Here is a 60,948-nt window from a genome sequence, read left to right on the forward strand (position 1 = left end):
ATAAATCAGATGTGAGAGCAGGCGTTTTAACATGGCTGTCAATGGGGATTTCTCAATTTTTGGAGCCAGCCTCTAGAGGACACCCAAGGAACTGCAACTTTCTTGCACTTTGCATTGGTTTTACTTTAAAACACATGAAGTTTCTGCTAGCTACTCCATCAAATACATTTCTTGCTGTAAAGCAGCGCTGTTCAATCAGTGGCCCGTAGACCACATGTGGCCCAAAAGCCATCCTTGAGTGGCCCGAAAGCAGCTGCCAGGTGATTGGGATTCAGGAAAAGAAAACATCAAGAAAACATCTCTTGCTAACACTGACAAGTTCTTACAAAAATTCCAACATTATTTCAAATATTGACCGCAACACCTATCGCAACCTAGTAGCTAACCCACAATGCATTGTGTCATTGAGCAGGTATGTTGTATGAAAAGTTAGCATTAGCAGAACTACACAGGTGGAAATATCATGTCTCTTTCCAACCTGAAACTAAAAATCAGCAACAAAAATTTGTCACATTAATCCTTCATAGAATGAAAAGTATTTATTTATGTGTTTTACCACCAAATCCAAAATCTAAACCAGTGTGTTTGCTCTGCAATGAGTGCGTCACAGTACTGAAGGATGATAATGTCCAAAGACAAGATAATTGGAAGACATTTGGGACCATGCTGCTGCCAGAGCTCATCTCTCAGTTGCAAATCTGCTAGCACAGACTCCCTGATGAAGGCTCAGTGCAGAAACATGTAGAAGTGTGTTTTCAGGGTCAACATGACTAAATCATTAAAATGGCGTGTAAACTGTTCTCAAAGAGTTGCTTGTATTAGATTAGATTTCTCAGACCTAAACTTAAACTCTTTTTGGTTCCAGGAACTATATATTTATATTATATATAAATATATATATATATATATATTTTTCCAAAACTTCTTATTTTTGTATTTCACAAACAGTTTTTTATATTTAATGTTTTTTAATTCTTTTTTAAGTCAGCTATGATAATGTTGTTGACTCAAAGTGCATGCTGAATATTTTGCTTAGAAATTTTTTGTTTGTGACCCATGTTGTCATGCTTTTTTTTTTTTTTTTGTGGTAGACCAGACAGTTTTTGATATCTTTACCAAAAAGTAATATATTTTTAATTTGATGACTTTAGAAGCTTTGTGCCATTGCACATCCTCAAGCATCCCTATAAACCTCCCTGACGACGATATTTCACAGTGTTTTGATCAACTTTATAGACATACATATTTATATATATATATATATATATATATATATATATATATATATATATATATATATATATATGATTTTTTTTAGTATTTTTGATTTCATATATATATATATATATATATGTTTTAATATACAATTTTTATTTTTTTATTTGTTAAAATATATAAAGAATAAAGAAATAATAATTGTATATAAAAACAGTAATATAAATATAAATATGAAATCAAAAATACAAAAAAAAATACAAAAAATATATATATATGTATAATTTTTTATTCATTTGGTTTTGTTTAGGACTCGGAATGTTAAAGAATGAGTAAGAAACAAACTCTTAGGATTCAGGCTACTTTTTTTTTTACTTTAAGTCTTTTAAGATTTGATTTAAATAATCAGAATATATGTGAGTTGTTCCTTCAGCATCAGGGAAGCACCCCCAGTTCCTCATGTTGACAATCTTTCTGACACACTGAATGCAGACACCCTCACACCCTCCCCCCTCTCCTTACATATTGTCTCCATCTGTTTTCACTCTCGTCCTCTAATCAGCTCAATTAAGAAGTGTCTTCATACTCAATTTCCACGGCAGTTAACGCTGCCCGCGAGCATCCGTCAGAAAGCTGATTAGCTGCGTTCAGGAAACTCAAAATAAAGGCTGTTGAAGACAGGGAGGAGGAGCAGGGGAAGGGAGGAAACCACGAGAAGTAATCACAGGAGCAGAAAATTTTAATTTCAACATCACAGAGCATCTGTCAACTCAGAGCGCAAAGCAGTGTTTTACAAGATGATTAAAATCCAAGTACGGACAAATCAGCTCCGAGAATGAGAAGCAAGATGGGTTTATTAGTGCGGCACATTTTATACTCCAAGACTATTTAAAGTATACGATCCTCACAGTGAGAAGCCTACGCTGAAAGCATGACAGCTGGTTAACAGCTGTAAGTCATCCACTGAGCACAAAGCATCACTTCTCTTGACATGTACTGACACTTTGAGAAAATTACAACAAAGCGTAGATTACATATAAAAATAAAAACCAATGAAGACAGACGTTAGTGCGCAAGTTAGACCAAAGGAAGTTTAATAACAACTGTCACATGCGTATCTTCTCTGTTGTCTGACATCGAAGATTGAAACTCTTGAAGTGGTTTTTAAATAGTCTCACGTTTTGCTTTTTACGTATGCCCCTGTTCATAATCTGCAGGGTTAAAATGAGATCATCAGCACCAAAATAAGTTATTTTTACGTAGACCAGGTCTGTTCAAACTTGAGAGTCTATCAATAAAATGAAGAGTGAGGTTACGTTAGCTCTAATTGGTAGATGACTGGCAGGACATAACCAGGATTCACTAACGTTATATGTTACAGACACAACTCAGAGCAAAGGGTCTGTGAGGAGAGCTAAATATAGCCGGCTACTAAACTATGGTACAAACTGACAAAGTTTGCTTGTTGTCACGCTAACACCCCACCACATTCTTAGCAGTCTGAGCTCCTGTAGCTCTTCTGTTGGATCTGCGAGCTGGCTTTCACTCCCCACACCCATCAATGAGCCCTGGCCACACATCCCCCTTTTGTTAGTCACTTGTTTTGTGCTCAAACTTTGGATAGGTACTGATCTGATCTGATTGCAGAATTTAGTAGCTTGTGCTTCATTTTCTTCTTGAAATCCACCTTGAAATCCTGCCCCCTGTTGGAATCAGGATAATCCTGTCTTTTTGGGATCAAAGTGATCCAAATCCACCTGAAAAGTTCCGAACAACACAAAATGAAGGTTTGATCCGGATTAAAACTAGGATTGGATTACCTGATCTAATTCGATTTTGGGATCCTTCTTTCACCTTTTAAACAACATATTTTCTGGTCTTAAAGGTCTCATATTCTGCTCCTTTTCTGCAGTTTAATATGGATCATTGATGTCTTCATGAAATGTTAGTAACATGTTTTGGTCCAAAAAGCCAATAAATCAAGCACAGCAACATTGTTTCCAGGCTCTCATAGCCCCTCTGTTCAGAATGCTCTGATTTAGTGGGCGTGGCCTTCATATGTAAATGAGCCACCGCTGATACCGCCCCGCTCTTCCACGTCACTGAGAGCGGCGCCACGAGCTCCGAGTGCACAATGTTTAGAAAACAGCGAAGCTCGTTTACCGTAACATGACGGGCTAAAACAACAGGCTAACCGTAGTTACAGTTAGCATCCTGAAGCTAACACAGAGACAGGGGGACACTGAGGAAAAGCTCTTCCATCTGCTCCACAGCACACAGCATTTAAAATACTCACATTTCCAGGGTCCCAGGTTTGTTGGAGGATGGTTGGTAATGCGCCTGGATTCAGGACCAGTCTATTGGCTAGCCCTCTGTTGGACTGTCCAAAGTTGGAAAAGCAGTCGGCCGTGAAGTGACTAGCACACACATGCACAGTTTTACTGAGTGTAGCTGGCACATTTCCTTGATAAATAAACTCTAGCTACTTAGTCTTGTCTTCTTCTGAGATGGGAAGCTTGTGCATGGAACTATGTGACTGTTTACAGCCAAAAACAAAGCAATGAGGAGTGGGCGGAGACGGGGTTTGGGGTCTTTGCTCCGGTGGACCAATCAGGTCAGACTTGCTCCTGATTGGTCAAAAAAGTGAATCGCTTACGTCGGCAAATCCCCAAAATCCAAACAGCTCGTTTTAGGTCAGCATTTTACATTCACAAGCACTACTAAGTACAGGTTTTGTCATTAAATATCACATTTTGTGGGCTGGGAGAAAATCCAGAGACCCACAAATTTCACCAAAAGACTTGATAAAGTGATTTTTGCATAATATGGGACCTTTAATTCAATCTGATAACTAAAATCCGATTGGATTACCTTTGAACAACTGGCCCCTTATGTTGAAAAGTGAAGCAAACACAGACATGCAAATAAAAAAAAAAAATAAACTGCAATTCCTCAGGTGTCCACTTGGAGCTGACCCCAAAAGTGAAGGTATCCCTATGAACACCCATGGTGAAATGAACATGTTACCGGCAGAATAAAACAGGTTGATAGAATGGTTCAGAGACGGTTTCAGCTTATGTGGCTCATGTCTTATGTTGAGCAAGCTATCAGGGGACAGACTGATTAATAACGGGTCTATTTTGACTCCTAGAGTTGGCACAAATTTGCACAAAAAGGGGCGAGGATAAGTAGACCGACGTGATTGGGTTGCCTGATTTTAGGCTGATTAAGGGTCAGAATCCCAATTTCCAACCCTTCTCTAGAAACCAGTGGGTGACGTCCATGTTTCATACCATTAATGCACTGTAATTGCCCCATCCCATACCTTCTTTCTTTAATTTATCTTCTAATCTTTTCCCATATTACCAATCTGAACACCATAAAGAGAGATTTCTAAAGAAGAACCTCAGCTCAGTAAGAGAAGTCAGATTCTTTTCTTCATTTCCTCAATCCAAGCGATGTAGACAATCTGTTGACTCTCCAGAGTAAAGGTAAGACCAGAGAGCAATCAGCCGCTGTGTTCTTTTTACCTGAGCAGAAAAAGAAATAAAAAGAAGGACCTGGTATTGAATTAGAATCCTCATTTGTAAATTAGCATGAATTTTCTCTGATTTAGTTGTCACTTTGCCGCTGCTTAGACTGGCTGAAAAACAGCTTCATTACTCTGATATAATTACACCGAGCCGTGTGGGGTCGGAGTTCACTCCCACAATAGATGAAATCAAATATTTGCGTGACCCAGGGATGATCACGAACGTGTTTTAGCTTTTGTCAAGTGCATGAAGTCACCTTTGGACTGTTTTTCTCTGGTAAATTGGTAGGTAATTACAGTTCTTGTCGGTGTGAAATTAAGTCTGCCGGCAGCTCTCCAAGCAGATCTGAGTATTACGGGTCATTACTGTGTCAGAGCAATTTCCCTGAGCATTCTTGTTTGACTGGAAACTGAATAAAGCCACCCGATGTGTGCATTTTACCAGCAGCGCGTGAAGCAGTAAGTGAGGAAACGCTCTGCAGGTGAGAAAAGGTGCGTTTGATTTCCCTGCAGCTGTGGCCTGGTGGAGGAAGGTGTGAAGGGAGAGCGTTTAATGAATCTCACAAAGATAGAAACAGATTTATTTTTCCTCTCCGTGGCGGGTCAAAGCAGAGCCGCGAACTCTTCCCTTTTACATGCAGCATTCAGGAGATCTGCAGTAAATCGGTGCCGTTTTGAATAAGAAAAAAAAATATAGAAAATATTTTTTCCTCTGAGTTTGCTGCACGTTTGCTGACCCTGTGTTGTGGTGTCATCTGTGTTTCAGAGGCTGTCAGAATGCAAACGTTGAACATCTGAAACCTCTGACGCCCAACTCACAGAGAAGACAACTGTTGAACGTCCTTTCTCATAACATCTGTTTTATTTATGTTTTTTTTTTTAAATAGCTGTTTCAGTCATTCAGAGGTTTGTGTGGATTTCTCTGATTCAGTTAGATTTTTCTTTAATAAGATGTTTGTAGAACTCTAAAATGTTCCAGATATTTATTTTTTCCTCTCATTTATAGAAATTACCAACAAATCCTAAATACGGTCAGCAAAAGTTCCACGATAGTCCACAAAACTGTGGATCAATTAAATCAATTAAAAAATGTAATCTGATTAATTACAGTAGAGGCTGCAGTTAATCAGGAATAATTATGGATACAAATACTTATAATTACCGTAAAACCTAGAATGTAGGCCCACCAGCAAAAAATTGAGACACTTCAAAGGGAAAAAAAAGATTTGGGCTGTTTTCCTTAATAAAGAGTACATTGTGTTCAGCAATGTGACATTTCCGTGCAGCCGTGTAGCTCCAACTTGAACCATCAGAGTGTCATTGCCACTCTAGTTGTGTTGGACAGACTATTTTTGCAATTAAACCAGAAAACAAAAAAGGTTCATTTAGTTTGTAGTCAACTTTGTTTAGGATTTTAAGTTGCCATTCAGATTTAAAGTGAAGCCTGGGATCTAGAAATGAAATTCGGTCTGGTAAAATGACTCCCACTCCTGTTCCGCTCCCATTTTTTCCCTTCTTTAAGTTTTTAGGCAACACATTGAATTTGCTGTAATTTCCTCCCCATTCTCTTCTAGGTTACTTTATCTTTTGCAGCTCAATTTAAAAATCTATGGCAACAGGTAGAGTTTATCTGTGGTAAAATTTGTGGCCATTCATTGCTTCAAGCCAAACAAAAATGCCTTCCTTAAGGTCTTTACACACTGAGTCAGTTTTTTTCGTAACTTGCACATGTTAAAAAATAAATTCAATCCCATGTTATGTCAACACTTGCTCCAAAACTTTCATCTGTCGTTATTTTTTTCGGGACAGGTTCGATTTCTTACCAGCTAGTTCACTGGGTAGTTTGACTATTCAGAGACGCCGTAGGCTACTTGCAACATCACATTTTCACATTTTCTGACACACTTTCTCTATACATTTCGAGCAATGTTTAGCTGATGGATGAAGACTTGTGTATATATTTGTGTGTGCACATCCCACAAACTTACGGACAGCCACTGCCTATGATCATTTCCTTAAACACTGCTTGATGATTCAATTTTTCGCGTACAGCAAATTTTCACAATTAATACAAAATAAACGCTTTGGATTCAGTGTGCAAGGTGTCTGTGGATGATGTTTTTTATAGATTGCAAATCTAAAAGAAACATCCCAAAAAAACAGACTCAGTATGCAAAGACCTTTAGTATAATAAACCCAAAAATATGAAGTTGAATTTTACTTATTCATAAAGCAACTGTTACTATTAAGCGTGGAAAATACTTTTATGTTTAAACTGTTTAAAAAAAAAACTGCAACATGCAAGAGAGCTGTCACCAGCAAACAAAAAGTGCATGAGAATACCTTCACAATTCACAGCACCTCAGCTTTTGGAAAAGAAAAAAAGTGCATGTGATGCAAATATTGAATAAAAATAAAACTGCCACATCAGGCTACTTTACCGTTCCCATTCATGCTGCATAGCAGTTTTTAGCACACCGGGTTCTACGCCAGTGTTTACTTCCTCCATTCTTTTTCTGTTCTTTTGTAAATTCCGGTGGAGGTCAGTGACCAAGAGAACTGTTGGCTTCTGGGAAGTGTAGTTCTTTTCACTTGTGTTAAAGTGTGGGCTTGTTACCTCCACCAAGGAGGTTAGGTTTTTGGGAGAGTTTGTTTGTTTGTTTGTGAACAACATAACTCAAAAAGTAATAAACAGATCTTGATGGAATTTTCAGAAAATGTTCGAAATGGGATAAGGAAGAAGTGATTAAATTCTGGAGGTGATCTGGATCACCGTCTGGATCCAGGACTTTTTTCAATGATTCTTTATCATTGTGAGATAGGGCCGTTTTCACTGTATGTGTATATAACTCCACCATAAATGGTTGGATTGCTTTGCAAAACAATACAGGACAAGGTCACCATAATTTCTGACGGATGTGAAAGTACAATCCAGATCCTGGCAATATTCTGGATACTAAGATCTGGATATGAAATATGAACTGGGTCATCATAATTTTCAACACTGTCAGGAAACAAATTATCATATAAACCTGCAGCTAACACCAAATTGTAGCAGACAGTCTGCTGAAAGGGAGTATAACATTAAAGTAGGACTTAAGTGTTGGTGACAATCACAAACTGCTTGATGGAGGTCTGGAGGCCCCTTTAAAAATGATGCATTCAAGCAAAAAGATATACATCTGAGCACATCGGTTTACAATCTGCTTGATGTTTCTTGCAGCAATGGTACACTGGCTCCATGAAGGCAGTGTGTGTTTGGCTGACGGACAGACTGGACCTGCAGCTCCACATGTACCAACTGAAAACACTCATCAAGATTGTTAAGGTGAGCATACATTAAAAATTATATATATATCAGACAAAAGTCATGTTCTGTTTAACATTTCTAAGCAAAAAAGGCATATTTTCTTGTTTTTGCCGACCAGATTCCAGAAGTCTTTTTTGCTGCACTTTGAAAAGAGCTGCAGTGAAAAAATCTGATGCTAAGATTTTTTTCTGTTTTTAAGATCTTTTTTAAAAAAGGCATCCTAAAATGAAGCTCTTTCATGCTAAAACAGTCACTCTGACTAGAAGGATAGGAAGGAAAAACTAAAGACGAGTCAAACCGCTCTCAAGTGTCCTTGAAAGCAGCGTCAGCGATGTGAGGAGGCGTTGAGACACGAAAGAGAAAACTGCTCAACTGTGCGCTGCTTCTGCTCGCCGCTTTTGTCTTTTCACAGTTTGCTAATGTACAGAGACGTGCGAGTTTAACTTGAAAGCAGCAAGACAATGAATGATAATGGCTAAAAACCCCTCAGATGCTTCAGTCTGCCTTCCCGGTCCGACACATAAAAGACTCGTCCTTGAGCCTCAGTCTTTACGCTTTTGTCCGATCGGCAGCCTCCACCTCCTCCCTCTCGCAGCATTCCTAAGACGCTCTCTGTTTTTCCCTCCCTTCTCCATTTACCTACCACCACCCCTCCCTCCTGTTCACCCCGTCCACCCCTCCAACAGAAGACCTACCGTGACTTCAGGCTGCAGGGCGTCCTGGATGGCACGCTGAACAACAAGAGCTACGAGACCGTCTACAACCGACTGACGGTGGAGGAAGCAACGGTGGCTGTGAAAGCGGGCGACGGCCTGCAGGGCATCAGCATGAGAGACAGTGATGAGGAGGACGATTAAAGTCACACAAACACACACTCCTTACTTTCCTTTACCTGCTGACTACCTGAGTACCATCCTTTGAAAATGATCAGGACTTTTATCACATGTAGCGTCACGTGTCCCCCTCTCAGACCACAGACCATGAAAAACGTAGGTGACATTACTGAAAATGAGGAGTTTTGAAATGAAGTTTAATCAAAGAGAAAATGGCGTTTTCCCAAACAGAAGATAAAAACTGTCTTATATTCTGTGTCCAAATCTCTGCTCTTTAAATAAGATGATGCACCTTATCTGTTCAAGGATTTTACCCTTCGTGATTGAGGCCACGTGCCGCTCACAACCTCAGCACCAGGCGGATGAAAGATGTAGAGACACAATGAGCGTCAACTTCTAATTTTCTCAGAAGTAGATGAAGTTATTCAACAAGTAAGGCAGAGTTTTGCTTGATACAAAACACCTTTTCTTGAGTTGAAATAGGGATCTGTAGAATCTATTTTTTGAAGATAGCAAGCTAAAAAAAGTGCGTCTTAAAGATGCAAACAGAAAAAAATCTAACCGAGCCATTTTGGATCCCAAAGTGAGGATTGTAAAATGACTTCCAGATTAAAAAACTATATACATTTCATATTTTATCTATTACACTAACAAGGTGAATGAAAATAATGTGAAAACTGATATCAAATCATGCAAATTGGAAACATTAGAATTGTTTTCAACATCTGAAGACCCCATCATCCCCAAGCTAGGATGACGACAAAATGAGATTTAGATAATTTTGGAACTAGGAAGTTTGGGATCGCCTTATCCAAAAAGCTCTTAAGAGACCAACAGGAGAGTGTGTGAGTGTGTTAGAGACAAACAGATCGAAGCGTACCAGAGCTATCGTCCAGCTAAAAGCCTTTGACAGCACTAAAAAGGCGACATTTGGATGTTTTTTTGGGCCAATTCTTACTTTGTCATACTTAAAAATGATCTAGATCATGAAAGGATGAACGTGGCTTAGGCTTATAAATGTTAGCTTTATGGCTAAAATTAGCTTCTTTGCTGAAAAGAAATGTATTACATTCACAAAGCACACATTTTGGGTCTTAAGTTAACTGTTAGTTATAACTGCAGAGGAAGAAAACACTAAATTCACACAGTTGAAGGATAAAGCTAGAAGTTAGTTTTCTGATACTGTCAACAATTCCACTTTAAAAGACTAAAACCATCATTGAAGTCTACGTAAAGCTTTTTTTTCCAACATAGCTGGCCTTAGATGGAGGAAGATCATGTCTTTATCTGTGAGTGAAGTCCTGATCAGGTAAAGGTGAACACTCAGGTGGTACCATGCCCATCCCTGACCCTAACCCAGCACTTGCTCATCGCCCGTGCACTGCTGTACATACACGAGTGAGAATGTACTCCCAACAGGAACTGGAGGTGAGGCGAGGCTTCTGAAGGACTCTCTGTACGGTGCTGAGACAAACCTCGTCCTCGCCCTCTCACCTGCAGGACGCGAAGGAAGCCCCGCCCACGCCCTCCTCCACGAGCAGCCATACACTAATTGATGTCACTTTGTACAGTAGAGCTCAGCGGTGGTTGTCAGTGCAGCTCTTTCTGGTTTTGTTGTAGCGATCACAACCCACACTTCAAGAATTGACGCTTCTTTTTGTCACTTGCTCTTCTGCAGAAACCAGGTGTATCAGTATTTGACCAGGAGCTTGGAGTTGTAAGGTTAAGTTTTCAGTTTAAGTGGCTTGAATGAAACCAATCTATCGTCTGATAATGAGACGTGTACCTGGATTCAATCGCCAATTTTAGCTAATTCTAGCTAATAGTTGTTAGCGCTACATTTAGCAACTTTAGCAGCAACCGTATGTTCAGATCAAAGGTGAATCAAAATTTGTTCCTTTTTGGGGAGTCTCAGCTTCACTGTAACTAGTCAGTTACAAAGACGCTTCACTCTGGCGTACTTCAGTAAGATAAACCAGGGAAAGAAACAAATTACTTGATTAGTTTCCATGAAATATCTACTAAGTTCGATGAAATATGAGGCTTGGATCTCATTTGTTATCCCTTAAAGCAGTGTTTGTCTCTGACTGTTTTTGAAGGAGCCTTAAATGACTCTTAGCCAAGACCTTTTTGAACCATTTTTATGCGCAATATTGTTAAAGAGGGGGTATTGTGCTTCCTTATATTTTAAACATCGGTATAAAACAACATTTCTGGATCTTCGTACTAAATTTGCAAAGATGTTCAAACCTCTATATGTCAAAATGTTGTAGAAATCCCTGAATCTGTCTGTCAAAATAGCACAACATCTCCACCAGACTAGCCACGGTGGCCAATCAGAGGAAAGGGGGTTTGTGGAGCTGGGAGCCTTAAAGAGACAGCAGCGAAAAACAAAGTGTTTCTGATTCAGGCTGAAATAAGAGTTTTCTAAAACAAAAACATTGCAAGTATGCTACTTCTGGGCACCAGGAAGGCGATGTAAAGCCTAAAACAGCACAATACCCCCTCTTTAATAGTCTTAAGAGGTGGCTGCAAAATAAATTCAACCGTTTCTCGGTTTGTCCAGTCTTTCTCAGCAGCATCAGTTCATCTTTAAGCTTTTTTAAGGCCAATAAGGTTGTCCTTTTAGACCCAAACAAGGAAATCTTTGAAAGTCTTTTCACATTATTATTTTTTATTTCTCTCTCTTAATGTATCTGCAGAGAAACTCTTACAACTCCAAGCTTTTAAACAAAGAAAAACCTTGCTGCTGTTCCCAAATCTGAACCATCCAAAGCTCAAAATTTCCTCAACAGCCACTTGACAACGAGATCCAAAAGGATCTAAAAAGAAAAAAAAAGAAATCTTCTCATTATGTGTTAAAGTTTAAACACTTTAAAGAGTTTCTGGGTTATTCAAAGGTTGAAAGAAGCATTTTACACAGAAAAACACGTTTTCACCTCTTTTAAAGTTTTTAAAATGCTGCGAAAGTCAGTTAGAGGAATAAATGTTGGAACTACAGGTTGAAGTAGTTGCAGATCTGCTGCCATCTCCGTTCATTGTGATATTTACTGTTGTGAAGATAATATTGAGCTGTAGAGTGATATGGTCGTACTGCCTGATGTGCATCATATCCAACATCGATCAAAGTCTTAGAAACGTGCCAACAAACTGGAACATTCCAGACCTTTTGAGCTAAAGCGGATTGGTTCTTAATCTGATCCGCTCTGAACGGAGGCTGTGCGTCATCGCCGCTGCTCATTCAGTCGCCACCGTCTGTTTGTGTTGTCGTTGAGAGTAAAACTGTAAAATCAGTGTAGGCCTCGATCGACTGTGTGCAACAACCTGCTGTTTGTTTCAAGCGTCTGATTCAGTTTGTGTCAGTGCAGTTCAAAGGCCAAAAACGCAAAGGACAAAAAGTATATTTATATCGTCTCATTGTGCACCTGTTTTTGTTCAGGTGTCTTATCTGAGTGTCACAAATAAAAGTGTTTTTAAAGCATCTGTGTCCTCACCTTGTGGTTTATGGTCCATGCTTTCACACCAAGTCTTTATTTTGTGCCGCTGACGTCTATTGACGGGGTCTAAATGAACTTGTCAATCAAAATCCAGCTCGTAAACTACTGTGGGTGAGAGCGGTGGGCTCTTTGGATGAGAGCTCAGCATGGATATGAGGAGAAGATGTGAGATGACAGAGACATAGCAAGACGCTGCAAGTCAGAAAAGTTCAGGCAGCTCACGCTCCAACTGAGGATGTGTCGCGGTAGTTCAGAGAGAAAGAGTGGCGCCATCGTGAGAAAAGACGACAGAGATCATGGAGAGGACCAAAGGATGGAGCACCAGAGATCAAAAAAAGTTTGTTTTGTCTGTTTTTTGGATCAAAAACAAGAAGAGAGATGTACAAGAAGAGAGTCCACTCTTCCTAGGTAGTTTTGGTGTTTACATCGTCAGAGGAAACAAGATTATTTAGGTCTTGACACTTGTTCAAGATGCTCTGAAAATGGCTGAGCCAATGAGTTAGAACAAAATTCTGAAAACTCCAGCCAAAGTGAAGATTTTAGAAAACTCCAGTTTCATGGTGTTGTGTAGACACCAGGAAATGGAGTTTTTCGGTTCCCATACGTCACAGCTGAATGACGGGAGCTCATTCTGATTGGCTGGCACAGGTTTCACGCCTGAAATACTGCGAGTTGCACTCATGGGCGGATTTGTCCGCTGCATGTGGACGAAAGTATATTTAAAAACAAATTAAGGGGGGTAATATTTGTTTTTGAAAATGTCTGACTATGAGTGGACAAGGCCTCATGGCTAAAATACACCGGATGTGCAACCATGCATAAATTAATTGCAGGGGAGATCAAGTGGGACCGGAAGTTTCATTTCATTTCATTTATTCATTTATTTGATGAGGACAGTGCACATCAATCAACAATTTCGATAAACACGTCATTGTAAATATGCCGGAATTAGCACAATAGCTAGTTTTCATCCGTTGTCCTAAGGCAGGTGATCAAACGGGAAGAAACAAAGTAAAATAACAACACTTATGAGGGGAAACTACCTAAAAACACCCACTGACTTTCCAAAAGAAACAGGCTGCGACAAAATCAGTTTGTATTGAGTTTGACTATGATGACAAACGGACATAATGAGCGGAGCCAGACCAGGAGGCAACAGGTTTGAGGTTTTACAGTCCAACATTAATGAAGAGAGACTTATCAATGCAGTGGGAAGTGCGGGAAGTCCGGTGGTCTGGTCTGTGACTCTAGCTGTCTGTCAGTCATGCAAATTGTTGGACTGAACACGTAACCGGTGTGAGTTGACAAATGCAGCAACAGAGTTGCACTGCAGACGTATCTTGTGTATTTCAGGTGTTAGTTTAGACCTCTTCATCCTGGTTTGGACCTTTAGGCTCAAGGGAGGAAGAGCTTAGGCACACAGATTGGAAAACAGACAACATGCTTGACTAAACAAGCATGTCAGTCACCTGCTTCATAGGCATTCAGTCGTTTGCATTAAAAGCTAGAAGTCTGAGGACTCCACACTCAGGCCTTACCTCTCCATCGACAACCAATTACATAACCAGGACGTCTTGGTCCAACCCCTGGCAGAGATGTTGGAGTCAGTTTCTAAACTGTTGATAGAAACCTATCAGGCGGCTTGCAGTGTCAACCTGTCACTCAAAGAGGCCACGCCCCCAAATATTCTAAACATTAGCATTACACTGTGTAATTTCCCAATTAACAACTCAAATAAGAAAAATGAACACCTGATCATGAATCGTCTATAACCCAACTGTGACAACAGAAAGCAAAGGTGTTAACATTGAGAAGCTTGGAATTTATGACCTATACCGCAGCCTGTCAACAGGGGGAGCTCTATAAATTTTGGCTTCACTTTCTGGGAGCTTTGTTTTGTTTTTCCAAACAATCCATGGATTGTATGGGAAGGGTAAAGGGGAGTGGCTTTGAATTGGTTGCAGTGTGCTATCCCACCACTAGATGTCACTTAACCATGATACTGCTCTTTGTGTATTTAAAATGCTAAAATAGATGCTACTTAGTTTTTAAATCATGACATTTATCCAAACACTATAGATTTAACTAACGTTGTTTTACTATTGTACTCGTATTATTGCTAATTTTGTGTATTATTATAGGTTACACACCTGCTTATTGCTTTTTCAGGTAATTTGATGTACTTTGCAGACTAATTCAACACCTCTAAAGGAACCATAATTTCATAATTAAATCCTTTTATTCATGTACTCAGGGTGAATGACTCATATTTTATAGGACGGTTTTATTTTTGTGGGATTCGATTTGTAAATAATCAACGCTCTTCTTTTACCACTGCAGTAAAAAAAAGGAAACACCTCCTGAACTCAGAGAGAAATGTGAGCTCACTGCTGATCTTTTCATGCTTGGCAGTCTGACACTAAAAAAAGCAGCAATTAAAGGTTAAATTTATGTAATTTATAATACATGCAAAAGAAATTCATACCAACTTAGCATTTAAAGAAGGACATCTTAAACCATTGACCTCCATTCAAAAAAGGCCGTAATCTGAGATTTTTTTTCCTATGTGTTTGTTTTATGTGGATTCAAAAGAACAGAGATTGAGGAAATGTTTTTTTAATAACTGGAAAAATTCACATGGTCTAATTTTATTTAACAAGCTAAACTTAATCTTTTTGGGAGGTTTTGATATTTAACATTCAGCGGTAAAATTGTAGTATTAATATTTGTTTATTGAGTAAATAAATCAATATTCTTCTTCCACAGAAGGAAAGGAGAAAAATCCACTCTGATTGGCCGATTTTGGCATCCACATTGTTTCCATCTTTTAGGTCTAAACATTAAACCCTCTTCAGAATCTATATTTAGGGCTCCACTTTGGTTTTTCAGAATAGATTTTGTGTTGTTTTCAGCTGTGAGTCCTCTCCCCCCGTGTTTCACCTGACTCCTGGAGGTTTCCAAAGGCGTCTGTTTCTGTGAGAGTGTCTGCTGGCTGCCGTCCATCAGCTGCAGCTTCTTTTCTGTCCTCATTAAAATGAGCATCGAGCCTTTTTCTGACAACAAAACGAGTCTGCTGCTGCAGCACGACCAACAAAACTGAAGACACTGTATCCAAACTTAATGGAACAAAAACAGACATGAACACCAGAGATGTCATTTCAGCTGATAAAAATAAATACACAAGATACTCAATGTCCAAATTAGGTGAAGCTTGATTTCTTAAAGCCAAATAATGAGCACCTATTGTTAAAAAAAAATCAAAACATAGATGAGATCAAATCCACAGACTGAAAACAGAAGCAGAATAAAAAGGTTTGATTGAAGCCGGTTTGGCCTGGAGACAAAAATCAGGGCAAAATGTAAACATTTTGCACATTTTACAGACACTGCATTATTTATACCATTTGTTCTCCTTTAATTCATAATACCTCATATCTTCACATGTTAAGGGGTGATTTCTTCTTAGGATAATTACACCACTTGTACCCTGACACGGTTAGATGTCGTGGACATGCTCATAATGAGACACATTCCTCCACACTCTGTATACGCTCTACTCTACAATTCCTCTATTTATTCATTTTTGCATTTATTATGATCACAGTTATTCTTTTTATCAGTAATGAATGTTATTCAATAAATGTTAGGTCTTCTGTGCAGGGATAACAAAGCAGAGAATAAAACTAAGACATTCAATTTCTGATCCTAACACTTCACTTATCCTAAAGACAGGGTGACTAAATGAAGGCATTTAAAATGGACTGTATATTTACACAAGTTAATATTGGCCCATTTCATCTCACACTGTGTTATATAATGATATATTTAATGTGATTTGCTGCATCACAAGTCAGGAGCTCGAATAGCAGGGCCCACTAAAGACTGAGTGTTGAGACATGCAGTAATACACACTAATAATTTATTCAAGGGATTAATCAAAAAAAAAATTAAAACTTTAGGAATATAAAAAAGCAGCATTTGGGCCTTTGAGCATGATTTTTCTATGGACACACACTTAAAGGATAGTAGGATACAGATGTGTTTTTCTTTTCTTTTCTTTTTTTTTTAAATAAATTTAAAATTAAATAACGTATTAGGGGAAGGATCTTTAAAAAAATATCCAAAGGAAATAATTCTTGTAATTTCTGCCAAGTTCTCAAAATGAATAAATAAATAAAAATGAAATGAAATAAATAATAAAAAAAATAAAAATAAAATATCAAGTAATAAAATATTTGGACAGCCAAAAAATGACGATACACATTTAATTGCTTAAAAAAAAATCTGTGGTGCTAGTTGGCTTTTTTTTTTTTTTCTTTTTTTTTTTTTCCAATATTTCAACAGCGAAGTAACTGAAATGCCCCACGAGCATTAAACGTTTCATTAACACGTGACGACTTAATCGCACGTTTAGCGACAAAATCTCAGCAGAAAAATAACACACATTTTTATTCATAAATATATGTATGTTTAAGTATTTTGGCGAGGTGGGTTATAGTCTAGTTTTACGACACAAAAGCTCTTTTTGCGGTAAAATTCTTCTAACTTGATTTCGTTTGAGGGCTATCCTTTATTTATCATAATCAGATGCTTATTCATTTATGTTTTTAACTCTCGAACATGAACTGGTCAGATTTTTCGTTTTGTGAAAAAAGGCCTTTTTCTGGTTTCAGTGAAATTATAAACTGGCAGATTTCCAAGAAGCGTTTTCAGAATTCAGTTACCTTTGAAATATAAAACATTTTTATTTTGTATTGTTCACTATGTCATGACTAATATGTCCAATTTAGGACATTAACAAAGACTCTGTGTTGTGGTTTCTGTGTCATAAAACCTTAGATTTCTCTCCGTGTCTCTCCATATTTTTTATTTGAACCAAATTTCCCACCAGTCTCCGTTTAAAATATGAGAGAACAAACGCGTCCCACACCGTCAGTCTCTGTGAATCATCCTCAGGACTGTGCGCTCCTATCCGCAGTTTTTACAGTCTGCCCTCTGTGCGTAAAGACTTCACAGCCGAAAAATGTGTTGAAATCAGAGCGCGAGTTCGTTCTCGTGTTTCTTCCTGAGCGGAGATCTATCAGTCTGTGTAAAGAGTCTTTTTTTTGCTGCAGATGGATTTCAGCATCTAAAAATCTGCTGCGTAAAAGAAAAGAGGAAAAAAAAAAGGCGCTGGAGTGAAAGTTTGAGAGCCAAAGCCCACCCAGGCTGAGATCGGTGACTTGAAATCCATTTCCCGTTCAATACCTCGATCCGTTTTCTGTCTCAAGTTCACCCTCGTGACAGCTCCGTCTTCTCTGAGGCGTGCGTAAAAGGGCTGGCTCTCAGGAGCGTCCAAAGCTGATGTGAAACTCTGACAGCTCCTGACCTTGCGGCCGCTGCGCGTCTACCGCTCAGCGATTAGAAAAAAATATGATGTCACGCGAAACCACAAGGAGACCTGGGATTTACCAAATACCTTCCAGTTGACCAGGAGTCCTGCCCAGTGAGGGACAACCTCCTCCTCCTCCTCTCCTCCTCCTCTTCCAGCGGCGACAAGTGCAGAGAATCGACGGAGGAGAATTGAGCAAATTATCTACTTTCCCGCTCTCCTTCCTGGACAGTAACGATCGGCAGGTCTCGGCTCTCCGCACGCCGTTATCGAGCGAGTCACGGCCGCCCTGATTGTCGTCGATAAGCGAGGGGAACGGGGCCGGAGATTCGGTGGGGGGTTCCCCGGCAGATGATGCCCTTTCCTGCGGGCCAGTGAGGAGCAGCTCCGACCCCCGGCTTCCCTCCAGCAGCTTCTCGTTGTTGTTGATGCGGAGGTGATGGACGGTCCTCTCCGCCGCCCAGCGGGGATCCTAGGCTCCCCTCCGGCTTCCGGGAGCCAGCCCGCGGGCTCCGACATGCTCACCTCGGGCGGCAGCAGCAGCAAGCCTCTCGCTTTTTCCATCGACCGGATTATGGCCAGGACTCCCGAGCCGAAGTCGATACCTCTCCCCAGCTGGTTCCAGTCCACTCCCGTGGGGAAACCCGACGCGTGTCCGTCCTCACTGCACTGTATGATCCCTCTGGTGCCGCTCGGATACGAGTCGGGACACCGGCTCAGCATTACCGGACTGGATCCGGGCCACCTGGACGCGTCTTCTCTCGGCGCGCCTGCAGACCTGTTGGGTTTCGGTCTGAACTATAAGAACCAGCAGGAGGACTCTGGGAGCCAGAGCGGCCAGTACAAACTCTTCAGACCCCGGGTGGTGAACCAGTCCTCCTTCCCCGCCACCATGGGCACCGTGTGCTACCTGAACTGCAGCGGGGACGGCGGCGCTTGCCCACCCCCGGCCGGCCTGATGAACCTGCACCCCATGGCCTCGTACCTGCTCAGCGCGCGGCACAAAGCCTTCATGGCCGAGAAGAGCAAACCGGGCCTGCAGCAGGCCGGGGAGCGGTTCCCGGTGTCCGGGATGCAGGCCTTCAAGGAGCTGTCTCAGAGTCAGATCCAGCACTACATGAAGGAGCGGGACCACATCCTCTCGGACAAGATCTTCAAGAGCTCGGCTGCAGCAGCCCGGCTCAGCGGATCCTGTCCCGGCAGCAAACCCAAAGTGTTCACCTGTGAGGTCTGCGGGAAGGTGAGGGCACCGTTTCTGACGGTTCTTAAAATCCAGACTGACCCAGATCAGAGAAAGTGAAATCATAAAGGTCAAATCAGAGGTTTATCATTCAGATTCTTCCGGGTTTATCTTTTCTTGGTGAATTAAAAAAAAACAATCTAGAAGTCTCAATTTCTAACTCCCAGTTCAGATAATCCTTTTTTAGAAATTAAAAGTGAAATAAAACGAATCAGCAGGAGATTTCGATGTTGGTGATTATCGGTAGTTGGACGTTAGAGTCCTCAAATTAAAACCATTAAACTGATCTTGATCCCCGAGTGTGTGTGTGTGTGTGTGTGTGTGTGTGAGAGAGAGAGAGGAGGAAGACAGTGAGTGTGTGTGCTGGGAAACTCGCAGTTAGACTCAATATTTTTTTGTGAATAAACAGAAATTTCAGAAAATTTGCACAATGAACTAAAAACAAATTCCACTTTTTATGAACATTTGATGCTTGTGGAAGTTTGATTTTCTTCTTCTTTTTTTTTTTTTATTAGAAATTAAAAGAATGTTTTTCAGATTTAACGTGAAATCGATTCGAAATAAATAGAATAAACTGACAGACAGAAAAAAATATATACACTACATGTTTTCTTTTTTATTTTTCTCAAAAAGAAAAAAAAGCAAAGTCTACTGACTGCAGATCTACGCTTTATTGTAGAAATGCTTGAAGTAACAGGCACCATGTGTTTGATTTATGATTCTTGATGTTAAGATTAGGCTTTATTAAGAAAACTCATTAAACACTAAATCTAAGACTAAGAGATAACATGTGCTGTTAATAATTTAAAATGTTGTACAGGAACATTTGACATTTCTCTAATTCTATGAATTACCGCCCACCCTTGTCCTTTTATTGGACCTGAATAAGCAAACCTGTCAGAGGTAATAACACATAATAATCTTCAATCTGGGACACTTGAAACTGATATTAGCGGAGGTTTAACTGCGGATTATTTACAGTTTGTGATGTTTTAGGAAGCAGAAGGCCAAAATAAATCACTGTTATTCATATTTTCACCTCCAAACGCGCCCCTTTTTTAATTGATAGAGTAAAATAAACCAGTAGAAGTGGTTTATTTTTCATATATTACGGTAGAATAACTGAGAAGCAAAATGACAAATTGCACAATCAGTAGTTTTCATGTTTTAATGCTTCATGTGTTTTTGTATCTCTTTATGTTTTTGTGTTTTTATGACTGTATAACCTAATAAAGGCATTGTCATGTCATGTTTTCTCTCAGGTGTTTAACGCGCACTACAACCTGACACGCCACATGCCCGTGCACACGGGCGCGCGACCGTTCGTGTGTAAGGTTTGTGGGAAAGGATTCCGTCAGGCGAGCACGCTGTGCAGACACAAGATCATACACACTCAGGTAACACTCACACACACACACACCATTTCTGATCTAAAAAAAAAAAAAAAAAAAAAAAAAAAAACATGTTCATATTTACGTCATTTTCCTCCATGTTTGATTTTTTTTCTAGCCCGGAGCAGCAACGATGTTTCTTTTTTTTTCCTGATAAAAAAATTATGTAATATAAATTAAATTTTCTCTGGTTTAAAGCCTATTTATTGAAAAAGAGACATTTTTATCATAATAAAAGTTGAAAAAAATTCAGGACGTTAACAGGTCGTCTTTTCCGCCCAGTAAGAGACCTGTCAATTAATGAATGAGTGACAGATGTAATTTCCAATTATGTTTTCGTATTAGTTGTGGGAGGGACTTTTGATTAGTTATGCTCATCGTTTATGTCGATTTATCAAAGCACCAAAGATCAAGAGCAAAGCCTTCATCACAAAGTCGAACAGAATTTATTAAATCGCTCATGAGAAGAAAATGTATCCAAATTATTTTAATTAGACTCCCCAGCCATTATGTCGTTGAAAACTGGCATTTTAGGTCAAAAGTAGGCTCGTTTTTTTATTCATTTTTTATTTCTTAGTGTAATTTTGGTGCATATGTTTTCATGTTTCCTTTACACCCATCGGGTATTTCTTCATTTGTCTGTTTAAAAAATACGTAACCATTGTCATGAAGCCAAATTTGGCAGATATATTTATAATTATTAGTAAAAGTTGATATCTGATCAGTTTTTATTTTTAGAAAAGATTAGACTTAATTTTGAGGAATCTGATTGGTTGAAAGGGAGAGCCTCGCGCTGCTCTGTCCGTCTGTTTGTGGTGTTTGAGCTCCTCCTGTGGCGCCAAGCCGACACTCCTTTATCACAGAAACACAGAATCCGTCTGAAATATTCCCACACTGATTTATCAACTGTTCTAATCTTCAAGAAATATCAGCAAAATCCTTAATCTAATCTTTTAATGTTTTGGTAAAGCTGTGCAGCTGTGTCTTGGTTCATGTAACTGTCAAATATCGTCTTTAAATTTATTATTATTTTTTGGTTTGTTTTGGTTTCGTGACGACTTTTCCTCCTGATTTTTTTTTTCATTTTGTTGGTTTCGTAGGAAAAACCGCACAAGTGTAACCAGTGCGGAAAAGCCTTCAACCGCAGCTCCACCCTCAACACGCACACGCGCATCCACGCGGGATACAAACCTTTCGTGTGCGAGTTCTGCGGGAAAGGATTTCATCAGAAAGGTGAGAAAATATCTGGAAATTACCTTGCTGTGTGTCAACTTTTTAACTGGAAAAAATGCAAAATGCTTGTTTCTCTTCTTTAACTTCTTTGACTCCTCCACACCAGCCCAGGCCTCTGTTACTTTTCTATGTTGTTGATATTTTCTGGACTAAAAAACAATACATGAGAAAAATTACAACTAAAATGTAGCATTAAAGGAAATAATTATAACTGAATGTGACCAGAGAAAGATTCCAAATTCAGAGTTTGTCAAAAATAAAATATTGTTCATTATGTATGTACTTAGATAGATAGATAGATAGATAGATAGATAGATAGATAGATAGATAGATAGATAGATAGATAGATAGATAGATAGATAGATAGATAGAATACTTTATTGATCCCCGAAAGGAAATTCATGATGTCAATGTCAATGTCAGTTTTATTTATATTGCACATTTTATAGGACAAGCCAGACAAAGTGCTTTACATGAAAAAAATATAATAGAGTAAAAAGCTACAAGTAAGACAACATTAAAAGAGAAACATACAATAACAACAGTAAAAAAAAGAGTAGCGTACACAAGTAAAAACAAGTGACTAACTCAACCAAAGGCAAGAGTAAACAGGTAGGTTTTAAGGTGGGCTTGGAAAGAGGTGAGCCTGGGTGTTTAAAATATAGCTTCACTCTTGTGTATTATCTAATAACAGTTTACTGAAAGAGAATTTAATATCTGACCCTAAAATCTACTGGGATAATAACTCAGATCTGGCTGAATGTCTCTACATCAGTCCATTTCTTTACTTCCTGTCCTGATTGGGTATACAGCAGAGGAGTGGAGGGTAAGGAGAAGCAGGACGGGTCAGCAGCCAATCAAAAGACAGATATTTAGACATTTAACAAGACACACACTGAAAAAATGAGAGCGACTAATTTACCTAAAGTGCATGTCTTTGGGAGGAAACCCATACACAGGAAATAGATTCACACTCCATGAGAAAAGGCCTCCACTCGCTGGTGGAGACAATTTACAAAAAAATACAGGGAAAGTGTGAAAGTGTTAGTCTGAAAAGTTTCAAACATAGAGACTGGAGGGTGACAGCTTAAAGAAAAAAAATGTACCGCCCGCATTGACGACACCTTGAGTTCAGAGTCTTCTTAAAAGCTCATTTGCAGCAGCGAGAGGAAGCTGATTTTCACTTCAGGTGGCAAACCCACTGAGAATGTGACCTCCTACAAGTAATTTGATGTGCATATTATAAATAAAAAAAGCTTTAAGTAGAGACCAGCTTTTAATTTGGACATAAATCCAGCTTCGCTTTCAGCACTAAGTATTAAACTGCAGAGGCTGCCTGTATTTTAATCTTCCATACAAACTGTTGATGCAGTTGTGTTATGCAACTTTTTGCTGTGTTACTAAAAACCCTTAGTTTACTTTTAGTTTGGTGTGTTGGAAATAGTAATGCAGCTTCACCAGGACATGAAAAATTTTGTGAAATGTGCACAGATTAACAATTTAAATGTAATATTGTGGGTCTAAAGCTCACAGATGTAAACAACCTTTCAAAGCTCTCATTTTCCGATTCCTCTTCCTCCTCCTGCAGGAAACTACAAGAACCACAAGCTGACGCACAGCGGGGAGAAGCAATTCAAGTGCTCCATCTGCAGCAAGGCATTCCACCAGGTGTACAACCTCACCTTCCACATGCACACACACAACGACAAGAAGCCCTTCACCTGCCCCACCTGTGGAAAGGGCTTCTGCAGGAACTTTGACCTGAAGAAACACATCAGGAAGCTGCACGACCCGGCTGGCCCGCAGTCGCCCCCGCAGGCCTAAACACTGCTGCTCTGTTTTATCCCAAAAAAAACACCAAAAACCCTCTTCAGGTCCTCCTGTGGGGCCCTGACAGGCCTGGAACTGAACTGAAACTCCTGGTCTGCTGAGTCCTGAGGATGTCAGGGTGAAGATTTTAACTTATCTTGGAACTTTTACCCCCAAAGTAGAGCTAATCCTTCTCTGATGCGACTGAATTTGGCTGTATGCCTGATCTTGTTTTTCTCTTTGCATAATCATTTAATTCAACTCTTTTTGGGCGTTTAAAATTGTTCAAACTCAACTACTAGAAGCTGAGATATCCTGACCTTCATTTCATCTAACCATTCAGACAAGAAATATGCAGATTTATCCTCTATATAGGATTTAAATTGTGCTAAAAAGAAAGGTTTAAAAGGAAATGTGTGACAGTATTTCTAAATCTGCCCTTTTTTGACCTCAAAATCCACTCAGACGAAGTTTTCTGCAGCAGAACTGATGAAATCCAACAGTATTTGCATAATGTCACAGTAAATTTTGAAGCTTAGAGGTGTTAATTTGTCTCACTTGAATGTGAGCAGCCTTTAGAGTCATGCCCTCAAAGTTTGTTGAATTTGGAGAGAAACTTCAGAGATAGCCCGTGTATGAAATCCCCTGCCTGCATCCTCAATGTGACCCGGAAGAAACCCAGAATTAAACCCTGTCCTCGACTCCTCTTGGGCCTGTTGACCCCAGTCTTGACCCCTCATCTTGAACTTGACCCTGCAAACACATTAGGATGCTCCCTCACCCCTCCAGGCCCCCCTGCAGTGCCCCTTTCTGACCCCTGACCTCTGACCCTGAAGCTGGCCTATAACTGACCCAAGGAAACCTCTCTGGCTCTGGCTGTGACGTGTCTGACACTCTGGACTCATTGTGGAGTGAGGACGAACTGAACAAAACTGAAACTTTTCTCCAGTTGTTGGCCAGTTATCTTGAAAAACAGCTAATTATTCTATCGTAAGTCCTGACGCGTTTCATCAATTTTCCGTTGCATCTCAGGATGTGAGATTGATGAAGACCGGAGATGTTGCAGAGGTGAAACACATTTCTGACTGAATTCTTATCTACGTTATGTGCGTCGCAAAATGTTAAAAATAAAAGTCTTGAACTTGGTGAATACTTTGACAAATTAATTTCAATCTGGAGACCCCATCATCCATGACATCCTGGTACTTTGAAAATGATTGTACTTAAGTGCCCTGGTGTGCAAATCACATTGAACAGTTTTTTTTAGCCTGTAATACTTAAACATAAACACCACAGGAAAATCATGCAGACAACTGAAGCCAGCACATGTAGAACAGAATTTATCAACTCTACTGCATCCATCCATTCATCATGAATTTTCCTGGCTTTTACCCTGGGTTAGTGTTTCTTTGCGGCTGCTGGGAAAAATTCCAAAGTTGCGTTCACACATGCTGATCGCCTGAATGAAATCTGGAAATCCTCAGAAGTTTTGTGCACATGTGAAAGGGGACCAATTCTGTTGAAGTCGTTTGTTTTTCCTTCAACTTTTTTACCTGCTGTCACACATCAGCTCCTGACCTCTTTCTAAAAACGTTTCCTGACATCTATCTGGAAAAAGTCCTGATAAAGTTAGGGTTAAAATTCTCATGTTTGAGTTCACACATGAGCTTAAATTGGAAAGTTTCAGGAGTTTTGTGCATGTGTGAAAGGTACAGAAAATGATTTATTTTTCACCATTTTGTCTGAGAAAAAAGTCAGAATTCTTACTTTAATTTCACAATTATGGCTTTTTTATCAGAAAAAAAATAGTAATAAAAAATAGGACTATTTTTCCCTGTGGCCCTAATCTCCTTCCGTAGAAAGGAGACGCAGTCTAATTATGTTTTTTTTTTAACATAACTAGAGTAAATGTGTTTGCCAATACAGCAAGATAGAGATATCAGGTTTGCGGTTGAAGTGGCCACAATAGGAAAAAAAAAACTGCCTCAGGAAGCCAAAATTTTGATATTGTGCCAAAAAAGTCTTGTTTGTAAAAGTTATCTTGTTCAAATAAGACAGTATCTTGTGTAAACAAATGAACTGTCTTGTGTTCCGTAGCTTCTGTGCAAAAGCCTCCATATTTTCTGGAAAAAAAACGTGACGACAAAACCTCATTTGCACATTCTCATGGGAGCGCAGTGGTTAGCGCTGTTGCTTCACAGCAAGAAAGAACAAGTTAACTGTGATGGGTGCAAGGAGTGAGCTGTTATCTTGTGCACAACTCTCGTTATTGTCTTCACATGATAATTAAGATAATTAACTTTAAGAAAAAAGATGGTTAAATGAAACTGTTACAGCAGCTCTAGTCTCTTTGTAGTGAATTATGTCTTTGTTGCTTTAGTGGTTGGTGTGAATCATGACCCAACAAGGCTTAACACTGGAGAAAAACAGTCAATTCGGAGCACTAAAAAAAACACTCAGGCATTTTTTAAATAACTAATTTACTAAGTGTCTCACAGAGGCAGCAAAATAAAACAGGCAGGTCACAGAAAATCAAAAGTGAAAGCCAAGATTGAGGAACGTTCAAGTACAGGCACGCTGATCAGGCCAAAGAAGTGAAAAAGAGGTTTGATGAAGAAGAACACAAAATAATAGAGACAAACATCCAAATACTTCAATTAGCCTCCAAAATGTTTGAGTCAAATATTCATGACATCCAATTTGACCCAATTCTGTTTGTTTCCAATCTCATAAACTGTCTTTTTACTACAAAACTGTCTTCACTGTTGGTACAAATTTGGATTTTAACAACAATAATACTCACAAAAACAGTGAATTAAGTCGTATTAAATCTAAACACCAGTCCTGCTCTCTGTAGCTTCACCTCCACATCTCTGGTCCCTCAATCTGTTCCTTTTGTTAATTTCAGTCTCAGGATTATTGTAAAAAGGAGTGTTTTAACATATTTATTTCAAATTGTACCGCTCTTATGGGAAAAAATAGTTTCTTGTCACAATGGAGCTTCATTTTTTTTTTTCCAGACTGCAGATGTTTACGGAGGAAAAAAGTAATGAATAAAACCAACTGTGTCTATCTGCCTCTTAAACCTTGATTGTTCAAGTAAAGAATAAGAAATATGAATTTATCAGTCGTCATTTAACTACTTTTTTAGTGATTTAACAAAAGTCATCAACTTAAAAACAAAACAAAAATTAAGTCATGAAAGCAAAATTGAGAAAGGCTCCTTTAAAGTTTGTGTTGATTATGGCGCCCCCTGTGGACAAACATTTAATTATTGTCTTTTTTGCTGATTTTCTTTGGTATATCTTTTACAGTGGCCTTTAAAAACAAGTATCCCATTTTTTTTCTTTCTTTTGACAGTAAAACATTATCACCTATCAAGAATCCGTGCCAACAGTTTTTTTTTGTTTTGTTTTTTTTTAAGAATAGTTTCTGCAGTAACTCTAACTTAAATCACTGCGTTATCATTTCAGGCAAACTAAGCATGTTTTATTCAATCTAGCTGCTAATGTTTATTTAGATATGAATTTATTTAATTATGTATTTATTGATAGGTCATAAAGTGGCACCTGTGTTAATTTTGGTCTGCTAGGTAATGGTTAAACCACTCCTCACAGAAGCTTTACGGTCATAAAAATAAAATATTGCTCAAGTTTGAAGATGCAGTGTGTCATATTAAGCAAAATTTAGAGGAACAGGCTTGGTTTTTATCTCATAATTAAGCAGGTTATTTTGATTTGGTTGACTTAGAAAATCTTTGGCATCTCCATTGGGAGCCCTAATACTGTAATTTCTACACATTGTACCTTTAATGTCAATACGGTAATTTTTGGGAACCAGCTTGTTCATCTAACTTCATCCCAAAAGCATGGAAGCAGATTTTTATTTTATTTTTTTTAAACTAAATGTATTTCAAAAAGGAAAATGAAATACACAACTTCAGAACTAAGAGCCAACTAATTTAAAGTCAATGTTGGCTTGACTGCCTTTGTAAAACTTAATAAAAAATGGATAATAATAATAATAATAATAATAATAATAATAATAATAATAATAATAATAATAATAATAATAGATTTAGTCTTTATGTATAACCAGTTCAACTTAAAGTGAAGGTTAATACAGTGGCAAAATGGTAAAAGAAAAACGCTGAAACAAAGCTACTGTCAGATAACTGAGGTATTTTTCCACGCATGTTCATGTTGAAAGGGAGAGGGCCGTTCCTCCAGATCTGAAAGCTGATTGGCTGAAAGTCTTTAGTACTGCCCGGATGTGTAAACACTCGGATGTCTTTAATCTCCTTGTAGACGTACAGGAAGACGGTACATACTTTGTTAGAGATCTACAGAACTCGTGGATGGGACTTCCATGAAACGTAGCGGCATAGGAGCGCTGGATTTTTCATATGTGCAGCCTGAACAAGGGGTGACATCCTCTCAGCTCCGCCTTTAAGAATTCAGCAACTTTCTTACACTTTATTTCTTGTTTGCTGGAAAAAAAGACATGGGTGAAAACTGTAGAAACATCGATACTAACATGCCCGTTCCTGAGGGGCTGTGGCCGCCCACACAGGGTGACCTGGCGACAGAAACGACTTCACCACAGCCTGAGGTATCCTCAGGAGAGATTCCGACCATTCCACAGACGTCAATATGGACAATACCGGAAACTGGTGTGTTGCCTTCAAAATAAAACATTACTTTTCTCATTAAACCACAATTTCAGTTTTGGGAAATGTATACTTGACTGATCCTCTCTGGGCATCGTTGTGTTTGTTTTACGGAACACGATTTCTGCTTTAAAAGAGTCCCAAAAGCCTTTCTTTTATCCAGCATGACTCCATGTTAAATTTATTATAAATACTGTGCTTATCACTACATTCTAAAGAGAAATTAGACTAATTTCAGTCCTGTCTTAAATGTTGGAACATGATGTTTGCTTTAGTTTCTTCCATCCCCTCTTGGAAAAATTCTGGTGAAGCAAAACAAAAATACAAGCAAGCCAATAAAACTAAAGAATAGGATCATCAAAACATTAAATGAGAGTATAAAGTTTGTATATATCTTAATAGTAATACATTTTAACAAAAAGGTTATAGCACAAAATAATATAGTACCAGTAAAAGAGATTTTTATAATAATTAAGCTTGTAACACATTTTAATAAATAGTTTATGATGAAAACTCACATGGCTTTATTCCGGGTACGTTATTATCATTTTTACAAAGTTAAAGCACAAGATAAAGCAGTTTATTTTCTACACTAGTTTGTAAAGGTGGACCCATACAATTTTGGCATTTGCTTTTAAAGGTTGACCACTACCAAATTTAAATTTATGGTAATGAGAAAAAATCCTGGGTGAATGAAGACTGAAATGAAAAAAAAAATCCAGAAATAAGCACTAGTTTAACTCCAAAGTCTCATTAAAATGTTTAAAAATTTTGGAAATTTGCTCAAGATTTGGGTTTTATTTTGAAAGTCACACCGGAAAAAGATCACCCTACCCCGTGGGTGTATGTGTAAAACAGATCCGTGTGAAGTTGAAGCTCCTCTCACCTCTGAGTGACTCTCCGGTGTTGTCGGTGAACCGTCGCCACATTTACCCGTCAGGAGCTGGCGTGGTGAACACGAACCGGTCACAAAGGTGAGTTTGAACCACGCGCCGCAGGCGATCGATCACTGTATCGATCAGTTGATTAATGTTTATGAGAGCCGTGCTCGAGTGCCACAGAGGTGAGCAGATCCCCGGAACTAACCCATGTGGTTACAGTAGGAGTGGGATTTAATCCACACAGACAGCAGCAGGCTCCATTCATACATCTACAGCTTCAGGTTTTACGTTCCTGTTGCACTTAAACAGGCAAAAATAAATATATTTACCTCTAGATACTCACAGTTAAAGCTCACCATTTGTTTGGTTTTTCCTCTGGCAAATTAATGGGGTTCAAGTTTACTTTTCCACCTGTTGCTGTTTCACTGTTAGCTCCCAAACTGGAAATTCAGGAGCCCTCAAGGGCGAGATTATAGCCGTGAGGGTCTGAAGGAAAAGTTGGAAGTGCAAATATGTGCTCTAAAGCAAATCTCGATTCTGATTGGTCACTGCACAGCAACGGTCTGTTACTTCCTGACAGCCAACCGTTACTCCGTTGTCATGGCTAATGATGGACTCACTGTGTCTGATAAAGTGTAATTAATGTGCAGGAAGCTAATTTTGATGATTTGTTTAGTATGAGAAGTCAAATTAGGAAGGTCATTGACTCAAACAGAGATATACATTAGCGAGGCATACTAAATGACAGATACACTGAAAATAAAGTATCAGATTCGGACAGTGACAAGGCAGAAAGAACTCAGCTAAAAGCTAAATTAGCTCATTTGAAAAGGGCTACGAGTTACCCTGAAACTATCTAGAAACACGTACCAAATTATAGCTTAGCTCACAAATAAATAAGTTGGATAATTTGTCATGCTCTCCTATACACCCTCTTGTGATTTCACCCAGTAGCCTATTAGCGTAAATTAGCATTGTGACTGTAAATAAGAAAACTGCTAGCTTGGTTTAATCTGAAAACATCAAAACAACTTGAAAAGCACCTTTGAGGCTAATTATTCATTAGTTAGCATACCATAAGGAGTCTTTGCTGGTTGTTTGACATTTGAACTATCTTTAAAATTGCCATGTTTGCTTTTTTGAAGTCTTGTAAAGGTTAAACAAACAAGTTAAAATATGCTAACACTCTTTTTATGTTGGATGGTGACAGCTAAGCTTTGCTACATGCTATCCAGACCTTTTCATTATCCAATTCTTAGATTTTCTTGCACATTTTTGGTTTCCACTATGACAGCCAAAGCTGGATTCAGACAATCATACACCTGGACACTTTCATATTTTCTAAGTCTTTCCCCATGTTTTGTGTTAGCATAGGTTAGATAAGGAATTAGGAAAACTTTGAGCCTCTCAACACAATTTCCTCAGTCACCAAACTCTTGTTTACATTAACAATTTTCCAGAAGCTGCTCCAGTGCGGTGTTAATGGTTATATGAAGTGCTGTTCAGTTATGTTCATGTTTAAAAGTTTGTTTTCCCAATCTGTCAAAAGCACCTGCATGTCAGCAGCTCTCTCCCAGCAGCAAACCTTAATTAAGCCACACCTCCTCTAGACTGTCAAAAGTGTCACACAGGGCAGCACTAATATTTGCATTATCCTGTATGGAATACTATCAGTAGCTTCTAATGTTAAGCAGTTTTTTGTCACTGGTCTAACGCCTTGACATGTTGCCATCATCAGTGTGAGGCTCGGGTCTTTGTCCTGAGCAGGGGGGGTGAAGTCATGTTCAGACTCCTCAGTCGCCAAGGTAAGAGGGCGCAGAGCTGTCTCACAGGCCAGCGGCGCTATGAGCACCACAGGGCCATCATGGCCATCCGCCGCGAGGACGTCAACCCCTGGGAGAGGAGGGCGCCACTGGCTCCGCGCCATGTCAAAGAGCTCACCAATGCAGGTGTAAAAGTCCTGGTCCAACCGTCCAACCGCAGAGCCATTCATGAAAAGGTGAGCCACAGGGACAATGACGATTCAGTGTTGCAAGCCATTCAGATACTATGCCATCATATCGTTCTTGTGCAACATCCCCCATAGGAATCATTTAGGTCATCTCTCAGCTGTCTGATTGTGCCTGTGTTTTGTTTCAGTACTACATGAGAGCCGGAGCTGTGATACAGGAGGACATATCAGAGGCGTCTCTGATCATTGGGGTGAAGAGGCTGCCAGAGGAGAAAGTCATTCCCAGGAAGACGTATGCGTTTTTCTCCCACACCATCAAGGCTCAGGAGGCAAACATGGCGCTGCTGGACGACCTGCTGATGAAGGTGAGAGGTTCTTTTAAGTTTCCTCTCACTTGATCTCCAAATAATGTATGTCCCATGTAGTGACTGGTCACTGTCTTAGTTTGCAAGCAAAGTTATCACAAAAGAGCATCTGGAGGGCTACTCTTCATCATATTTTTGTCTAATAAACAATTAAATAAACATTTAAATGTTTCAAAGGATTTGTATGTTGAAGAGGAATTCTCTTACATTCTGTTGCACTGAGATGTACTTTCACCTGTCAGGGGTCGTATTTTTTTCAGTTCTTGACAGGCTCAGATTGTTTCACAACATGAAAGATGAACCTTTTTTTGTTAATGAGTGACTTTTTAAATCAAAATCTTCTGTCATGTTGCTGTCTTCAAACCAAGGACAGAGCCAGGATTACAGCTTTGGGTAGGCCAGACAAATTTTTGCAGGGCCTTGTAACACCACATTATGTAATAACGGCCCAATATGTAATAATGTAATAAATTTTCACTTCATTATGTAATAACGCTGCACTTTGTAATAATCTGCCACATTTTGTAATAAAATTCTTGAATCCAATGTGTAATAAACTTTGCCGCATTATGCAGTAAGTTCTTACATATTTCATCACTTATTACAAAATGCGGGTTCCTGTACGTAATAGTTAAGAACTTATTACATGATCTGGCAAAGTTTGTTACATATTGCGTTAAAGAATTTTATTACAAAATTCAACACATTATTACCAAATGTGGTATTTATTACATAATAAAGTGAAAATGTATCACATTATTACATATTGGGGCGTTATTACATAATGTGACGTTACAGGCCTTAAGTCACAAAAGTTTGTAGATTGTTAATTTAATTTAAAAAAATGACTGAAAAAACACTACTGTTACTATATCTGGTTTTAAATCTACAGTCTTTCCCATGATAATGTTCTGACCCCTTCCACATGAGGCTGAATGGTTCATAGCTCAGTTATTTATTTATTTATTTTTTCCAACAGGCTAAAAAGGTGACAAACATGGTTTATTTTACAAAGACGGCACATCTAACACTAACAAAACGAATGTGAAGTGACAATATTCTACAATTCTCTTTTTAAACTGATTAAAACAAATGAATAAATGAAGATTAAAAGAAATGTTTAGGGTGGGCTAGGGACCTTTGGGCCCACCCATAGTGCTGTCCCTGCTTCAAACCACCAAAATTCATTGGGGAAAGTTGAAATTTTACCATAGCCACGCAGAAGCTGCTGGTCTAACACCCCAATAAACAGTGATTTAAAATTATTGTTCATCTCCTGTAAGTAATATACTTCAGCTACATCAACATCTTTAAAAACAAAGTCATAAAGTATAAAAAAAATGGCAGCCCCTCTTGGTGTTAAGTCTTCTTATCAGATGCGAGGCAAGGAGAGCAAACATTAGGAGGCAAGACATCAAAGCATTGTTTGATGAAGTTTGTGTTGCATGCAGATGTCTTTGCTGTTGTCATCTTAAAAATGTTCCTCCTTCCTCAGCCTCGGACTTCCTCCAGCTTTGCTCTGGTTGCGTGATTTAATTTTCCTCACCTGCTCGTTTGCAGCAACTTTTAGCTGCACATCAGCATGAATTAACTTGGACTTTCTTATTATGGGGCTGGAATGAAAAAGTCCAAGTAAAGCCCAGATGGACTTTGAAATATTGAGGAGTTTTGTGCACATGTGAATACAGTTAGAGGATTAAACAGGCAGTGGGACAACAGTCTTTAACGTGGTAACTTATCATAGACTTTCTAAAGAGTTTGATGGCTCTCTATCTATTTACAAAAAGCTCTCTAAACTGTGATGACATTATTTTTCTTTTCAGGAAGTCCGTCTGATCGACTATGAGAAGATGGTCGATGCTAACGGCTACCGCATCGTAGCATTTGGACAGTGGGCCGGTGTTGCTGGTGAGACAACATTTCTGCTGTGTGAAACTAATCTAACAGTGTTTCCCTCTGAAACACTTTTAAATGAATCATCCAGACTTTAATAATTTGGTCAGTCTGACCTAGAGCTGTTGAGTCAGACGTGTGCTGACTGAATCCAGCATGTGCAGAGTCACAGCTGGCATGTGGAGCGTGCTGCATGTGTCTGGAAAGAGTGTAACTGCAGGTCCATGTTTTGTTTCTATCTTTGGACCTTCTTACTCACTCCTGAGGACACACGTGTGAGCGTACAAGTGAAGTTTGTGCACATGTGAAGTGACACACAGGCTTGTTTTGGTAGTGTGAAAGGTTCTGGCATTCATTCTGTTGGTCTTCTCAAATGACATTGAAGCACTCTTAGTTTTTTATGAATGGGAATACAGGTTAGCCTTCAAGCAGTTAGCGACTTTCCCACGTCATTCCCCACTTTCATCCAGTTTCCTGCTCTATTAACTGTCCTGTCCTCTCTAATGAAGGCACAAAAAAGCCACACCTCAAATTTCAAAACTTGAATCAATGTGTGATCAAGGTAGAAGTCAAAAAGTATGTTTATTTTTGTGAACTAGCTAATTTCTTGTTTTCTTTCCTGCAGGAATGATCAACATTTTGCACGGTCTAGGGCTGCGCTTCCTGGCTCTGGGTCACCACACTCCCTTCATGGTAAGAAAAGTGACAGCCGGCTCAAAGTCACTGACAAGGAATGGAAGAAGACAGGGAGTTACTGCAAAAAAACAACAACAAAAACACCAATTAATCTGCAAAAAAGTGAATGAATGTTTAATTCAGTAGTGTTAGCATCTGCACATAAGTAGACAATCAGCTCCTATGGTCTGAAATGTCTGTTCTTAATTATTTGAACTCTTAGGAGTGTTTCAACCAGGAAGTACAAGAACTTTTAGTTTCTGGTAAAACTTTCCCAGGAACTAAATTGCTCCTGTAGCCCACTGTTTGTCTGCGTACTACAGCAGACTGAAAAACAAATAGGTTATGCAAATCAGGCCAGTGATGTTACAGGTTCAGCTCCCAGGCTCCTGGACTTCTGGAAATTAAGTATGGCCCTTTTTCAGGGGTAGATCAGTTACTCCAGAACTAAATTTAAGGCCTTGTTCCTGCAGTTAAAAAGCACATAGTTCCTAGAAAAGTCCCTTGTTCCTGGGGAAAGTTCTGCAGTTGAAAAGCATGTTGTGTTCATAATGAGGTCTAAAATGCTGTTCAATGTTTTGAATCACCATCAGAGTGAAGTCTGTCAGTGGTAAAAAATATTTTGCACGTTGTTAATTTTTTTTTAACTACTGTTTTTTTAATTCAAGCTTTCACACCAGCAACGTTCTTTCGCTATTGCAACTTTTTTTTTTCCTGGACTGAGGTCAATTTTTCCAAAGTTTCGCTTGCAATGAGTACACATCTGACCAATCAAAACGCTCGTTGTTGACACATCACATACCAAAACATTTAACACCTGTTTTTTTTACGAAAAAAGACTAAAAGACTACAAAAACATAAAGCTGTGGGGATTGATTATGATTCTTCCAAATTTTTCGCAATTTTGTGCTGTTTATTCGCGTCTCTGTTGGTTTGCAAAAGCCTTAATGCTCAAAAGATGACATCACTCCCTGAACAGCAATTAATGTTACCAAACTTAATTGTTTCTATTGATGATTGAAAGCCAGTATTAATTTAGAGATAGGAATTAGTTAAGTACAGACAGATACAGAAAGAAGCCAGGGCATACCAACACCCCATCCCACCTCCTCTTATCTCTCTGCTTTCCTCAGCACATCGGCATGGCTCATAACTACAGAAACGTCAGCCAGGCCATCCAGGCAGTGAGGGATTGTGGGTATGAGATCTCCATGGGGCTCATGCCCAAATCGATCGGCCCTGTGACGTTTTGTTTCACCGGCACCGGCAACGTCTCCAAGGTACACTAAGGCTTAACTGAGAACTAAAACCTGATTGTCCTTAGATAAGAGCGCAACAACAAGCTGAATTCTCCTTTTTTTTCCTTTTTTTTAAACAACAGGGAGCCCAAGACATCCTCAACGAGCTCCCAGTTGAGTATGTTGAGCCTCATGAGTTAAAGGACGTTTCAGAGACAGGAGGTGAGGAATCCCCTTTCTGAGCTTGTTGTCTTGTTTGCAGAGGAAGAAATTTTACGAGGTCACAAAGCCTCAGCCATCCACTGTTAGTTTAACCTCATGTGTTTGTTTGTCCAGCTGCTGAACCAGATTTATTGGGCTGTAGAGTAGTTCCTGGTCAGATCAGAGTTTGTGGAAGGAGAGATTATAAACAGTTTCTTTTTTTTCTAAGACATGACCAAAGTGTACGCCACCGTTCTGAGCCGACATCACCACCTCATGAGGAAAAGCGACGGCATCTACGACCCCATGGAGTATGAGAACCACCCAGAGCTGTACACCTCACACTTCAGGACGAGTGTGAGTCACTTTTACTCCATCCCTCCCTCCCTCCTCCTCCCACCCTCCCCCACTCCACGTCAGAGCTCCCACCTGCTCCTGCCACTCGCTCTGAGGACTCGTCCTCTATTTCTAACTTTGCTCAGAGACTCTGTCTTCCTGGCAAGGTTGTTTCAAAAGAAACACAGCTTGGTCCTCCTCTAATGCTGAGTTTGAATAGAATAGAATAGAAAATACTTTATTTATACTCGAGGGGGAATTCAGGAGGAGTCACTGCAGCAATCAAGAAAACAAAAATTAGAAAGTGTAAAGAAAGTGCAAAAAGGTCCATAAGAAAATAGATGCTGACAGCTTGTCCATCATTGTCCAGTCAGCCAGTCTCCACCTCCACAGGGTCCAGGACTGAGCTTCTTCAGCAGTCTGTTCAGTCTCTGTCTCCTGGATCCTGTCTGCTCACAGCAGGTGAAGCTCTTCCAATGTGGCGTTGGTGTCTGGTGTTAGCTTCGTTAGCCATGTCTGTGATTAGCATGATGCTACTCTGCCTTCTGGTATTCCCTCTGTTGCTGGGTTAGCACAGCTAGCTTGTCCATCTTATTTGAGATAGATGTTACGCTCCCAGTAATGATGGATGGAAGGACAGGTCCATGTCGTCACTTCTTAGCTCACACCTGAGAACCAGCACGTCGTCCTCACCTCCTTCTCCTCACCTTGTGGGAAACATCCGGCCTTGCACCAGTTAGCATTGACATGCTACAGGCTGCTTATAGCTGATTTCACATGTAAACAATGCAGCCATGGTTACACGTAGGATCTCAAGACAAACACAGGAGCAAAAATAGTAAAAAAATATCACTGAAGACAAAACCAGTTTGATATCCATGACCAAAAAATGAACCATACAAAGTAATGATCCACTCCAAATGCAAAAATGACGAAAAATTACTAGAAACGGTCAAGGAACAGAGAGCTGCTGTAGCAGGCAGCCACAACCAACAGGGCGGCGCCTAGCAACAGTTGACACTGAGGCTGCATCTCCTGCTTCATTTTTGTTACCGATTATTTTCTGGTGATTCTTAGAATAATCAGCTCAGAAAATGGCCAAAAAAATGTGAAAAATATCAAATTATCACATTTAAAACCAGAGAAACCTGCAAATATGGGACCTTTTGGCTCATAATATGACAATCAATAAAAAAGAGTAATAATGTCCCATTGTGTAACCTACAGGTGGCGCCCTACACAACCTGTCTAATTAATGGTATCTACTGGGACCCTCACACCCCTCGACTCCTCAGACGAATGGACGCCCAGAGGCTGATAAGACCATCGAAACAATTCTCAGCGTCCACTGAAGGATCACCGGTGCTGCCTCACAAGTAAAAACACTTTCACGTCTTTAACTCTTTCCTACTGCTGAGCAAACAGTTTTCACATTTGATCAGTTTTCTTCACACAGAACAAACTCACCGTCATTATTCCAGTCATTCAGACGTCCTCTAACTCATCTAGGCAAACCACCCGTGAAGTGACTTGTGCGGGGTCAGAGGTCACGCCGTTATCTCGTCGTGTTATCGGTCGTGTTTGTAGTTCAACCTGACGCTCTGACCTCACACACCTCCTCCCCTCTGTGTCCACAGACTGCTGGCCATCTGTGACATCTCAGCCGACACCGGGGGCTCCATCGAGTTCATGAACGAGTGCACAACCATCGATAAGCCTTTCTGTATGTACGACGCCGACCAGCACATAGATCACGACAGGTACGGGAAAACACTCACAGGCTTCACAAGCAGGCTTCTGTTTGTCAGAGCACTTTGTTTACAGCTGTGGTTGTTTTTAAAAGTGCTTTATAAAAAAGTTGGTAGGGTATGGTTTGGTAGATTGTTTATGATGCTGTAAAGATGCAGGTTTTTGACTTTGTGTTTTTTTATCAATGGGAAAATTCTTCAAAAAGCTTTTCCAAACTCTGGGATTTCTGGCTAATTCTGAAGCCTTATTCACACAATTTTCAAGGAGAGCTGTAAAGGCAAATAGCCAAACTTGTACCTCTGGCTGTATCCAGACTTTTTCCTGCCACTTTTGCAAAGAATCTCTCTGAAGCCTCTCTCAGAATGTGAAAGCAGCAGGTAAAGGTCAGGGAAAATGACCGTGAGGCAGATTGTGAGTAATGTTTATTCCAAGCAACCAGACAGACTGGAGTGGCATCCAGGAGGATTAATTGAAACTTTGGCTGTGAAATGATTAATTTTAAAAAAGGCGATTAATCGTAGAAATTAAAAAATTAATCACGATTAAACAAAATTTTAACCTTGTCCAAAATTCTGTTACTTTTTATTGAAAAACTGAAAACAGTTCGTTTTCAAAAATACTTTCATCCAAATCCGCCAGTGAGTGCGGCTCAAAGCATGCCAAGCCCATAAAATCTGTGCCATTGAATCAGAGTGATCCCCATCATTCAGCTATGAGCATAGACTGTGTAGTCTCCCTGACATCACCCGTCTGTTTCTGAAACGGAAAATGAAGCATATCGGCTACTGCGGCCATATTAGTGGTGGCAAGGGCTTCGTGTACAGCTATTGGGCCTTTTACAATCCGCCCCCTACACACTCCCCCTCCATGACGGTGTGCAATCTGTCACGGAGTCACACTCGCAGCTGAATGAAGTTCACTTCATCAGGGTGTAGGGTATAAATACAGCTTTGGGACAGAAACTTCCCTCTCTCAGGCGGAAACAGATAAACAAAGAAAAAAAGAAAAGAAAACATAGAAAATACAAAAGAAACTTACTCCCACGCTTCTTTGGCTAAATTTCTTTTTTTATTGAAGAGTTTTTCATGTTTCACTCTCGCTTGAATGAATTCTTTTCTTTTTGTGACAGTCCCTGTAAATATTAGACACTCAAACACAAACTGTCTGAACAAATGCAAGGCAGGCCTTAATCAATGACATGTACATCTAAAGTTGTGAACATTTGCATGACAATCATTGAATATTTGTGTTAGTGTAACTGTTTGTGCAGACACATATGCGTGGAAATTACATTTGTATGTTGCTTCCTCCATGGCTGACACCGGACACAATTTAGCGCTGGACGTGTTCAGCGAGTCGGCATCCACGCAGACTTGCTTATGGAAGGTTTTATAGCCCACTACTCCTCCCTGCGGATCGGTTTGGGAGGGCCCTTAATGTGGCGGACCCTCCGCGAGAACGGAGGGGTGACCTTAAGCTGTGCCTCTTATTAGGCGAGCTTGTGATCTTAATATCCCCTGAACTGAGTAAGAAAAAAAATCCCCCCGTACAGTGGGTGTCGATAGTGAAGTTAGCGACTCAGACAGGAGATGTTTTTTGAACCAGGCTGTAAATAGGTTAATTTCTGCCTTGAAAACAGCTTTTTTTGGCTTGGTGTGTGTGTAACTTCTGGTACTTCAGGAGCCAGCCTCAAATGGACACTGGGGAAACAGCAGATTTTAGCATTTCAGCATTGTCTCTATTCTTAGACTGGAGGTTGCCGCTTGCCTGTGTTTGAAAACCAAAAACTCAATTTCCCGGTGTCTACATGAAACTACAAAACCAGAGTTTTCCAAACTTCGCACTTTAGATTTCAGAAAACATTGTTTTTAGTGACTTAAAGTACAGGTTTCACGAGGACGACAGGCCTGAATGTAAAAAAAAAAAAAAAAAAGTGCCGTTTCCCAAATTCCCTGGCTACCTGTGGACATAGCCTCAAACTCATGGTACTTTGTTGAAATTTTAAATCTGTTTGACATAAAATGCTTATTTTGAGCTGTCTGGAAGTTTTGTGAAGTGAAATTTGCTGTTCAAAATTATAGTGGTGCTGTTATTCTATATCAGCAGCAGCCATTAAAAAAAAATACTGATCCTAATTTCGGGCCACAACTGGCAATTAAAGGGTTAACAACTCATCAGATTAAAAGAAGTAATAATAAGATCAAAACATCTTCACACATATAGATTATTTTGTGTAATATATCTGATTTTTTTTTCTTTTTTTTCTTATGATTTAATCCATCCTGGTTCAATTTCATGAAATGTAGCTAATAATATTTTATATTTTCCTGTTTCTGTTGCTGCCCTCTCACCTTCTATAATTGCTTTCCTGTCTCTGCTCTATTGTTGCCTGTATCTTAGCACACATGGAAGAAAAAGTATTGTTTGACTTCTGTGAATAAACATATAGAAATATATTATAGATATGTACCAGAGTGTGAGCAGTCCAGTTATGAAACTATAAATGTCTGTGTCTCATCCTGGCAGCGTGGAGGGAACTGGCATCCTCATGTGCTCCATTGACAACCTCCCCGCTCAGCTCCCCATCGAGGCCACCGAGTATTTTGGAGACCGGCTCTTCCCCTACATCTGGGAGATGGTAAGAAGTCTTGTCTGGGTTTGAGGTGAGGTGAGAACAGCAGGGGGTGTTATCCTGGCTTTCCGTCTCGCTCTGAGACGCTGCTTTCTACTGGTGGTGGACTGGTTGGTTGAGTTTGCTCTGGGAGAGCGCTGCAGCAGGTTTTCTTGTGGTGTGTTGGGTAAATATGTAACCCTGGCAGACGGGTCTTTGCTTTAGTGACGCTGTCAATTTTTAATAAGTGTTCCTGTAATCACCAGCTGCCTTCAGACGCCACACGCCCACTGGATGAGGAGGACTTCAGTCCACAAGTCAGAGACGTGAGTAAGACGTAAAAAAAGATTTTGTTGTAGCTGCTTAAATGTGTGTTACTGCTGTTTTTAGGTCTCTTATTTCACGACGATTCAAACCTCTAACGTAAAGTAAATGGAATTCTTGATGAAGCAACTTTTCCTGCAAAATCACAGGCTGATGTGAGAAGCAGATGGTCTGCACTGAAGAGCTTTTGAGAAGGAATTAAAATTTCTGATATTATCTTTGGGCACTGATCCAGCAGGTTGCATCAGCCTGTCTAAAATGAGCTTTGATGGCTGTTACATAATCCAATACTGGTGAACTTTTTAAGTGTCTGCAACAGGGATACACTTTTAAAAAAAATTATTATGCCAAGACCTTTTTTAAGTTGACACATTCTTTCACGAGTCGTTCTTTAACGCCACCAAACTCCATTACAAAAAGAAGTATTTTTAAAGTTGCTTGAGTACAGGTGTGATGAATTTTGTAAAGCATCATCATGTTTCATTTGGACTTGTTTTTAAAAGTCATAAAACTTTGCAAACAAACCACAACAGAGCGGCTGTAGAGTCACACCTTCAGTTTCCTGCACGGTAAAATCCTCACTTTTTAAACTGAGGTTTGGTGTTTTTAATGGGCTGCGAGGAGTTTGAAAGTAACCTTGAAAAAGTCTCCCTTCTAGATTTATGCCTGATCATAATCCATACTTAAAAATGAGATTATCAGCACCAATATTGCTGGTTACAGGTTATTTTAAATTGCTTTTATTTAGCTTCCAGGACCAGATAGATTTACGGCACGTCTAGGTCTCTATGACAACACCACGCTGGCTGACGAAGTTTAGTAGAGAGAAGAGATAAAACAGAGAGATCTGTGTTTTTCTCTGCTGAAAACGATTTCTGTGATTAATTTTGTAGTGATGGTGGATACTGGAGCCAAGCTAAAAGCTAATTATCACTCTACCCTAGCGCTATGTAACTGTACAGATAAAAAACTTACCTCTGTGCGTTGTATCCAATAAAAAGTTGTCTTGAACAAAGAAAATTTGTTTGGATCTGATCTCTTTTTAATTCCAAAACAAACACACGCCTCACTTAAAGTAATTTACGACAGTGTGTGGAGACTCCAGGCCACAAGGTGGCGAGGGAGTGCAATCAAAACAGATCCTCCTCTTAGCATCTTTAATTAGAAAAACTGGGCCTCTGCTAGAAGAAATGGTCTGTTTTTGTGTGAAAGCAATGATAAATAAAAATTTTGCCCACAAAAAAAAACGTTTGATGCCACTATTTTTATGATTTTGTTTTTTCTTTTAAAGGCTGTCATCACCTCAAACGGAGTGCTCACCCCGAAGTTTGAGTACATTGAAAAACTCAGAGAAAGAAGGTAGGACTCTAAACTTTGGGCCTGTTCATGTGTGTGCTTTTCAAGTGTTTTCTGATCTGAGTTATTGATAAAAATGTTTAAATGTTAAAATATTGCTTTGGCAAACTCCATTTTCTCTGGATGAAATGTTTAAAGAGTACGAGACAGGTAATGTGTCTGTTTGAGTAGCTCACCTGTGCTAACTAACCAGCTGTGGTGTTTTGTTTAATAGCTGCCTCGTTAAAAGCTCTGTAACTCGTGTTAGTCTCCTGTTTTTCCTCCTAACTCACCCTTTTTAGCTTCACAGTTTGTATCAGTTACATCCCTCGGCCGGCAGCGCTGAAAGCCGGACTCGTAGCGACTAACAGTTACCTTGTGGTTGTTCCTGCACAGTGCTGCCCTCTGCTGTCTGCTCTGCCAACCTGCCTCTGCATTAACACCTTGCATGGTTAGCGTGCTAAAAAGCCACAGCTGCTAGCCAACTTCAGACGCTGGACCCTTGGGTATCGAGGGTTAGAAAGACTCTTTTTTTCCCCTTTCTTTGCATCAAACCCGTCATCTGTCACCTCATGCATCACATCACTGTCTCCACGTCTCCTTTTTCACAACTTTATGCTTAAGTTTGGAAATCTTAATCAGAGTCACATGAAAGAATCAAAACCAGTTTTAATTCTCTGTGTTAAGTGTAAAGGTGGTGTTTAGCCTAGCTTAGCACAAAGACTGGAAGCGATAGGAAACTGTTAGCAAGAGAAGTTACAGTTTATCAAGCAAGCAATACAATTCAAACTTGTTTGTTAACCTGAGTTTTAAAGCAACAAGTTTTACATTTTGGAGAATTGTTGCTGGGATATATTACAATTTTTTTCTACCATAGCTACAAAATTCATATTGGTTTCCTCTATTATACATCTGAAGCTAAGCTAAGTCAGTGTTTTGCAGCTTTTGTGCTAAGCTAGGCTAGTATATCCACAGATTACTCAGATGTGACAGTTTCTTTTCTATATGACTCTGCAAAAGACAAAAGCAAAGGAATCATCTGCATGTCCATCATTCACTCCCATTCTGTGAAATCCTCCTCCGACTTTTTCATTTTCAATCAGCTTTCATTAATTAATCTGTTTACAGATTACACTCTTTCCCCTAAAAGCTTCTCATCTTATCTTTAGCCTCAGTTAACACTGCTCTTAATAATGAGCTCCTCACTTTTGTTTGACTTCATGATGTTTATTTTTCTTCGCTTATTGAGATTCAGGCCAAACAATAACTCTGTAAACAGCTTAGCCGGAGAGATTTCAGCCTATTCCTCAGACTCTTCTTCACTTGTATTTGGGTCATCTCTAAGACTTGATGAGTTTTCTTCTTAATTGATCCAAAGTATCATTTTTCCAGACAAGCCATGCCACCAAATCTTAATCCCTTTGATTGAGTTTGGCTCCTTTAAGATATGTAAACTCGGGGAGAAACCCTCCTGAGGGAGACGTGTCTCTTTTCTTTGTTTTTAATTAAGAAGGCGTTGCGCGGCGGCAGCTCGGACCTCCAGTCGGTCTTGCGCATGTGTCGCATCCAATTAGGGCAAAGCTAAGGAGTCCAGGGCCTGACTCCTGGGGGATTTGAGGCCCGTGGGTGGCGGGTGGTTTGTGGTATTAATGCCACAGGTCACTGGGGGTGATGCCTCTATTATGGAGTTATTGTTGTTATGATAATCCAGCATCTTCAACTGAATACAGTTGTTTGGAGAAGGCCTCTCAGTATAATTAAGAGGTGTGAGAGTGTCAGGCATCTTGGTGGACTGTTAGAAGAGACACTTTTAGAGTTTGACAGTGGAAATCTGTCATTTTGATGTTCATTTTATGGAATATGTGTCAGTAAATTTCTGAATATGGCTCTTAGACTAATAGGCATAAATTCAAAACTTAAGTTCTAATATTGATTTAATGGATTCATATCTTCGTGACAAAAAAAAAACCTAATGACGTTGAAAATTCAGGACATAATGCACATGGAAATATAAATTTGCATGTATTTGGTAAGTATGAGAAATGATTTTTCTCCCATTTTTTTATTTTGTTATTTTAAATTTTTTTATGACCTCCTCCCCATGTTCCCTTCCTCCTCCTGCCCCTTCCTTGTCCTGTCATGGTCCAGATCCTCATAAATCACATCATACTGTCTGAATAGAGATGTCTCAGTGCTACTTTGACTCTATGCACATTGCATTTTCTTAGCAGAGATGTCAGCTGCTTTGCATTTATTTGCTTCCAAAACAAATACACCCCTGGGCAACAATAGTGTCTTTAATGGGTGGTAGTGCTCATGGGAAACAAAGTTTTTATCTGTGTTTAACTCTACTGAAAACAGATAACCTTCACAGAGTCTTCAAGCCTCAAGATATTTTTTAAAGACTTTGAATACAGGCGGTCCTGGACGTGTCGTAACCTAAAATTCAGCTCAAGTCGGTTATTTACCCTTTATACTCCCTAAATGTCTAAATAACAATCAAAATACATGTATTATACTTCATATTCGTGAGAAAACAGATCCTGCTTTCCTTTTTGTGTCCACGATGCGAAAAAAGTAAGATACTGAGAAAAGTACGGCGCACAAACAGATGCTGATGACGGCGTAGCGCTGCATAGCTGTGTATTCATACGTGTCAAAAACTAGGAGCTTATGATAAGAGCAGCGTAACTTCTAAACCTTCCTTTTTTTCTTATACACATATATTTATTGGTGCCATAAAGTCGTAACAATGTAAGTCAAGAACCACGTAGGTCGAGGACATCCTGTATCTTAAAATTCTTTTGGGGATGTTAAAAACTATCCCAGGCAGTGCAGGGAAATTGAACTAAATTTTAAAGTCTGGCAGTGATGTAGTGATATTTGTGCAAAACAAGTGGAAGTATTTTTATTCACAATACCTTTCCTTGAATTTTAATATTTTTCTTAAAATTTTACTGTTTTTTTTTATACAATACTTGTTTTTTTCTTTAGATGAAACATGCAGAAAATACATTTTTCAAATATATCATATATAAGTGCTAATACTGAGCAAAAAAGAGCAATAGGAGAATTACAAGTAGGTCATTGTAAGGTTTACCACAGGAAATAAAAACACCCCCTTTCTGTTGTTGTCTGTTGAACGACCAAATGTGCACAGAGTCAATGTGTCTGATTAGTTCATCTCTACTCAGGCAGACTGGTTCCCATCCAATAATCGATTCCAACAAAGGAATTATTGATCAAATCTCCTTCAAATGACCAGTTTCTGACCAAAATCACGACTCGCTTTACTTGTTTGTCCAAATTCATAAATCTGTGTATCTCAGGGTTCGAATTCTTTGGTCTTATGGATGGAAACGCAGTAAAAGAAGTCACCTTGATGTTTCCTGTTTTAGTGGCTTTATTCAAAGTGTCTGATGTTCTTCAGGGAGAAAGATCAGATCATGAAGAAGAGCGGGATGAAACGCGTTCTGCTGCTGGGTTCGGGATATGTCTCCGGACCAGTGGTCGAGTATTTGACTCGAGATGAGGGGACACAGATTACCGTGGGTGAGTTTGTCGTACAATGTCATTGGACGGTTTTATGGCTGCTCAGAACATTTAATCTCACTGGGTTGGTTTGTTTTTTTAAGCGTCGGCGCTGTTGAAACAGGCTGAAGAGCTGGCAGCAAAATATCCCAACACCATTCCTGTCACACTGGACGTTGGCAGCCAGGAAGGTCACATGGACTCTCTGATCAAGGATCATGACCTGGTCATCAGGTGAGTGGATCTATAATCAGGGGAACATTTCAGGTGTACAAAAAAGTGTTTCATATTCTATTTAATTGCAAATTATATACCTGGAATGTACTTAATTCATTAGTTGGCAAACTTAAGGTCCAATGAATTTTTAGATATTAAGTAGGATTGAATTTAGGTAGCATAACTTTGTCAACTATGTTTTGGACAAAAGTTGTGACTATTTTTTCAACACAAATCCATATTTTACTGTATTTAGAGTTATTTAACATTTTCTCTATTTTCTGGCCCTTGTGCTAACTGCAGACCTTGAACATGCTACCACCTGACCTCCATCACCTCATATATCTGTGTACAGTTTGTTTTTTGTAACATCTATATTAAGAACACCAGAAAATGTTGGTAACACAGTTGGTGAACAATTAATGCGCCCCATGTACAGACAATCATTCTGATGAAATATTGATGAGGAGGAGCTGAAATATGATGCACTTTCTTCAAGGTTCACACCAAAAAGGATGTGACCTCAATTGATTTAAGTCATGTGACTTTGGAGCAAACCATTGCTGATTTATAGTTTTTTTTTTTTTTTAATTTTTAAACACAGTTGACGCTAATTTCTCGGACACACATAAAATGAATTATTTTATCCCAAAAAATTATGTAAATAGTTTTTAGAACAGCTTTCTCATGTTTTAATAATTATTTTGAACAAATATTACTGAAAATAATGAACACAAACATAATTTTGATGAGCAAACTTGACATTTGAGAAATCATACAGCACAAAAAACTGCAAATTCCAACACGTGATTTTCATTTTGAGCTAAATAAATGATACAACTAGTTAACTTTCTTTATTAAATAAAAGTGAAATACCACCCAAGTGAAACACTGAAAAAATGATCGTTGCTTGAAAATTAATACTTAGTAAAATTGGTAAGTACACCCAATGGACATTCAAACTGTCACATTTCATATATTTAGCCCCGCCTACTTTTGGGACCTCCCCCAAAAGCTCAATTTGTTCCCAATTAAACAAATTATAAGCATGTAATTATCTACTTTCTTAAATAACCTCGACTTATGATGTAGAAATGTTGTGGATTTTCTTTCTACCTTTTGGAGGTTGTTTACGTTTGATGGCTGAAAAAAAAAAACTATCAATATTCTGTGTTCAACTCTACATTTTTAGAGTTTTTTTTTTAATCTTCGTCTCCTCAGCATGTTGCCGTACGCGTTCCACCCACTTGTCGCCAAACACTGCATCAAGAACAAGGTAAACATGGTGACAGCCAGCTACCTGAGTCCTGCACTGAAGGAACTGAAGAGCAGGTAAGTGAAGTACACACAAGGTTCACACAAGAAGTGTTCAAATGTCAGAAAATTAACAAACAAAAATAAAGCATCCTACAATAACATCAACAATAAACTTAAGATTTGCTTTAATGTGATAGTGAGCCATGTGTGATGTATTTTTGCACTGAAACCTAAAGTGTATGTACACTGGTGTGTGTTTAAGTGCTGAGGAGGCAGGAATCACCATCGTGAACGAAATGGGATTGGACCCAGGGATCGACCACATGCTGGCCATGGAGTGTATCGATCAGGGCAAAGTAGACGGCTGCACGGTGAGCACACACACTCTGACTCTGTGTGTGTCAGATAGTGACTGTTATACACACACACACACACACACACACACACACAGAGAGGCTTCCTAACCTCTGTCTATTGACCTGTTACATGTTCATGTCGTTGAATTTCCTCAAGGAGCAGAGGAGCTGATGTAACTTGATGTCTGACAGATGAAAATATAAAGTATAAAGAAGTGCACGTTCAAAAATCTCAAACACCAAGTTTCTTGGTTGCAGCGCTTCGTATGACTTCATTCAAATTTCAGATTAATGTCTTATTGGATATGTGAAGAGGAGAAGATTAAATAAGGCTTTATTCCCTGAATACTCAAAGTCACGTTTCTGACTTTAATCTCAGAATTCGGAGAATAAAAATCAGATTCCCGGGGAGTCTGACATGACAGGCTACACGTCATCAGCATTCACCCTGTCTTAGTTGTTCGCCATGTCACATAATCGCAGGAATATTGATGCAAGACCTCGACAAGCTTTTCACAACCTCATCCTGCAGCATCAACATTAACCCTTCTCTTTGGCTTCATCATTCATCATTTATGCTCCTGATCTTTTCATGTGCAAAGCGTGCTGTGCTCTTTTTTGTAGTCCTTGGATGTGACCTTGATTGTTGTTCACTATGACACTTAACTTTATCACAGCCTGATAAAGTAGTTGATTTCCTGGTGCAACTGGGTCACCAGGTTTGTTACATGCAGTCAAATTTCTTGTAGATATGAAAAACTCCATTAAGAAGACGAGTTCAGAAGTTTATCAATGACTCTAGCAACGTTTAATACAGTTTTGTTGCTCTAATCAGCACAAAAATATTGTTTTCTGCTTATTTGACATAGTTAATAGGAAAAATGACAGGTTGTTTTTTTATGTATGTGTTCCTTTGAAGAAAAACAGAAATCAATCAATCTATCTATCTATCTATCTATCTATCTATCTATCTATCTATCTATCTATCTATCTATCTATCTATCTATCTATCTATTGGTAGATAGATAGATGAACTCATGAGAGGAGCACATGTAGAGAAGAGAAACTGAAACTTAAGTATCAATCTCATTACCCAAGTATTAATAAATACTGATCCCAACTTTGGCATCAGTATATCAATATTTTAGATTGATCGACACATTGTAACTCATAACTATGAAGTGGACAGAAGAGCCACATACTAAAAGGCAAAGAGCCACATGTGGCTCACCAGCCATAGGTTGGCCACCCCTGCTGTATGTCTCTGTCATCTCTTATCTTCTCCTCATATCCATGCTGAGCTCTCATCCAAAGAGTACACCGCTCTCACCCACAGTGGTTTACAAGCATGAAAAACTGAAAAACATAATTTTCTTCCATAGACGCAGTAAAGGGTTGTAATCAAATTAACATATGTAGAAGTCAGTGGCAGCGAACACGGACATTATGATATCAGCCAGTTGAAAAAAAAATGTGGATTTACAACTCTTCTCTTCTTCATGTATTCATTTGATTAGTCATGTGCGACAATTTTATAATGTCCTAGAATTCAGATTCTTTATTTGGGGACCTTAAGCAGATAAGAGATTAAAATGTGATTAATAAGATTAATTATAAATCCTGTAATTAATTAGATTAATTTTTTTAATCACCTGACAGCATTTACAAAAATATCTTTATCTTGCTTTGAATTTGGTACAGTTTTATGGCTTGAAATCTGGTTTATACTTCTGTGTCAATGTTCTAGGTCTATGTAGCTTTGCACTACAGAAGCTGACACAAGTGACCAAAGTTTACCTCCTCTAAAATGTAACTACGAGTCAATGCAAGCCCTGTGATTGGCACTGCTGGTCGGGATCTTTTTTTACATTTTAAATACAGGAAACACAACCCCACTCTGTGAATTTTTGAATGTTTCTTAATTGTATTGTTATATTTTATTTTCTGGTTTCATGTTAATTTGTTCCGATATACAGAATTTTAGGCAGCACGTTTATAAGAAAGGGATTCTGTCTTTATCCTTAGGTGGAGTCGTACAGCTCCTTCTGTGGTGGCGTTCCTGTTCCTGAATGTTCAGATAACCCTCTTCGCTACAAATTCAGCTGGAGTCCGTACGGCGTCCTCCTAAACACCATCAGCCCTGCCATCTTCCTCAGAAACAATGAGGTACGGAAGCCTCAAAGGACTGTACATCAAAACGTAATCTCTTCATTCTATCTTGATTAAGAATTTGTGTTTGTGTGCATCCAGGTGGTGAGCATCCCAGCAGGTGGCGCTCTCATGGATACGGCTGAGCCGATGGACTTCCTCCCTGGTTTCAACCTGGAGGGATTTCCAAACCGCGACAGCACCAAGTACGCTGAGCAGTATGGCATCGAGACGGCACACACACTGATCAGAGGAACACTGCGCTTCAAGGTATTACACACACACACAAACACACACATGTGCACAGGAGAATGACAGAGAATTTCAGAGTGTTTCCAATGTCCCAGTGCTGCAGCTGTTTTTTTTGTTCGGTGATTTTTGGCAGAAAAGCTTTTGCACATAAAGCCTCAACTTTACTCGACCTGTAACCCCCATGAGCCTGTTTTCTCTCCTGACTTCCTCTGTCAGTCAAACCACCTTTTCAGCGAAGCCGCAGCTCCTCTATTTTCTTCTGTGTGAATGTGTGGGCCCGGGGGTGTTATATACGAGTTATGGTTCTTGTGTTGTGTTGTGTTTTGCTCTGAGGGCCATACTTCACCAACAGGAGCCCTCAAGTGCAGATATACTTGAGGAAGAAAAAGAGACTCGCTGTGGAAAAGCATGACCGAGAAAATCTAAAGAAAAGAACGGACTAATGAAAAGATGTTCTATAGCATCTCTTCTTCACTGTACACAAAAAGACCACTGCAGTGAAGATACACGACAGAGTTTTGTTGTTGTAGTTCTTACCATCTGACGGTTGATTTATAATCTCCCAGTGCAAACTGGACTGTGAAAAAAACCCAGTTGTGACTTCCTTTAATCAGTATTTAAGAATGTGTCTTAAGTGAATGATTCTATAATTAGGGGTATGTTTCAGGTGTTTTTTTGCTTCATATTCTACTTATTTGCAAAGTATATTCCTGGAATATATTTAATTAATCAGTTGGCAAGCTGAAGCTCTGATTGATTCTTAAATGTTTTAGTAAAAAAAAATGGCGCATTCAAAAGTTGTGACTATTTTTTAACATAAATCCATATCATTGGGAATGTAGAGTTATTTAACATTTCTTTGTCGGACTCCCTTTCTTAGAAATCATTTATTTCAAAGTTTAGACAAAATATAAAAGAATTATGTCTCAAAAATCACATCTAACACAGTTGACATTTCCTCCATTTTTTGGCTCTTGTGCTAACTGCAGACCTTGAACATACCACCACCTGACCTCCATCACCTCATATTTCTGCTCATTTTCTTCACAGTTGAGTTTTTATAACATCCATAGTAAGAACAGCAGAAAATGTTGGAAACACAGTTGATGAAAAATTAATGCGCCCCATGTACAGACGATCATTCTGATGAAATATTGATGAGGAGGAGTTAAAATATGCAACACTTTCTTCAAGGTTCCCACCAAAAAGGTTGTGACCTCAACTGATTTAAGTCATGTGACTTTGGAGCAAACCATTGCTGATTTATAGGGTTTTTTTAATGGTCAAGACAGTTGATGCAGATGTCTCAGCCACTCACAAAGTGAATTATTTTAATTAAACTAATTATTTGAATGGTTTTTAGAACACTTTGTTGTCATGTTTTGATTATTTTGAAGAAATAATACTAAAAATAATATTCCCAAACAATTTTGAAGAAGAATTTTGAATTTGACATTTGAGAAAGTGGACAGCACAAAAGCTGCAAATTCTCCATCACATGAGTTGCATGTTTTGCTCAATAAATGATAGATTCTGTTAACTTTCTGTATTACATTAAATGAAATGAGACCCAAACTACCCACTGTAGAGTTTGGCATCGCTTGAAATTATTATTTATTAAAATTAGAGCCCGACTGGTATGGGATTTTTGGGGCTGATGTTGATACAGATACTGGGGGCAAAAAGAAGCTGATATCCGATATATAGACCGATTTCCTATTATCGGCTGATATATGTAATAAATTCATTGATATACACAGGATAAATACTGTATATGAACACAAATTATTACTAGCTATTGAAAAGTTCCATCTTCCATTTAATGCATGGGCCTAAACTAGATTTTAAGTAATAATGTAGCTGCTTTCAAAATATGCAATAATTACAATTACAACAAAATACATTGAAACATTTTCAAAAATTATTTAATTGAAGACAATAACTTGTGAATTTATAAGCCCAGGTTAATCCTGCATGGCGCTATGAAGTGAGTCGTGTGTAGTAGCCTTATATTAATTAACACACAAGAGCAGGAGCGACAGAAACCTCCACGGAGCAAACATTTTTATAATCAGCCACATTTTGGCGGATGTCGATCAATAGGTGACAGGCTTTAATTGGCCCGATTAATCAGGCCGATTACTCGGGCGGGCTCTAATTAAAATCATAAAGCTGCGCACGCAACTTGACCACAGAAGCAGCGTTTAGCTCCATTTGCTTAGACAAGTTAGCGTTTTTAAACACTAAATTCAAGCCGTTAGCAGCACCAAAATGTGCTACACAACAGAGGCAACTTCTATCAAGTTTTGACTGCTTCAACGCAACCGGTGTTTTGGAGTTAATAGCGACCATGCTTGCAGTGACTTCCAGCCCACAGTAGTTAACAGGGTCACACTTTACACTGAAACACCAGCGACGTCTGCAGGTGTGTCATTATTTGCGCCTTCTTTATCCAACCTCAGTTCACCAGGTTTGACCACAAACAAGCAACATGAAATGCTGATATTCAAAATACAGATTTGACTTTGCTTATTTAATGAAAAAGTTGGCTTGGGGTCGAGGTTATGACTGAACATGGACTCAATATAGAGAGGAAAAAATAAGTGAAGCTTTAAATTATGATTAACTGGAACCGATTTTAGGATCAAAGTAAAACCAGGGGGCGGTTTACCATCCGTCAAAGTGATGATATTAAGTTAAAAAATGTGGTTTTTGGTGGTTGAAAAACCGTTATACTCCACAGTTCTTCTGCACCCAAGTTTTTATTGATCAACAAATAATCCCTCCATACCCCATGGACTTGAAATTATAGAATGCTTAGAAATAGTACCGACGAGTCCGAATCCAGAGTAAACTAACCTGGTGGGAGTCTGTTAACTTGACTTGCTGTGTAAATGGATGTTTTGTTCATACTTTATCACATTGTGCTTTATTGACGTGTGGGGCCACCACAGTCAAAATACTCTAGAGACGCCCCTGATCTCAAGGTTTTCTACACTTTGGTGCTGAGTGTACTCTTAAGGCCCAAGTCTACATCAAACTGCAACAACAAGAGTTGTACTGAAGCATGCTTCCAGTTTACATGCAGGGATTCTTTTTGTCAAAGCTTGAGCTCTTCTGTATTTCTGTAGGTTGTGTTTCTATGACTTACTTCAGCTCTTCTTTTGTGCCACAGGGATTTGCAAAGGCCATGAGAGCATTTGTCAAGCTGGGTCTGATCAACAGTGAGCCCCAACCACTCCAACACCCCATACTCTGGGTAAGAAACTCAGCTGAGAGTACATTCACTGTGAAAAACACACACACACACACACACACACACACACATGGTTGAAAGGCAGCCTTTTGAGAAGTGTTTTTTCTCTCCATTCTGTTACTCAGTTTTTATAAAATGAGCTGTTTTGCGGCTCTTCCACTTGACGCCTCTGACTGTGGAAGTGAAGAGTCTATTGCTGTCAATAGCTGCTTGTCAACATCAAGGCTGCAGTGACCCAAGGCTTCCTGACACTGATGAGTTTACAGCACATAATCTTTGTCCTCTTTTATCTCTCCGCGATGAAAGAGGAGCGCGGAGCTGCTGGTTCAGTGTGTGTTTATCACGAGTCAGAGCATGATTAGCAGACTCGCTCCACTTGTCTCCCTGAAAACACTCAAATAAACCTTTTTATCTCAAAAAGATACCAAAAAAAGATATAACCAACTCTAAAAGTGTCTAATATCTTTGAATGAAAAGAAGAGTAAGAGACAGTTAGGGGCATTAAGAAAAAAGACCTTGTTTAGGAGCAAAACAGTCTGTGGCTGGGTATTTGCAGCTAAACAAGTATTTAAGTTAAGGAGCCAAACAGAAACCAGAGGACACATACTAGGTGCTAACAGGTTGCATAAGGATAGGGGCTACAAAGGGCTCAAAGCCGCATCCAAGGATCTAAACAGAGGTTGTATTCTTTAAGGGAGAAACATATTACTACAACCTGAATATATACACAAGCAGCTGAATAAGCGATATAGGATAAATACTAGGTGCTACAGTGGATTTGAGGACACTTCCAAGGATGCAAACTTAAAGCTGTTTGAGGTTGTATATTTGAAACTGAAGTATAGATGAGAAGCCAATAAGAAATGTATTGTTACAACCTAAAAAGAAGCTAAAGAGTACATGCTAGTGGCTAGATGAGCACTGCAGGATAAATACTAGGTGCTACAATGGATTTGAGAACACTTCCAAGGATGCAAACTAAAAGCTATTGGAGGTTGTAGTACACTTGAAACTGGAGTATGCAATAAGAGCTAGAAAGAAATATATTATTCCAACCTAAAAAGGAGCTAAAGAGTACATGCAAGTAGCTAGATAAAAGTTGTAGGATACACACTAGGCGCTACAGAGGATTTTAGGACACTTCCAAGGATACAAATTAAAAGCTGTTTGAGGTTGCATACTTGAAACTTAGGTATATGCAAAAAGCCAAAAAGAAATGTATGATTACGACCAAAAAAGGAGCTCAAGAGTACATGCTAGTAGCTAGATAAAAGTTGTAGGATACACACTAGGCACTACAGAGGATTTGAGGACACTTTCAAGGATACAAATTAAAAGCCATTTAAGGTTGCATACTTGAAACTGAAGAATGCGTAAGAAGCCAATAACAAATGCATGATTACAACCTAAAAAGAAGCTAAAGGGTACATGCTAGTGGCTAGATGAGAGCTGCAGGATACATATTAGGTGCTACAGTGGATTTGAGGACACTTCCAAGGATACAAACTAAAAACTGTCGGAGGATGCATACTTTAAACTGGAGTATACAATAACAGCCAGGAAGAAATGTATTGTTCCAACCTAAAAGAAGCTAAAGAGTACATGCTGGTGGATAGATGAGAGCTGTAGGATACATACTAGGTGCTACAGAAGGCTTAAGGACACATGGATTCAAACTGTTGCATACTGAAAGCATAATCATTTACTCTAGTAGCCAAGGAAACTTATAATTACAATCAAAACAGGAGTTTAAGAAAACACAATAGTAGCTAAATAAGAGTTGTATTATGTACACTAGGTAGGGATGGGTGCTGAATCAGGTACTTTTATAGGTACTGACCGAATTCTGTCTGAAGTACCGAGTACCGATTCATTTAAAATCTTAAGGTACCATGATAAGGTCCCTTAATGCATCCTTATGACTGTGAGGGAGTGGTACAGTAAGTGATTTTCCATGCTGGACATGAACACAACATTGCAAGGTTATATTTTGAAGAATAGATGTGTTAAATTGAGAAACTTTGAGATTTTATTCTTAAACAAGTTATCATTTATCACCACATAAACACACACACAAAAGTACAGATTCAGTGCCGGGCATCGGAACCGAATCATTTCAAATGTAAAAGGTTCCCCTCCCTAACGCAAGGGGCTGAGTACTTAATATGTGCTAAGACTAACTAGGAGCTGAAGGACTCATACAAGGAGAGAAACATATACTTCATTGAACATACTCGGAGCTAACACTTTAAGTGACTAACTCAAACAGATTTTATCAGCAAGCAGATTAGCTAGCAAATATATGATAGCTTAAAGAGATTCTTGTAGCTGAGGTGAAGCTAAGGAACTGCCTAGGAGCAAAATAGTATCATGTTTGGACAGTATTCAATTTAAAGTTGACTGTCAAACAACCAAAGAATAAATCTTGGGGACAAACTGTGAGCTGAAAGACCTCACTGTAGCACAGAACAGTTTTCTTTAATGTTTTTTTTTAAGTATTGGCGACCTTAACCAAGGACTTGTGAACTCTTCTCTCCTCTCTACAGAGAGATGTCCTCTGTAAGCAGTTGGATTTGTCCCCTTCCGTGTCCCAGGAGACTTTTGAAAAAGCTGTGTTCGAACACATTGGAAAGGATGACTTTGGGGTGGACACTCTGAGATGGTGAGACTTTTTACTCTGTCATAAAATACCTGGAAGATGTGGACACGTAAAAGTGCAGTATCCCACAGAAGCCAAAAGCAGTAACTTTGGAAGAGAAGTTAAAAAAAAGGTGTAAAGTTTTTGGGTGGTTAGTGTTCATGTTGTGATAAGACAAGGCCGAGGCTGCTCCTCTTCTGCACACTTTTCCATTTCCTCCCTAATAAGCCTGCCTGAAGTGGTGTAGCGTGCACACTCTTCAATTTAAATCAACTTTTCCAAGGGTCTCTTCAGACCAAGGCTCTGTGCTGCCATTGTTCTGCCACCGCCGCCGCTGAAGCGAAGAGGGCCGTGCTGGCATTGAAACGTAAATTCCAGCGACGGTAAAAGTGAACTGTTGGAAACATTCCATTTGTGCCGTTAAAAGAGTAAAAAGCCAACGCGCTCGCAGCTCAAATTGAATGACTTGTTGTTCATTTAATCAATTCACCAGCAAAGCAGAGACAAAAAAACAACTGCTCATCTCTTTAGATTTAGCCAAGGATGCGTGGGCCGCCACCGCCGCGGCGCTGCCAGGGTGTTAAAGCAGAATCGTTTTCTTTTGAAGCTTTGAAAATGACTTTGTGAAGGTTATTCCATTATGAGGGAAAGTCTTTTTTTGTCTATCTGTGTGTGCGTGTGTGTGTGTGTTCAGGTTTGGGATGCTGAACGATGAGTTGGTGCCTCAAGCTGACAATGTGCTCGCTGCTTTGGCAAAACATCTGGAAGCTAAACTCTCCTTTGGTGAGACAAAAGCCCGGTTTTAACCACAAATCAGGACACACAGGAAGGGAAAAGAGGAGTAAAACATGACCTGTGAATCTTTTCTCTTTGTGTTTAGAAAAAGGGGAGCGAGACATGATCATCCTGAGGACAGACGTGGGGCTACGCCACCCGACGGGGGAGCTGGAGACCAAACACATCAGCCTTGTGGTGTATGGAGAACCAAATGGCTTCTCTGCCATGGCCAAGACTGTGGGATACCCAGCAGCCATTGCTGCTCGCATGCTTCTTAACGGTGAGTGGCTTCAGACAAGATATGTCAGATGGTCCAGGTCCTCGTGGTTCCTGGTAGAACATTCCCAGTAGAGCTGGGATGATTTGCTGTTTTCGCAATTCAATTCTATTACGATTTTTTGGGGTGCCGATTAGATTTAACCCTCAGGATCCCAAACCCGCTGGCTGGGGCAAATGAATTGTCCTATTTAAAAGCTGTAAAAAGCAGCTTCATTGTAAGATTCTCGAATTTCCGTTGGTCCTCAAATGTCCCAGCAATATGCTGAAAACCAGCGAGGAAGAAAATGATGATTTTGTAAGACAACTCGTTTATTCACACGTCCTCTTTGAAAATTTGTAGAAAATCAACCGTTTGCTCTAGCTCAATTCTGTCAAAAACAAATAATTTTACACTCTTTACTGCATTAAATAAGCTCTGATGACCAATATATGTTCAGTATTTAAATCTGAAGAATTATTTGAAACTCGCTTTCCATCTTCCTGGTGTCATGTGTCAGTTTGGGGCTGCTCTGCACCAACAAGCAACAGTTTGTGTGTTCAGAGCTTGTAAAAATGAAAATACTTCACTTTTCTTTGATCCAAGACTTGAATAAAGTGTTTTGTACATAGTTATTCACAGTTTTCATTGTTTTAGAGTAAATATTCAGAAAATTTTCAAAGTCTGCCCTTCCTTTTTGAATAGTTTCTTGCATTCTGGTTCTGCTATGGTGCTGAAAGGTTGTTGAGTTACATTTGCCTTTAGCCCTGGTTCTCCTGACCTCATAGATGTGTAGAACTTTATATTGCAGCGAAAAATGAGTCCACAATGAGTAAAAATGTGACAGAGGCAAAAACCAGCCTATAATTCAAATCAGATATACTCCCACCTTATTTTTAGAATTTTATTATAAGAAAATAAGAAAATACAATTTTTGGTTCTCTTTTTTCTAATGAATTACAGCTTTTACATTTTGTGACACTCCATAGAGACATAATTGAGTTACATCAGCCTATAGCCATGGTTGTCCTGAATCTATGGAGGCGCTGCACTTCACTTCAAAAAACTAATATAACAGAAGCAAAAAACGCTCAAAAAGTGCTTGTGATTCTAGTTCTTCGATATTTACGATTTTAGCGGTTTTTGGTTTACTTCTTTAAAACCAGACCATGTGAAAAAGTCAAATTATGATGATGATGATGTTTGCCCTCTGCTGGAGAAAAGTGGTAACTTTTTTCCAAAACAGTTTATAAACAAAGACTGAAAAGAAGAATTTTGACAAAGAATCTTGATTTTTATATTTTCAAACAAAAATTCCCGATATATCTATTTTCGACTTTTTCTCCCACCCCTAATTCTCAGACCCATTAATTGATTGAACCTGAACTTTTTTCTCTCTGCAGGTGAAATCACGACAAAGGGCCTCGTGGTTCCAATGACTAAAGAGGTGTACGGCCCGGCGCTGGCTCGGTTGAAGGAGGAAGGACTGAACATTATGTTAAAGAGCACTCTGCAGGAGTAGAGCCGAGGCTTACAGGGAAGCAGACAATCACATCACACCAGGAAAACATGATCAGATCCAACACTGTCAGCTACTTCTGACGGATTCAGACTCATCTGTCTGAGTGGAGTCAGTATTAAAAATACTGACTCCACTGATGAAATGAGGGCTCACTTTTTAAGGTTAGTACGAGTACTAAAGTAGTCACAGCTTAAACACTGAAAAAAGCAAAATTGGTTAAATTTATTAATCTCAGAGTAATACCCGTTGCTCACTGGCGTAAATTTTTACAGTAAAAAGTTATTCTGAGATTTTACTTTGTGTTAAATGTTATGGCATCAAAACCAACATCATTAAGTTTAGGAATAAAATATTTTGAATATACTTTGAGATTATATTTATTATACGGTTTATGTGCAACATGCAGTGGAGTAGCTCTTGGGCGCCATCTACTGCAGTGGAGGTTCATGACACATTGAAAACATTACGACTTTAACTTTGTGTTGACATTTGCGCCACTCATGGAAAAAGTTTCATCTATTATCTGAGTCTGTCCTTGTGGATATTTTTAAATTAAGCAAGTTGCCTAAGTATGAAGTCCAAATAATGACGTTCAATGTTGCACTTAAGCAAATACCGTTAAAACTTCTGTGTTTTAAGTCAGGCTTTAACGTTTAAGACTTTCATATTTCTGTAGAAAAAAATACAGACTTGTCCAAAAGTTAAAAACCATAGCATCAACACAGAAGATCAAGTAAACAGTCAGAGTTTTTAGATTTTGGTCAGAATTCAGATTAAAGCTCCTGTGAGGAACTGTTTGTGTAGATTTTGGCGCCCCCTGTGTTGCTAAAATGAAATCTCACCTGCTTTTCTTTTTAACAGTCAAACATTGACTCACTGTGAATATTAGCGTTGAAAGAGGAAGCAGGAAAGCTGTTTCTTCAGCGCCATGTAGCAGTTACAGGCATTCAAACTATCATATGAGCATTGTTAGCTTTGTTGCTAATATTATTGTCTGCTTTTTTAGGTCACAATGAGGCATTGATGTGAAACGCAGTCTTTTTTTATAACATGCTAAAGAGTCGTCACAGTAGCTTTAAGATAAATGTACTTTATCGTTGGTTAAATTGGTCACTTCTTTCTCAACAGAAGCTAACATTTATTCGTGTCATTTGTGGCCAAAAAGGAACTCCACATTTGTGACAATCACAGGTCGCAACTGCTAGCTAGCAGCTGCCTCTATGGTGCAAGAGTTACAAATTCAGCGTTACGACTTGATTGTTTTTGACTTTGCTACCAGTATACGCTAAATGAGGACTTTTGAGTTTCAGAGTTTGTTTTGTTTTGTTTTTTTTTCATGTTGTTACACTACTGCTAGCACGCATTATCAGTAAGCTAACAGAAGTTTGCCGAAGGTTGACATCACTAACAACCACATGATGTAGCTGCTACTTCTCAAATGACGGTTGCACGCCTTAACTGGTTTTATATATTTAAAAGTTAACTATCAATGTGACCTCTTGGTTTCAAAATGTCTTTTTCTATTCAAGGCGAGATGAGCTTTTCTGTTTTTAAATTTAAAGTGATCCTGACAATTAGCATTAGCCCATTTTGGTCAGTGCAACAGTATCCTGCTTAAACCTAACTGTGTTATCAAGATAGCAACTACATATAAATCTATCAAAAATGATTAGAATTTAAACAACTTTTGAAAGAATCAACAAACCAACCAGCATACTGAAATCCTGTTTTTTTTGTGTGGTTTCCCCTCCTGAGGAGTATTTATTTTCTGCCACCTGAGCAATATTTATTTTGGGGGGAGGGTGATCTTATTAACGGTTTGTTTGAGGCTTTAAAGGGTAAAAAATGAGAGAGGGGTTAAAGTTATTTTACACGAACTGAGGATATGTATTTTTAAAATAATATGTATACCAGATATGTAGCTGCACAGAGTTTAAACAGAAGTGATGTTTGGCATCTTAAGAGAATAACTCATACAGATTTGACACGTTCAGGTAAAAGCCTGAATTATGTGTTATTGAGGGAACAACCCATCAACAGTACCATGGCAGTTTTTGTCACTTTATATAATAACTCAGTACAGGCATTTGTCGGATTAACCCGGTAACAATGGTTCTTATTTTGTTCATGATAGACAAACACAACTCTTTGTAAAGCTTGTTTTGATAGCTCTATGAACTGTGCTTTATAAAATGTATGAACGGTTACATGAATAAACAAATCCATCTATTATGTTTTCTCCTTTCTCTGTTTTTTTTTACGCTTTTCTTATAGATTTTCATATGTTTTCATTTCTACAACATTTTTACCTCCGCCAAGGAGGTTATGATTTGGGGAGAGTTTGTTTGTCTGTGAACAGCATAACTCAAAAACTAACAACCAGATCTTGATGAAATTTTCAGGATTTGTTCAAAATGGGATAAAGAAGAAGTGATTATATTTTGGAGGTGATCTGGATCACTGTCTGGATCCAGGACTTTTTTTAAAGAATTCTTTATCAGTGTGAGATAGGGCTGTTTTCACCATATGTGTTTATAACTCCACCATAAATGGTCGGATTGCTTTGCAGAACAATACAAGACAAGGTCACCATAATTTCTGACAGATGTAAAAGTACAATCCAGATCCTGGCAATATTCTGGATAGTAAGATCTGAAATATGAAATATGTACTGTCATGTAACAAATTATCATACGAACCTGCAACTAACCCCAAATTGTAGCAGACAGTCTGCTGAAAGGGAGTATAACATTAAAGTAGGACTAAAGTTTTGGTGACAATCACAATACGCTTGGTGGAGGTCTGCACTCTCTGAGTGCTTTTTCTTTTTAGTATTTAATGTATCTTTAACTTGACGCTGTAATACGTAAAAATTAAGATGTTGGGAAAAAAAGATGAAGTACAGTTTTGTTAATCAAGTAAATTCTAAAGGAGGTAAATGACTGACAGCTGTTTTGATTTGCGAGAGCCTCATGTTGGACACACCCTGTTCAAATCGAGGAGACACACCTAATTTTAAGTTGACCTGAATTTCCGCTCAGTGACACGTTTGAGAGCCACAAGCCAATTCCCAAACTTTT

General features: G+C 39.1%; 3 protein-coding genes across 4 annotated transcripts in view; all 3 read left to right on the forward strand.

Moving 5' to 3' along the window:
* cadps2 (Ca++-dependent secretion activator 2) overlaps positions 1-12,311 on the forward strand; it is a 263,694-nt gene extending 251,383 nt beyond the window's left edge. For both annotated transcript variants that reach the window (XM_074677121.1, XM_074677122.1), the window contains 2 exons: positions 7,971-8,075; positions 8,744-12,311. In XM_074677121.1, coding sequence (XP_074533222.1) covers positions 7,971-8,075; positions 8,744-8,914 — 276 coding nt within the window. In that variant the 3' untranslated portion in view covers positions 8,915-12,311. The remainder of the gene's footprint in view (positions 1-7,970; positions 8,076-8,743) is intronic.
* Positions 12,312-17,572: 5,261 nt separating this feature from the next.
* fezf1 (FEZ family zinc finger 1) lies at positions 17,573-24,908 on the forward strand. Its single transcript, XM_074677916.1, has 4 exons — positions 17,573-18,998; positions 20,261-20,395; positions 21,490-21,622; positions 23,211-24,908. The coding sequence occupies exons 1-4, from the start codon at positions 18,198-18,200 to the stop codon at positions 23,444-23,446; spliced, it is 1,305 nt and encodes a 434-aa protein (XP_074534017.1). The 5' UTR covers positions 17,573-18,197; the 3' UTR covers positions 23,447-24,908.
* A 4,034-nt stretch (positions 24,909-28,942) lies between these two features.
* On the forward strand, positions 28,943-60,084 carry aass (aminoadipate-semialdehyde synthase). Its single transcript, XM_074678292.1, has 24 exons — positions 28,943-29,074; positions 30,720-30,980; positions 31,121-31,297; positions 33,121-33,205; positions 33,816-33,883; positions 34,999-35,145; positions 35,247-35,325; positions 35,534-35,661; positions 36,868-37,016; positions 37,278-37,400; positions 39,916-40,027; positions 40,267-40,326; positions 41,616-41,683; positions 45,090-45,211; positions 45,295-45,424; positions 46,628-46,738; positions 46,926-47,034; positions 49,045-49,185; positions 49,270-49,437; positions 52,595-52,678; positions 55,222-55,337; positions 56,008-56,096; positions 56,194-56,370; positions 57,750-60,084. The coding sequence occupies exons 2-24, from the start codon at positions 30,762-30,764 to the stop codon at positions 57,866-57,868; spliced, it is 2,781 nt and encodes a 926-aa protein (XP_074534393.1). The 5' UTR covers positions 28,943-29,074; positions 30,720-30,761; the 3' UTR covers positions 57,869-60,084.
* Positions 60,085-60,948: the final 864 nt, after the last annotated feature.

Source organism: Halichoeres trimaculatus, unplaced genomic scaffold, assembly GCF_033239565.1.
Source record: "Halichoeres trimaculatus isolate MK-OKI-2021-1 unplaced genomic scaffold, fHalTri1.1 fHalTri1_scaffold_10, whole genome shotgun sequence".
NCBI lineage: Eukaryota > Metazoa > Chordata > Actinopteri > Labriformes > Labridae > Halichoeres > Halichoeres trimaculatus.

What these genes read in the sequence shown, in the direction of transcription:
- aass (XM_074678292.1), top strand. Translation starts at nt 30,762, where the DNA reads ATGTTCAGACTCCTCAGTCGCCAAGGTAAGAGGGCGCAGAGCTGTCTC. An exon ending in GGGGACACAGATTACCGTGG is followed by an intron (nt 45,212 to 45,294) that starts GTGAGTTTGTCG and finishes TGTTTTTTTAAG; the next exon opens with CGTCGGCGCTGTTGAAACAG. An exon ending in TGCTCGCATGCTTCTTAACG is followed by an intron (nt 56,371 to 57,749) that starts GTGAGTGGCTTC and finishes TTCTCTCTGCAG; the next exon opens with GTGAAATCACGACAAAGGGC.
- fezf1 (XM_074677916.1), top strand. Translation starts at nt 18,198, where the DNA reads ATGGACGGTCCTCTCCGCCGCCCAGCGGGGATCCTAGGCTCCCCTCCG. An exon ending in CCTGTGAGGTCTGCGGGAAG is followed by an intron (nt 18,999 to 20,260) that starts GTGAGGGCACCG and finishes GTTTTCTCTCAG; the next exon opens with GTGTTTAACGCGCACTACAA. An exon ending in ACAAGATCATACACACTCAG is followed by an intron (nt 20,396 to 21,489) that starts GTAACACTCACA and finishes TTGGTTTCGTAG; the next exon opens with GAAAAACCGCACAAGTGTAA.